Below are 70,601 nucleotides of genomic sequence, written 5' to 3'. Positions count from 1 at the left end.
CATTTCCATCTTTATCATTTCACATAAATCGACATTATAAAGAGCCATTACATGCAAAGACTAAGGTGGCTACTCCCTTTGAAGAACATCTCAAATACACAAACCTCCATGGGCTCTAGCTCCATAGATGATAAATCAAAATGAAGCCAAATATCTGGACTTCAATATTGCCAATGGGGGAGCACTGACACAGCCACACCTGTCCATTAAAATCTTTGTACAATAGACCATGCCATCATCATGACTTAGAGTGTCATGTGATTGTTTTGATGACTGCTGCTTCATGTACTCTAAGATTCTTTCAGAAACTAAAAAAACGGAGCATAGTACAATTGTACATGAGCTCACGGGTTTTCCACAGCAGTAGAAAGTCACGTTGCCCGGATAACGACATTAATAAGTGGCCCTGCGTGCTTTACCATCTCTGTGCAGCCTTACTTCTCCACGTCAAAATGGCCACAAAGTGGAGGAAACCAAGGTGTGATTTCTCTTGGAAAAGATGATCTCACAGTGGGAGGATCCGAGTCCAAAATTTCAGGACCATTTTGGCCAGCTAGAGGCAAAACTTTTATGGAGCCCGAAGAAGGTACCCAGGATGAAAAAGAAGATGGCCATTTGCGAGAGAATCTCCCAGCTATTGCGAGGATTCTGCTCTTGCCCTTATCAGAAGAGCCCATTCCATTATTAGCCTGCAGGGATGTGCCTGAAGTTAGGCTCCAATAGGGCCTGCTCTAAGTAATGGTTTTGGCAAGCCGGTTCGAGCTGAATCCATGCTAGGGTAGCGGACCACCGACACCTCGAAGGATTGCTGATCGAATGCTGATTATAGGTGGCTTAAACTTGTTCTAGCAATTGGTCGGGTCAGGTTGGGTCGGTTAGGATGAAAATCCAATATCGATGCCGTTTGATCTTGACCCAAACTAGACCAAATCTGATAGCGGTTTGGTCGAGGCTGGCTTGTACTCATTGGCAGCTCGGTCTAGTTCACATGACCTTTTTGACCAGTTTTGCATTGGGCTTTAGTCGGACCTTGGAAGAAATTGACAACCATAAATCTGAGAGATGAATTTTATGAGAAACAGGTCTCCCTCTATTTTCTATAACATCTGTCTCATAGAGAATGATGTTTTATGATTATCTAGTTTAAAAACCCATGGGCAACCAATTGGTCCCTAAGCTTAGTTCCATAATGCCATAACTCTGCCACCAAACAGATGGGCTGCGTTTTGCAATGCCGCAGTGGTTGTTTATATCCAGTCCTTCCAAGAAAGATACTCCGGAAGCAGTTTCATATGCATTAACAGAAACTTTATTCTATAGTTTTATTATGTGACTGCAATTTGACATCTATACAATGTCTTAGATTCAGAATATCTATACTGAGACATGACGCTATGTTTGATCACTTTTGTAAAATGAATATTACTACAAAATATGGTCGAGTCGATGGATCCAATAAAATTTGAGTTTGCACCGGATCTGAACCCCTGATCTAAATAGGATTCTTCTATTATAATTTATGTGGCTGGTATTTCTTAATTTGAGTAGATTCAAGGATCCAGATTGCTGCAGGACAGAAATAATTGACACTTTTATATATAGTATAGAACTATAGATGGTTGTCGAACTATAGCTTGTTGCGATTAGATAATGTAGGTAAAGATAAATGATGATTAGTGATAAATCTAGTATTAATAATCTTTATTTATGCATTTGAGTGAGTAGGTTCCTTAAGTCTTTTAACTGACTTCTTCAAGTCTCTTCTCTTTTTCAGCCAAACCCAAGTTACGCTCCGTTTGAAAATTTGGAATTGAGGAGAAAGGAATGGAATGAAAGGAAAAGTTAAAACTTTTGATGTTTAGAAGTTTTTTTAGTGAAGGAAAAAGAAAAGAAAAGGAGGAAATAGGAGGAAAATTTTGGGCTCCAATTCTCTCCTTTCTCTCCTCCCATAAGTAGGAGGATTTGGAAAGAAAGAAATTGAAACTTAATAAATTTTTTATAATACCTATTTTACCCTTAAATTAAATAAGTACCAAATTAAAATGACAAATATATCTTAGGGTATTTTAGTAAAAGTATTAAAAAGGTATACTTTCTTTTCTTTTCTCTCCAAACTCCCAAATAAGAAGAAGGAAAGTACTTTCTCTTTTTTTTTTTTTTTTTGCTAAAAACGGGTTTTCATACAAGACGCGTACGAATACACCCAATAAAGTCAAAAAATACTAACTCACGGAGAGCCAGAGGCAACTCCCCCTCCCCCACCCACAGGGTGTACCCTGAGTGATGAGCCGCGAAGGCAGCCACCCAGTCGGCTGCCCCATTGGCTTCTCGAAATACATGCTTGGCCTGAATGGCCACCCCAACCCCACACATCATCCCTATGTCTCGAACCAAGGGGTGGTCTGAGCCCTCACCCCTCAGCCCCTTCTGAATCCAACTGATGACTGTGGCTGAGTCGCCCTCCAACACAATCAAGCCAGCCTGCAAAGCCTGCCTCGCATATCGAAGACCGGCCCAGGCAGCTCGTAACTCTGCCCCGGGGACCAATATGCCGAACAGCTGACAGCCCCCTACTGCCACGACTCTGGAATGCGGGTCCCGTATCACAAAGCCCGCACCACCTCGCGCGCCTCCATCCAAAACCGATCCATCAAAGTTGACCTTGAGGAAACTCGGGGGTGGGGGTTCCCAGGTGAAGAACACCATCTGGGAAGCTGCCGAAGCAGAAAGAGAACCCCAGGTGTCCCGAGCTATCAAAGGTCCATCTGAAGAGGATCTGATCTCCAATGCCTGTACGCGCGCTAGCTCCACCACGAACCTCGGTGAAACCCTGCGCTCACCGAGGGTGCGAGCGTTTCTTGCCAGCCAGATCTGATGTGCTGTGCAAGTCGCTCGAATAGCCTCCTGACATGTCCGAGAGCGGACCAACCACTGCTGCATCGTCTGTAAAAACTGAGGCCTCCCATGCCAGACCTCCTGCGGGAACCCTGCCCACTGCCATGCCGACCTCGCCCACGTACACTGGAAAAGCACGTGGTCGACCGACTCCTCCACACTGCATGTCCCGCACTCCGCAGGGATCTCACATCCTCGCCTACTCAGCGCTGCTCTCGTCGGGAGACGGTCCCACGCCACCTTCCATAGGAAGAGTGCAGCCCTCGGGTGGAGCCCTGACCTCCAGATCCAAGTGTAGTCCGGCCCTGGCTCATGCTCCTGCTGGATAACACCGGCGAGGTCTCCCAATCGGACCCTGGATCGGCAAGAGGTGCCCCAAACCCTAACATCAGGCCCCCCATAGCCTGGCACCGGAAGAGACCGGATCCTCTCAGCTAGATGTCCCCCAAACAGCTGACGTAACCTGGCATCATCCCATGCTGACTCTCCTGGGGCCAGAAGATCAGAAACCCGCAGTCCCTCCGTCGCCGTAGCATCAACCATGGTCGGCCAGCACCTCAGTGGGACAGTGTCCACCCATGGGTCCGCAGTCACATCAATACTCCGCCCATCGCCAACTATCCACCTGGTATTTGCCGACACCGTCGGCACATACCTCCCAATCTCACGCCACATGAAGGAAACTCGCCGCCCACTCCATGCCACCTCTGAGCCGTCATGTCCATATCTGGCAGCCATCACCTGACTCCACAGCCCGTGTGGCTCTAGCAGAAACCGAGCTGCATGCCGAGCAATGAAGGCTTCGCGACGCTCCAGCAGGGACTGCACCCCGAGACCGCCCTCGCTGGTGGACCGGCATACAAGCTCCCAGGCTACCAGATGCACCCCGCGGCCTCCGCCATGTGACCCCCACAGGAAGCACCGCAGCAGTCGCTCAATCCTCAGTAAGGTCGTCTTCGGAACCACAGTGTTGGCCATGAGATAAACTGGCATGGACCCCAACACTGATCTGATCAAGGTCAGTCTCCCCATCATAGATAGGGAAACCGCTCTCCATCCCTCCAACCTGCTCTCCACCCGCTGCACCAGGCTGGAACACTCTGCCACTCGTAATCTGCGGCCTGTGATGGGAACTCCCATGTAGGTCAATGTCTCCTCCTGCTCGGGAATCTGCAAAATCCCACGAATCTCCTGTCTGACCCTGCTCTCCGTACTCGGGCTGAAGCGGACAGCTGACTTTTGGAAGTTGATTCTCTGGCCCGACGCCATACAGTAATCTGCTACCACCCTACGAAGGACCCGTGCATCAGAAACCCGCGCCCTGGCCAAAAGAAGACAATCGTCAGCGAAGAGTAAGTGGGAAAGAGGACTAGCCCCCGGGGCGGGAACATAGGCCTCCAGCTCCCTACGGGCACACACCCTCTGCAAATCACGAGACAAAATGTCAGCACAAAGAATAAACAAGTAAGGAGATAAGGGGCATCCCTGACGCAGCCCCATAGTAGACTCAAAGAAAGGAGAAGGTGTGCCATTGACCAAAATCGAAAATTTTGGCCCCCTGACACACCCCAGCACCCAGTCGATCCACTGCCTGTGGAATCCGTACACCTCCAGTGTCTGCTGAAGAAATCTCCATCTGATCCTGTCATAAGCTCTTTCCATATCCAGTTTAATAGCCATCAGGCTATGTCGCTTCGATGCTCGCTGAAGGTCCCACATCATCTCCTGAGCCAGCAGAACATTATGGGAGATGTTTCTGCCAGCTATAAACGCCCCCTGCTCCTGACTAATGATACCAGGCAGAAGGGGCTTCATCCTCCGAACCATAATTCTGGCCACTACCTTGTACAAGGTAGTGCACAAGCTAATGGGTCTGAAGTGGCAGGGCTCGGTCGCCTCCTGACGCTTCGGAATGAGCGTGATGAAGGTAGCCTTCCAATCCCCTGGCATCACTGCCTGGGAGAAGAAGCACTGAATGGCCTCAACCACTGCTGTCTGAATAATACCCCAATATCGTCGAAAGAAGAACGGGGGAAACCCATCTGGTCCCGGAGCCTTGTCTGGAGCCAAAGCCCAGACTGCCTCCTGTACCTCCTGTGCCGACACCGGTCGGACCAGGGCTGTGTTCTCATCATCCTCGATCCTCACATCCATCCGCGGAGGGATGGGGTCGCTATCGTCGGACTCCTCCTCCTCCGTCCATCTGGTGCGGAAGAAATCCAACAAGATCTGACGAATGGAGGGCTCGCCTTCCACCCGATATCCCGACCTATCTCGCAACGAGTGAATCGTGCTCCGCTGCCTCCGAATAATCGTAGTCCGGTGGAAGAAACTAGTATTGCGGTCACCCTCACGCACCCACTAGACACGAGATTTCTGACGCCAGAAGATCTCGTGCTGTCGTAGGAGGGAGTGGTGAGTCGCTAGAAACCCCCGAAGGTCACCCGTATCGCTCGTCGAAAGCATGCCTTCCAAATCTTCTCTCGACTGCAACTCGGAGATCGCGGCCTCAACCCCCTCCACTCTCCGGAAGATATCGCCCACAACCTCGCGGTTCCATCGCCGGAGACGCCTCTTGGCCAACTCTAGTTTACGCGACACCCGGTGCATAGCGTCTCCACGCACCGGGAGGCGCCATGCATCACGTACAATATCCCAGGACTGGGGGTACGATAGCCAGACCTTCTCAAAGCGGAAGGGGCTGTGATGCCTGGGTCCCAGCGATGTAGAAATCAGCAAGGGGCAGTGGTCCGAGGCGATCCGAGGTAAGTGAGTGACCCTGCAGGTAGGAAAGAGAAGAAACCAGTCTGGGGACGCAAAGGCCCTGTCCAGACGCTCCCAAACCCTAGCACTGCCAAGCTGATTATTGCACCAAGTAAACTGAGGTCCTGAGTAACCTAAGTCCACCAGGCCCGTGCGTGACACAAAGTCACGGAACTCCCTCCTGTCCACTTTATCCGTGAAGGCTGCCCCTCCCCTTTTGTCACCCGAACTCAGGATGCAATTGAAGTCACCAACTACAACTGTCGGGACACCCTGGGCAATGAGACTGGCAATCTCCTGCCAGAGGACTCTCCTGACCCTGTGATTCGTGCTCGCATACACCCCACACAAAACCCACGGAGGAGCATCAGGTGCCGATACGACCATAACTACCTGTTGAGAGCAGTTATGGAAGACATCAAAGGTCGCCACCCCACGCCTCCACAGGAGCAAGATACCTCCCGACAACCCCTGGGACTCGACTGCGTATGTCTCCCAGTCCCTCCCCAGACGTCGTCTCAGACGTGCAAGTCCCTCACCAGATAGCCGGGTCTCACTAATGACACAGATCTCTGGGCACTGAATTTGCACTAACCGTTTGAAAGAAGACATGAAGGACGGCTTGGCTGCCCCCCTACAGTTCCAAGCTAGGATCCTCATGGATCACAGTCCACAAAGTCAGCCTCAGACCCATCCTCCCCCTGGTACGCGGGGCCAGCCTCAGGTACAATGCCTGGGCCCATCCCCTGCTCGTCAGTAGTGGACTGCATGACTGCCGCCCTGATACGCTGCACAGTAGTCATGTGGTCCGTACCCTCTCCTGGTCTCGGTGGCGCGACCTGACCCCCCACCGGAGAAGGGCTGGGGTGATCCCTGGCCCTACTCCCACTAGAGGAGGCTTCCCCCTGCTCACCCACACCCAGAGGCAGAGGGCCAAACCGGAAGACTCCAGCGGGGCCAGTACCACCCTGCGCGTCCCATGGCTGTACCTCACTCATCGGGGCGTGGCCACCGTGTGAGTCGGCCCGGCCCAACAGCTCCCGGGCCCGCTCTCCCGCCGCTGGGGAGACCCGCAGGCCCGGGGCTGATCGAGCACGCAGCGTGCCCCGCGCTGCAGACGCATCCCGAGTCGCACCCGACAGCCCACGGCCCCGCCGTCCCCGCCCCTGGGCTCGGCCGCGGGCCGGCAACGCGTCAGCCCGCTGACCCACCGCAGGAGGCGCACGTAGGTGATCCCCCCTACCTGGGCCTCCGTGCGGGCCCGGATCCACCTGTGGCCTGGGCCTCTTCTGAACTTGGGCCCGGGCCACAGCTGGCCCACCAGACCCGGTCTCAGCCTGCATCAGAGGAACCTGACTCGGCCCCAGGTCAGCTCGCATGCCCGTGGTCCCCCCGCGTCGGTCCGGCTTGGCTGGCTCGGACTCATCGTCCCCGAGCAGGTCGTCCTCGGCCAGGTCCACCTGAAACGGGCCGAGAGGAGGGGCTAGCTGGAGCCCTTCCCCCTCCGCTGCCGCCGGCGATCGACGCCGAGCGACCTTAGCCGGCTTCTGCCAGCCGGCCGTGTCTGCCGGAGAGGCCGTTGCAGGCGATGAAGACGCCACCACAGGACTCCCCGGCCGACCCGCAGACGACCCAGCCCCATGATCGGGCCCGGGAGGTTCGTTCGGCCACGGTGGCAGGTCCCCCCGAGGGATCTTCCGCCGTGTCGCCACCATCCAGGGGCCGTAGACTGGCCCCTGGACGTCCACCCCACCTCCGAAAGTCGGCAGATCCGGGTTGTCCCCCGCCTCCGTTGCCGCCGGATGCACCTCCCTGTGAGCACCCGCTGTTGTCCGGAAACGGCATGTCGCCTCCGTGTGCCCCATCCACCCGCAGCTAGGGCAGAGAACAGGGACATTCTCGAAGACGAAGGGCTGCCACCGCACCTTCGTCTTCCCCTGTATTAACACGCCCGGCCGCAGCGGTTCAATGGGATCAATCGCCACTTTGACCCGGGCGAACCCCATCGCCACCTGCTGCTCGGTAACTTCGTCCACCGCCACCGGCTGGCCGGCGCGAGCCGCGATGTGGAGGATGGTCGTCGTCGACCAGTACTCCGGCGGTAGTCGCGGCAGCCGGAGCCACACCAACGCTCGGTTCACCGTGCCATCCCCCGGCTCAAAGTCCGGCACCCACGGGCTCATGGCGAGCAGTTGCCCCGCCACCACCCACGGCCCTCCCCTGAGAACCCGATCCCGGTCCTCCGTCGACCGGAATCGCAGAGCGATGTAATCGTCCGCTAACGGGACAGCCACCACTCCTTCAAGCTTCGCACGGGTGGCCACATCCTTGGCCACCCATTCCGCCGGAATCCGGCGGCCAAAACTCCTGACAATTGCCGCCCGCCCTTCCCACACCTGCCGGGCCGCCTCTATCGGCTCTTCCGGCGGCCGCAGCACCTCTGGGAAGCGGCGGCTCAGGCGGTCCACCTCCTCGGCCGAGGGCCAGTGGGTGATCCACGGCCCCGGCTTCGACCAGGCATTAGGGCGCACCCCACGGCCGGTCGGCTTCGATCTGGTAGCAGTGGACTCACCGTTGCCTCTCGCCGCTGCCTCCGACGCCTTCGCCGCCGGCTGCTTCCCCTTGCGATCCATGCCGCTGCTGCCCACCTGAAGACACAACAAACAGGTCAGGGGGACAGAGTGTACCAGTATACTTCCCCTTTCCGGTGTGGTCCGCCCAGCGCCGGCGTTCTTCCTCGGGTTTCCTCCTCGGTTGCCAGACCCCTGCCGCTCGCCCGCTTACGGTCTCACGGCCACCCCAGGCTCTCGACGATCAACCGAGGACTCCCCAAGGTCCCCGCCGGCCAACCGACGCACACCGCACACCGGAGCCCAAGGACCCCGGTCAATCAGCTCGCGAGCGCCGCCGCCCAGATAGCCGTTGGGAGCTCTCTCTCTCTAGATAGCCGTTATCACAGTACTTTCTCTTCCCTCCTAAAACTCCCAGAAAGTCTATTCTATTCATTTCTTTTCTTTTCCCTCCTCATTAAAGTTTTTCTTTCTTTTCTTTTCTTCCCAAAAACTCCCAAACGGAGGGTTAAGGTTTGGATTTTAAGCCCACAGGATCATGCTTTTACTGTAATTGTTTTTTTGATATATATATGGAAAGTGGAGGAAGCGAGAAACTTCCCCCAGTTTATTATAAAAGTATTAAAAAAAAATTACAGTGATGTTTTACAAGATCATATGAGAGAGAAGAAGCATAAAGTGAGTAACTAGAGAATGGAAGACAATCTGATAGAAAGGGCCTTGTGACTATGAGATGATTTAGCCAAACATAAGTTATACCACATTAAAAAGTTATTCATGATTTTTTTTTATCCTGTAATTTGCTGATGAAAGTTATCACATTAAAAGTATGGTAATAAACCAAATTTTTGACTGTAACGTACTCTTATTTTGTTGAAGCATTTCAATTAAACAGAGGTGGGTTTGGACCCGGACCCTCACATGAACTCCTGGCTGCACTTGGACCAAGCCTGTAACTTTGAATTTGGGCCAGAGGTGGGTCTTCTTGTGCCTTTGGTACATTCCTTAAAGTTGCCTTGTAATGTTATCAGAAGTTTGGGTACACTTGCAGAAATCTGCAATAGAACAGCACATTGCAAACAGGAGGAAGCAGTGAATGCCGGTATGCCTAATAATTTCTTTAGCTAATGATTTCTCCTTGGACCATGCATTGGATTTTACTGTTGTCTGATCATCTCATAAAGCTTTTAGATTCTCCAATAAAAATCCTTAGCACTTGGTGAAAAACAGAGAACTACAAAACTCACTACAAAACTTGCATATCGAGGCTATAATCTGATACAATTGGCTGATTATAATCATGATTCCCTACCTCTTTCGTCTTTCAGCAGTCGCTCGAAGTCTTACAAGCTCGTTGCAATGTGGCCACCATTTACTGCTGCACTTGGCCTCTTGTTTATCCACAAATTGGGCAGAGACATGGTGGCTTCAGCCAATAAGAATCAGAGACCTCAATATATAAAGTTTGCTTGCAGTTGGCCATGTGAGATTGCCACCGAACACTCGGTCTTAGTTCGATTAGCTGCACGTTTAGATCACTTAATAAAGCCAAAATTACAGCTTTTTCACTAAGATGGCTAATGCAAAGTATGAAAGAACTGTGTGCTTTCCTAAATGAAAAGTAAAACCAACTTGCAGGCACCTAGTATAAAAGATAGCTGAAATATTAATAAGAAGGAACAGTGGTGATCTAGAGCAAACTTGGTCATTGGTTCATGGAAGGTAGGAAAGAGAACCCGCTGTATTAGCACCAGAATTTGAGATGTTTGCTGGAAACATGCCATGGATTTGAGTTAAATAAATGGACAGGAAGAAAGTTGACATGATACTAATGGCTCTAGTGGCAAAAGATAACAGTGTCATACTTATCTGAAATGATTTCTCCCCCTTCTTTTTGTTGCAGGAGGGCATGTGTGTCATCGATTCATGACACCTAAGTATGCAAAGGTGGATGTGGGAGAACTTTTTTTTTTCTTCTCTTCATCCTGAAATTGCCAACGCCCAGGACAAATAATGTTTTGAACGCATGGAAGGGAGGTAAACGTTAGTTAATGCATGGAATCATGAATTAGGTGCCTTAAATTGGTCGGCTGAAAACATTTCTTTATTATATTTTGTATATATAAAAAAAAAATCGATCCCATCGTATAGGAGCTAGCCAAGATGAAGTCCATTTCTGTGCAGCTCAGCCAGAGCATATTAATAAGATCACATGTTCTGATCACTAAACAAATGAGGATGAGACGTGGCTTTGCATTTTAAACACCAAACTGATGCATGCAGTTGCAAGGGGAAATGCTTTGTTTAGGTTTTGGTGAGGGGACCTCACCCAACTCTCTTCCAGAGATTAGAACCAAAACTCATTCTATATTTACACAAAGCCTATATATATTCCAATATATTTTGATTCAGATGCTGAGGCATCTCTCCTACCATATCAAGGCTCTTTTTTGGTTAGTCCTGCCAAACATTTATTTTTAATGAATAATAGAAATATGAAATTGAATATTAACTCCTGCTCAGACTGAAATAATGAATCCAAGCATGGAAGGGAAAAAAGGCTAAATAAAATTTTCAAAAAAAGAAAAAAACTTTTCAGCTATTTGAATGGTGAGAAAATTAAAATAACATATGAATAAGTTTCCAAGTTGCACTATTTTTTTTTTTTAGTATAACCACACCTCATATAAAACGTGCATGAGTGCAACCAACAAAATCAGAAAAGAGAAGTTGACAAAGAGAAGAAGGAACAAACACTTGATTCTCCAAAGAAACCCTCCAGCGATGAGCCGCAAAGAAGGCCACCCAATCGGCTGCACTGTTCGCCTTCTTGTAGAGATGGGTGGCCCGAAAGAAGCCACACCCTCTCACTAGTCTTAGTATGTCGTAGAGCAGTGATTGCCCACCCACATCACTATGTCGATCTTGAACCTACTCGATCACCGTAGCTGAGTTCCCTTCAAGGTGAATGCAGATCGCACCCAAAACAAGTCTCGCATAGAATATGCCCTCCCACGCAAATCTAAGCTTAGCTTCAATGACAAAAGTGTCGAAGATCTGCCGGCCCCCGGCCACCACAATTCTGGTGTTGTGGTCTTTGACAACAAAGCCCATGTCCTCGCTGCCTCATCCCTCAGCAACACTGTCGTCGAAGTTCACCTTAAAAGAACTAGAGGGTGGAGGCTCCCAGGAAACAAAAGCAACTTTGGTCATTAAAAAACTTTCATTCCATCTCTCCCTCAGAATGAGTAGATCACAGACTCTGCACTCATCTAAATACTTTGGGTCGATCAAGGTTGGCCACCCACCCAATGGTTGCTCATACCGCTATCTGTCCTCCATGACATCAATAGTCTATCCGTCCCCAATCTCCCATTTGATCGTAGTGAAAATCGACGGGTCCCGAGCGCGGATCTCTCTCCAAATGAAGGAGCTATATGATGCCCAGTGCGGAAGACATGTGCACCGGCTGAAAATCCATACTTAGCCCTCATTAGAGAATCCCAGAGGCTCTCTAGTTTTAGGAAAAACCTGACGCATGTCTAGTAGCAAGAACTTTTCGCTGCTCAATCGAGTGAACACCCAAACCACTACTGCTGGTTGACTAACAGATGACATCTCAAGCCAGTAGGTGAACACCGCTCCCTCTCCCTCATCGGCCCTAGATGAAGCTCCTGAGCAGATGTTCTATACTCCTCGAAGATGCAAGAGGCACCATAGTGTTGAACAGTCCGCACCATAGTGACTCTGCCCATCATAGACAGATATTTTTTCTTTTCTAATTTCCACATCTTTAGAGACAATCAAGCATACTCTTAGTCAATAAAGCTGTCATGATTAGGAATTGAAAAGTTTTAATCAAAATGATAGGAATGCCTACTCAAAAAAGAATATTTATCTCTATATTATTTTTTAGAAAGATACTTTTTATTATTCTCAAACCCAAAGCGACCTAAATGCCATGCTAATAAATTGATTTGCAAAAACAGACCTATTACACCTACTTCTTACCATGAATGCACAAGTCAAATGGTGAATGCATTGCTCATCAGCTGCCAAATTATCTTCACTCTCCACTTCTTACCGCAACCTGAGGGGGGATATCTCCTGCCCCTCCAATCTCAAGTTCCCACTAGCTTTTCCAAAAACCAAACTCAAAATGATCAAACTCGTAACGTGCATGATCAAATCAACCTTACTGGTCCATTCATGTCTTTCTTCAACTTTAGCAATGCAGATATCCAAAAAAAAGAGAGGGAAAAACCTGATAATCATACAAAATAAACACAGACTTTCATCCCCTCAAACAAATTAAAACATGCATGGCCCCAAGCAGAGGAAAATATTTCTATGACAAACAGTTCATACAAGTATGCTTGGGCTTAAAAAAGAAAGAAAGAAAGAAAACTTCTGTACAAAACCAACCATCTCCCGCTTCCCGTTATTCCTTTTTTCGTAACATTATACAGCATAGATTTCCTTTTCGTTTTTTTTTTTTTTCCCGTTCTACAAGGAGGGAGTAAGGATGTTAAGAAGCGAGACTCTGGTGTTCACGAGACTCCTAAACACCCTCTCGGTCTTGCTCTCCAACGATTCGACGCACTCCTCCAACGCCTCCAACCTCTCCAACGCCTCACTCTCCCACTCCTCCCAATCCCTCTTCTTCAACGGAGACGACCGCCGCATCGATAGCTTCCTCAGCGGCCCCACCACCCAAGAAGACGCCCTCGACGTAGATGCCGCCGCCGCCGACGCGGCGGAGGAAACAGCCCCGATCGCCAAGAAAACCGCCGCCGAAGCCATCGCCGTGGCCGCCGTCGCCTCCCTCATGATCCCCGCCATCTCCGCCTCCGCCGCATCCGCCGCCAGCGCGGAGGTCGGCGATCTGGATGCTTCTCGAATGGAAACGGCGAGCTTGGCGAGATCTTTCTGGATTCTTTTCTGGTACCGGACGGAGGACGCGACCCGGGCCTCGTCGCGCCGCCGGATGGCGGTCTGGAGCTCGGACTGGGTTTCTTTGAGGGAGATGAGGACGGATCGGAAGGAGCCGTAGGCGTCGGCGAAGCGGAGGAAGTCGTCGAGGAGGCGGTCGGTCCAGGGGGCGGAGGAGCGGCGGCGAAGGGTGTCCTGGGCCTGGGGGAGCTGGAGGAGGTCGTCGAGGGAGGCGTGGAGGAGCTCGATCCGGGCGAGGCCGGCGCAGATCCAGTCCGCCGATCCGGACTCCGGCTCCGGGCGGGACTGCCAGGACCGGAGTGCGCGGATCTCGTCCTCAAGCGAGGCGACGGCAGGGTGGGAGCGGCACGGGAGACTGGTGGACCGGACGTGGTAGGCCTTCTCCGGCAGCGCCCGGCCTTTGCGGCCGGGGCTGCTAGGATTTGGCCCCGGGAGGGACAAAGAGCGGCGGAAACCGGCGACCATTTCTTTTTCTTTCTACAATTAGGTAAGCTATATCTGCTCTCTTACTCTCTTTTCTTCTTCGATTTGTTGCTATTTCTGGCTGTCGAGGGATGGGAAAACAGGGGAGGAGGAGAGGGCTTATAAAAGGAAGGGGGAGCGTGGGAGATGGGTTTAAAAAAAATTGGGTTTAAAAAATTGGGGCCGGAGCGCACGAACGGGGTGACGTGGGGAAGGAGGCTCGATCCGCGAATAAAGGCTGCTGGGGCCCGGGGGCGAGGCCTGCGGGGGGAGATGGGCCTGGGGTCGGTGCTCCTGGGTTCCATTCTGGCCGCAAGGGGGACACCACGTGGGCTCAACACGTGGGGCCTGAATAGGTCTCCCCGGCGCCGGAACGGGTCGCGGTCCAAACCCCGGTCTCATCCGGGCTTGTTTGGTGAGTCGCTCCCCCAGCAACGTGAGACCTCGCCTAGTCGCCTGGCCTCGTCATATGAGAGTGTTTTCAGAAATTTATGGAGGAAAATGTAGTAGATTGTTAAAAATGTTATATAGAAAAAAACTTTTGGAAGAAAAAATTCATTTGCCTCTGAAATGAATAAAAATAAAAGCAATAAATAGTCTAGGTTGGTGCGAATGCTTCCTTTCACGTCAATCTCAATATGAAATTTAAACAGTAATGGTGGCAAATAGATCTTAAATTAATGCAGACTCATTTTTTAAATAAAAAAAGATATAGATGAGCGAAATTCATTGGGATAATGAATCGTGACGTTGGTGCAACTTGAATCCAAATTGCTGGCACTTGATTCTCAATGACTTAAACAACTAAACAAAAGAACACTCTCTTCGATTGGCTCATTTATTAATAATGAGTTTTAACAAGCCTAATTATTGAGCCTAATTAGTTTTAACAACCCATGGTCTTGAAGGATGGCCATCGGGACTAAAAAAAGAGATGAAGCGTCAGGATCAAGATGGAATGGTTGGCTTGGATGAGCACAAGAGGGCCTTTTTGTATTGACTTGGCCCCCCGCATGCTTCACGGCTGTCTCATCCTTGGCTGATGCATTGAGTACACGAACGAGTGAGCCGAAACCGTTGGGAGGGGGTTGACTTTGGAGGAGAAACAGCGAGACAATGGCAATAAATGGTCTCAACTCTCAACACCTTGTTTGGTATCGCAAGCTGTTGGTAACTGTGAGATCCACGGCAAAAGAGAGCTGGACTCTCGTGACGGTGAATAACGCGCGAAGGAACATAACAGCTGTCTCCCTTAGATGTGGCCACGTAACACATCCATGCATGCCACCTTTTCTTTTTATGTGCAGAGGTTCTCTGCTCTCTATGCGCTAAGTGATGACTAAGCAAGATCCAATTGAATCTCTGGGATGAATTAAAAATATGGAGTTGTTCGGTTGCCAACCGGACATGACAGGTGGGTTCTGTTGGGGAGCCAATATAAACATATCTGGAGCTTCTCGAATCGTGTGATCTGGACTCGTTTCTCTACTCTACTCATTGGGAGATTCCAAATGTCTCCGCCGAACCCCTTGTCTAGGTTGTGTTTCTGAAGAAACCATGTGTCGATTGTTCCGGAATCCACGTGTTGGGCTAACGAGATTCCAAATGTCTCCTAGTGTGGGTTGCGTTTCTGAAGAAATCGTACGTCAGCTGTTTTTGAAATTCACGTGTGGGCTTCCGGGCTTTGGAAATGCCGTTGCGGCCCCATCAAGACTTCAAGAGCCTTATGGCTCTGGGGTGTCTCACTATAAAATTGATAAATAAATTTATATTATTTTATTAACTTAAATTCCGAGACAAGCTATGATTTTAACTTGATAAAGCAATATTTTGAGTTCGAACTCTGCCACCACACTTCGGCCGAAAAAGAATGGTGTCTACCCGAGAGATGGTGTATTCGTAACTCTGGGTTTGGCAGGGTGGTTTCTATTTTTTTTGGGTACATATGGGCAGGGTGGTTGAGCCTAATCTTGGGAATGCAAACTGGGCAATACCCATGGGTCTCAAAATCTGGTTTTCCTTGACGAGTGAGAAAGCAGCATCATTCTTTTGTTTTTAGGATGTGGAGAATTATTGTGTGTGGAGCTTGGACTTTTTGATTGCCTCTTGTAAAGGAGCTTGGTTTGGGAAGTGGTTGAGCGGCTTGAGCCCAGTTCCGCAACTGCAAACTGGACACAGCCGTGGGTCTCGAAATCTGGTTTTCCCGAGTTATGATGGCGGCGGTATTCTTGCTTTTAGGAATCAGGAGTTACCATTTGTGGAACTATACATTGGATTGCCCCCTGAAGGGAGATTAGGTTTGCAGCTTATTTTATGGATTACCGCAAGAAGAGACTGAGGGTTATATTTGAGAATTTCTCTATTAAAATTTGTTAGACTTGAGGTGTGAGTTGGATTCTATTTGAGTGGATGAATTTTCGCATCAGGCCCAAATTAAGTAGGAGAGGAGTATGGATTATATTTGAGGTGATACGATTTCACCCTGTAAAGGATTTTGAGTATACGATCCCATGTTTACTTATGCACATACGTTTTTTTTTGGGTTTTTCTGTTCATATGTTCTTTACTGGAATCTCAATAAATCCAGATACTCATCAAAAGCCCATCCTAATCCTGCCACATGTTGTGGGAGGATTGGTGTTAATCATGGAACTTAGCATGATACAAGAGATGGTTGACTATTAAGTTAGACAGCAGTAAATGGTCCAGAGAGCTTATTCTGTACTAAAAAGAGGCCCAAAGATTTGTCCTGCTGGCACTTGAATCACTTGACATCGGCCTTCATGGAGAACCAAAACCAAGGTGTATTATATCCTGGAAAATCTACTTTCAATATTTCTTCTTATCATAAAATCCAATCCGAAATTTGATAGCAGTTACACAGAGCTGGTTGAGATTTAATCTAGTTGTTAAACAACAAAACCAGGCAACAATGAAGATACAATAGAACAGGTTAAAAAGAGGCTGGTTCAGGCTACCAAAAGTTTTAGCCTAAGAGTGATCATATGATGCAACATACTGAATTTGGAACGAGTTAAACTGGATCAGAACCTCACCCTTGTGTGCCAATGGCAGAACGACAAGTAACAGGTTAACCATCAGGTATTTAGAACTAGAAGATCACCAAATTAACACCAAGTTGCCAGCACATTTTCAGAAATAGAAATGGTATTAAATATAGGGTTTTCACAGAACATGATAATCCATTTCATATGAAGAGGAGTCTAGACAAGCTAAATCGAGCAAATATAAACAGGCTCAGTTTTCCAATCCACAATTTTATGTAATAACAAAATGAAATGAACAGTTTCATGTCCCAAATCAACCTTATTGACTAGCATTGCAGTCACACAGGCAACAGCTCGAAACCTTTCTCAGCAGACACCCTTGGGATTTCTAATGAGATGCCTGAAGAAAAAAAGGTAGGTATTAGAGAATGGTATCCCAAGAAAGTAGGGGATAAAAAGATCAGAAACAAACTAGATGGGATACTGAGAATTGGGCATATCAACAATAAAACTGCCTATACGCATCATATTACCAGAATAAGATGATGTGAAACATAATTTTTCTATTTTATTCTTTTTTCTTTAGACTTCATAAGCATAATTAATGATAAAGAGCTTTCACCAGGATCTGCTGTCCTTGTTACCTACCAACAATGCTCTATACATGCCAGGATATTTAATTGTATTACTAAATCCTATCTGGCACTCCATACAAGTGTTTGGAGCATGCAGACCATTTAATTACTATTAGGTGCTATACATGTATGCATACACATGGTCCATTCCTAATCACGATGCACATTACATGAATATCAGTAACATGGTTGACAGGGTAACAAAACTTAAAAAAAAAACATAGGAACATTGTCTAGCTGCACAGCTGATCATCTAAATTATCCATAAAGACTGTTATATAACATTGGCATATTAACTGATCTTGAGAACTGCATGACTTCAGAAAGTAATCTTTCCCTTTGAACATGTTTTCTGATTTCTTCTCTGATGCCAAATCAATCAAATGCAAACGAGTCGCCAAAAGATTTTCCACTGCCAATCCCACCTTTTCCTTTAATCGTTCAATTTTCACCATGTGATGGTTCTCCTTTTATGTTACTGACCAGAAGGAATGTCTTCAGACGGGTCATCTACTTGTTTTTGAATCTAATCAAGAAATTTAGGTCTTTATGAAGAATCCTACAAGCCACTGTTTTTAACTTGCCAGGGTTTAAGCACCTGGGTATGCCATATGCATACCAAAATCAGAATACTCACCTATGTAAACTATGGTTTTCATGTTTTGCAAGTATAGGCTTCCTTGCAGAGACATTTAGAGCACTTGCTCTGTGGAACTGGTTATTGTAACCTTTCACTTGTATAAAAAATTAAAGAATTGGAAAGTTTGATGTTTGGAAGGCAACATTCAATGTCAGATTCCCAAAATCATGAAGCATCTAAGATCTGAAGAATTGGATAGCTAGCTGCTCTTTAAATAGATGAAGACTGAAGATCAACTAAAGTATTTTTTCTTTAAAAAAAAAAAAATCAACTGACACAAGCTGTCCCATGATACCAAGATGCATTAATTGCCTCCAATCTACTAACAGAATCTCCAGATAGTGTGACTTGGATAATTCAAACTTCAGGTTTCTTGACCCTGTTATATAATAGGAGACTTCGAGCTTTTATGCATAATATGATATTCCTAGCTTCATATGGCCTCACCATGAAACGATCATCCTTTTGGTGTCTCTTGGCATTTCTACCTTTCTCAAGTGACTAGATATAACTTTTTTTTGATGAAACTAGGTAATGCTTTACTTCATGAGTCTTATTTATTTTGTTTAGGTTATAGCAACTAACCCTACAGGTTGCATATGAATGAGTACATCCACAGAGTTCCACTCGAAGTACTAAAGTGTTGCCACGTCAAAGTTTTTGATATTCCATGTTGAATATTCACTTTGGACTTTGAACACTGCATTACAGGATCTCACTACCAAGCAACTACCCTCTGAGTAGATGAGGTCATTACTTTAAAAAAGTGCCTAGCATGCATTTTAACTAAGTAAAAATGGAAAAAACCCTGGAAAATATAGAGCTAGTACTGGTGTTATTTTAGGACTTCGACAACTGCATTGCAGGATTTTATTAAGCAAGCAACTTCCCTCTAATTAGCTAAGGTCATTACTTTGAAAAAGTTCATGCATGTTAGTTAAGTAAACATGGAAAAATCCCTTAAAATATAGAGCTAGTACTAGTGCTATTTTACATGCTCACCATTATAATTGCATACATGTATAAGTATACAAAATACCTCATGACAATGCAGTTACAAATCCCGGCCAATAACAGTGCATATGGTATATCCCTCCAATAAAATGTACATACTTCCAAACTCTTCCCAATTTATGTCAAATAAAACTTTACACACTCCATGTTTTTTCAGGAAAAAGGAATTCATACGTTTTGTGTTCTTCTCTTTTATTAATCTGGAAGTAATAAGTTCACCATTCACTCATGAGTCCAGTGATTATCCAGCAATGCTTCATATATTTCTGCTATCCAATATTTTAAATGAAAATTTGCTATTTCTCATTTTTATTAGTAATGGCTCAAAAACCACGAACTTGTCCATGGAAATAGTCATAGCACTTCAGAAGCATCACAAGCTCTCATAGCATCAGTTGCAATGAAATACCTCATGCCCATGGTCATGCCCATGAGAGTGGTCTTCGTGCCCCTCCCAAGGATGACGCCAACCCTACAAAGATTGCATGGGACATAACCATTAATATTTGAGATAATTAAAAGACAAGAATGGAATTACTGAGAAAAGAATCATACCAAAACTACAGGACCATCTTGCTTAGCCCTGTATAAAACCCAAAACCTGCAAAAACAAAACAAGCAGCATTGGAGTTATCAACATTGGTACATAAAAGTGAGTCATGTATAATATGCTAGTTTCCCTAGTACCACTGGCATCCACAAATCATCTATATGAGTAATAAAAACTATCATGTTGTGACTATTGTGCCTCCATATCACGGCCCCAACTATTCACCTCCATTAGTAGTAGAATATTGCCATGAAATTTTTGAACTTCTTCCATATTAAAACACAATCATAGTGATGGCAATGGCATAAAGAGCTATACTTTTTTTTTAAAAAAAAAAAAGAACTTTGTCAAGCTTGAGTACACATATACTAGTCTACACATGAAGGATATTTCTTACTCTGTTACAGAAGTTAGCTCAAAATAGATATGCATAGCAGATTGCCAAACTAGAGTATTTGAACCACAATATGAATAAAATAAAAGCTCTCATATTTAAATGATGAACTAAATCACCAGAATAAAACATAATACAGAATAATACTAAAACAAGTGATGATGATTGTGTTGCATATATTACCGAGGACCAAATGTGTCAAACCATCAATCTGTATTCTCGTTTAACAGCCAAAAGAGTGGATCAAATAACAAAGAGGGCTTCTACCATACACCCAAAAATTGAAAAGTGAAATAGTTGGTCTATAATGTGAAATAAGCTGGAGACAAGGTGAACGATTTGTCTAGTTGAAAGGGACTCAATTGAAATTTTATTTCCCTGAAAAGTCTTTAAGTTAGAATCCCCTCCAAATAATTTCTTAATGCTCCCATCCACATCTTATTTGGTCTCCATAACCTCTTTTTTGACCCTTCAACCTTATGCCGGAGACCCCCTCCTTGCCAATGGTAGTCCGTAGTCTTCTCAAAACATATGAAATTCTAGCATTCACATTAAAATACTCATCTTCGCCGTATTGATCTTATGATCATGGGCTCTTAATGTTAACCAACATCGATATATATACGGTCTTATGAATTTATGTCTAAATTCAAGTGATAACATGGCCAATACAAGAATTTCAAGGAAACATGCATGCCATGCTAGAAAGCAGTGCACCAAAACATGTGGCCTGCATAATCTAAAGGCTTCAATTAGATGGAAGCTATGGTGTAATCATAACCATAACCATCAAGCCTCGCCCCAGCTATCTGAGTTGGGCTTTATGAAGCCTAGTTCACCAAGCATTCCTATGTTTAGGGATACCTCTAATGCTATTTGATGTTTCTGAACATCTTTTTTCACAATTTTCGTCCACACTACTGTAGTTCTGTCCCACCTCTTCCTACATCATTCAACAAATATATTTAAGACACTCCTCCTTACCGAAGCCCTCTCGGACACTCATTGTAGATGCCCATGTCATCTACCTCAAAATCAACATAAGCTTTAACAGCAGAGTCAAAAAAAAAAAATGATAGGTGTGAATCCTATGGAATCCATATCCCACGAGAAAGTTTTGCCTTTGCCTGGTGGCGCTTAGCAGAGATTCTTCTCTAAACAAGTCGATTAAACCAAACAAGGGGCCATCAAGCTGCGAATAGGGAATGCGGTTTCAAATTAACCAAGTAAAAGGTAGCGAATCATCTTAATCCCTCAGAAAAGAACAAACAAAAAGAAGACAGCAGATCAAAACATCCACTCCGCTTCTCAATCGGTTTCTAGAATGGCTGTTTCGCAGATTTCGATTAGATTCATTTCAACTGGAATAGTATTAACAACAAAATTCCCAAAAACATCAAATATACTTTGCTTGCAACAATACAAATCATTAGATGGATGAGATAAAGGTGAAATGGAGATAGATCGGAGGCGAGAGGGATTAGGGTTGGGGGATGGAAATCACTTACCACATGATGGCGCACAAGCCCTTGCCGGTGAGGACGTGCCAGCGCTTGGGGCGGTGGATGGCGTAGCCCCTGTACGTCGTGCTTCCTTCGTGCCCCCCGCCGCCGGCCATCTCTCTTCCTCTCGCTCTCGATCTATGACCTGTTTGTTACCTGGTTGTCTGCGGGGGAACGGAGAAGGTATGGTATGGTTTCCGGGACGACGGAATTTTCTTGAGCATAGCTTGTCGTAGTTTTTTTTTTTTCGGTTTTTTTATCGAAGATTGCGGTACGTTGGAATTAGATCCAACGAGTTCGAATCAAGACTCAATTATCGAGTTTTTTTTGGGCATAGAATATCGATTGTTATAAACGAAATTTATCAATCAATATAATATTTTTTTACGAATACATCTAAAATTTTAAATTTAAATAAATATTTTTTAAAAAATTTATTTTTATTTTTATTTTTATAAAATACTATTTTTGCATAATTACTTTTTACAGTTCTTTAATAAAAAACATATTTATTTTAATTTAAAATAAAATAAAATTTTGAAATTATTTTTTTTCTTATTGCGATCTCTTATAAATATTTTTTTTACATATCTATCTATTAAAAGTATTTTAGTTATTTTAATTTAACATCGTTAAATTTTTTAACATTAGATGGTATGGATATATATATATATATATATATATATATATATATATATATATATATATATATGCAAAAACAAGAATAAAAAAAAACATAATAGCCTTTACAAAATATACATACAAGTATTAATTATGAAATTATATTTATATAAAATTCGATATTTAGAAAGTATTTACGCAAAAAAAACTCTAATAAAAAAATTAACATTTACGGAATCAATAGATATATAAAAATAATAATAATAATAATAATAATATTATTATTATTAAGATTGAAAATTTATTTTTCAAAACGGGAAGGGTTAATTTTTTCCTCTTATCTCACACCTATCTCATCTGCTGTTAATACAATTCGAGTAGTTAGTGGCTATTTTAAATTTATATATTATTTAGTTATTATATATATATAATAAAAATTTGGCTTATGCAAATTTTTTTATTCGCTGCATGGAAGTAGATGTTAATGGTGTTAATAATAATATGTAATGATGTAGCGATGAGATCTATAAGCAAGGTACTGGGATTAGATGATTCGGATCACTCTCCCTACGGCTCACCTGCTCTACTGCCTTTTCTACTTCCCCTGGACACCCACCACACCACCTGGAGTCTCTAGATTCATTCCACTCAGCGCGAGTGACCCGATCCGACTCGTTCAAAAAAGGTAGGGCTCCTCGCCCAGCGGGCCCCAGGTACGCATGCGAAAATCTAAAGTTACCGTTGGAACTCGCTCGTCCCCACTTTCTACGCCCCCACCTTCTCGTCCTCTTCTCCTCCTCCTTTCTCTTCTCCTCTGCAATGCCTCCCGAGAGCAAATCTCCGCTCCAGAAGCTAATGGGTGCGGGCGCCTCCATGTTCCGCTGTGGATTCAACTCCTCCAAATTGTACGACCACCATCTCTTCTTCTTCTTCTTCTCGCCAGCTCTTGTACTTCGGTTTTGGTTTTTTATGCTTCTTGTTTGGTTTTGGTTTTCTATGGAGATAAAACTCTTTTCTAAAGATAGAAGGGAATATATATATATATATACATACATATATATATAATGGCAGAAAAACGGAGTCGAAGCTGGCGACGGCAAGGATAAAGCTGCTGAGGAACAAGAGGGAGGTGCAGGTGAGGCAGATGAGGCGCGACATGGCCATGCTTCTCGAGTCCCGCCAGGAGGACACTGCCAGGATCCGGGTATTTTCTTTCCTTCCTTCCTTTCCCTTCCTCTGCTTGTTGCTCTTCATCTTCTTTCCTTACCTGTTTCTTGATTAGGGTATATGGTTGGCAAGTTTGCTCTGTTATTTTATGATGCTTTCTTGATATATCTACTTTGGTTTTCCAAATTTCTACACAAATAGACATATCCTGGTTTGATCAGGTTCGGCATCTAGTCTTCGGTTAAATGGATTATGGACTAAGTCTATAACTATTTGGTTATCGGGATCAAGGAAAGTCTAGCTTGCTGGATTGTGGTATCTGATGGTTACTTAAATGGCCCATGGATGGGAGAAAGGAGGATGGATGATTTGTACGGACCTGGTTAGGTTGATCATACTTACATAGGTGAGGTGTTCCTCATGCAAAGGTTTCAGAGTGCTTCAGTCCTTTCCCCAGTTTTTAATTACTTGAACTTGTGGCTGTTATGATCCTTCAAGGATGCAAACTTAGGGGCCGTTCAATTGCACCATTGAAACTGGAACTACGCAAAACAAAAATTATCACTGGCTTTAGTGAATTTAGCAATGATCCAGGTGTCATACCCTTCGACTGTTTGGAAGAGGTTCTGAGTTTGAATCTCTGATGTTTGGGATGGGTAATCTGATTAGGTGGATGAAAAGGAAAGGAAAAGAAGAAAAAAAAAGATCACTAGCTGCATTCTGAGCCTGGCAAACACAAGACTCCTCACAAACTCAATAGACTGCTGGAGAAATGAATAGGCCACTGTTTCAACTGCAGAGAATTAGGTGGATGATTGTAAAACCATGGCTATTTTCCAAAGTGCCGCTTGCTTCCATGTCATCCGCATGTTACTCATGACTTCTATGTCCTTTTAGAAGTAGATGGTCTCTGTGCTTCCATGTTTAGCTGTTTTTGTCCAGCATCATTTGCCTTGCAGAGGCTGCTGCAATTTCACATTAAGGAGAACTAATAATCTTTATATATTGGCCTTGTTTACAAATTGCCGGTCAACTTTATATTTAAAACCACCAACTTCAACATGATTTGGACCAAACAAGGCTTGAAATCTTGTGTTTACCAGCCTGAATGTACTGGTTCTGAGCTGATAAGGTCTGGCTATTGCACGAACTGGGCTTGTGTTGTGCTGGCCAGCCACTGATATGGCACCAATTTTTATGACCTGAATCTTTGGAACCAGTGTATTTATAATAGGCAGCCTAGTTCAAGTAATCTTAATCAAAGGAATAATTAAATTTTGGAGACATAATTATACTTCACCCATGACCCAAAGCTTCTAGAGGGATTTCCTGTCTGTCCATCAGCAAATTCCTTGGATTTTGAGAATTAGCTTATCTAAATGCCAGTATAGTTGTGTTAGAACAGATCATCAAACACTGATGCTATATTGCAGATGGATTAAAAGAGCTACAAAATGGTACAAACTATTATTCATTCAGATTGATGTAGTCATTTGAAATTAATTAATTTTGTAGGTCGAACATGTGATTAGAGAACAAAATGTTATGGCAGCCAATGAGATCATTGGACTTTTCTGTGAGCTGATTGTGGTTCGCCTTCCAATCATTGCAAAACAAAGGTTTGTTTACTTTCTGTCCATTGCTTTTCAAAATCTATGGGAACCAAATTCTGATTTTAGTCTTTTGTTCATCAGGGATTGTCCTGCAGATTTAAAAGAAAGTATTTCTAGTATGATATATGCTGCTCCAAGGTGCTCAGAAATCCCAGAACTTAGCCGAATTCGTGACATCTTTGAAAAGAAGTATGGAAAGGATTTTGTATCTGCTGCAGCAGATCTACGTCCTAACTCCGGTGTAAATCATATGGTAATTATTTTACCAGTTCTTCCAACAACCAATGTGCTATGAGATTGTTTAATTCTCCCATAGGCTTCTGCTTTTTTCTTTTTACAGCAGGATACTATTAGAGGCCTAACTTGAAGCCCGGAACATGCAATGCTTGAATTTTTTGAGACTTCACAAAATAATGTTCCTAATTACTATTCATCAGCTTGCAACATGGTTTACAAATTACAATGAACGAGAGACGTTCTCACTAATAGATGCAACGCTATCCAGTGCGAATGCATTGCTTCCTTGATTGATTGAGGCTTTTATCTCTCAAATACTATCAAAGCCATGAACACCCACTGCTTTTTCCCGACCTAGCTAGTTCTTTTTTGACTGGGACATCCTATATGCATTGCAAAATTTTTGACATTTTTCACTTACTTTTTTTTTCACAATTTTTTCTTTTTTTATTTGCATCTACATTTACGATTTACATCATGCTTAATTAAGTTCTCTTCCTGAAGCTGATCGAGAAACTATCAGTTAGAAAACCTCCTGGTGAAGTAAAGCTGAAAGTTATGAGGGAAATAGCAAAGGAATATGAGATCAAATGGGATGCAACAGAATCTGAGACACAGCTTCTCAAGCCACCGGAAGAACTTCTAGTATGCTGCAAAGATCTCTCTCTCACTCACTCTCTCCCACTGCACGTATACATTGAGTGAATTAATGGATTTTGTATTTAAGTTGCCAGTAAAACAGCAATCTCTTATGGCAAATTTTACAGGAAGGGCCACGCTCATTTGTTAGTGCCACCAGCATCCCTGTGAAGCCTAATCTTCCACCAAAAGATGTGCCACCAAATAAGCCTGCTCTCAGGTTTCCTTCTTTTCTTCATCATCTCGCAATCCAACTGGATCTCAAGAATTTCACTGCTTACAAAGGTTTCCTGTTGTTTCTGGAATCAAATCTAACAATTACAGGGAAGATTCTACTATGCAGTTCAAGGATACAGCTTCAGCTGCTCGAGCAGCTGCGGAATCAGCAAAGAAAGCAGTTTCTGCTGCACAAGCTGCAGCATTCCTCGCCGAACAGAACTCTCATCCATTTGATCAAACAGCAGTTACTTTCGACACCGCAGCTTCCTGTCTCAACAAATTCAACAGGGCAGATGGACTGCAGAAACAATCCTTAGATTCTTCCACTCAATCCTCCATAACAAATAGTTCTTCTGTCAATGAGCTCAAGGCCCCAGGGAAAATGTTCAATTCACAAAGCTTCAACTTGTCAAACTATATGAATGATACAGGCATGGATACTGACTATATGGATGATAAAAAGATACTTAGAAGGAGCAGTTGCACTGTGCGGGCGCTGAATTCAGATATAAAGTTTGATGACTCTGATGGATTAGAATCAGATATTGATGAAGAAGTAGAGATGGAAACATCAACAGAAAGTCGCCCTCCTAATCGACGACCACCTACATTGCCCCCGTATAGCGACCACTCTGAAGAAAAATCACCTGCCAATGATAAATCAAATACATGCTTGGTCAACCCTGTTTCTCATGTTCATCCAAAGTTGCCCGACTATGAAAAACTTGCAGCTCGCTTTGAAGCGCTCAAGCTGCGCAGGTGCTGAATGATTTAGCTTAAAGTAAAGCATCTAAAGTTGCATTACATGTATCTACATTTATATTTCTAAAGCACTCAATATACGGTTCGAGTACTTTTGATAAAAGCTATGGTATATGGTAGTATCATTTGTATCTCGGGTTGCATATTATGCTCTATATAAGTTTTGGTCTCGAACATACTTGAATTCATTGGTTGTTCATCATAAGTTTTAAGAAGGTTTAAAATGATTCTCATGGGGTGGTCCTTCATGGTTTTTGTTAGTCTTCTACGATGCCTGCCGATTTCACTGTTTGGAATGATCAAGCGGCAGATATTTGAAATGAAAAGAGGAAAAACGAAAGATTGCACAACATGAATCCCCAAGCTATACAAAAGAAAATTAAGGTAAGGTAGGGGATTTTCGCTATGGTGCATTTTTGTTTCCATAGAGGTAAATAATTCTATCCCTCCATTTAAAATTGGATAGCTGAAGGACCAGATAACCAATGATATAGATTACTACAATTTGTTTTTATTGTAATTAAATCTAGAATCACAGCCTTATTCTTTTTTATTTTTTTAACCTTCTTCTACCTTTTCCTTTGCCACCTCCACCCCTACCTCGCGGGCACCTGTGCGTCGTGCTAGCCTCCACACCTTCACCACTATGCTGGTGGTGAATATTGGAAAGCTGAGACTAACCTCTTGACTATTTTCCACCATCTACTCTTGGAATCTAAAATTTTCCATAAAGTTGGCCCTAGATTCTTGACACAGTCAGAAGGTTTCATCATACCTTTACCTTGCAAATGGCCTACCATGGCATAGTTTTGCATGCACATTCTTCTTTCCATGCTGACATGGTGCCACATGAATAAACGTATATTAGGCGTATAAGGCGGGTGTCTCCAAATTCTACAGACGTGTTTTAGGTGGAAAACAAAATTGAAAAGGATCTGAGCAGCGCGTGTGCGCGCTTGCAGGTTCCAGAACCGAATAATATCTGGTAGGGAAGCTCCGTGTTCCCCCCTCATGTAGCCCCCACGTGAGCACTGGGTGCCTCACGTGCCCCGCGCAGGCGAGGGTGTGACATTTGGTACCAGAGCCAAGGACGGCTCTAGTCCGAGGATGGGTGAATGAAAAATCTCACATCGCCTGGACTCATTTCAGAGCCTGAGCATATGAGACGGGTGTTTCCAAATCCTACAGACACGTTTTGAGTGGAAAACAAAATCGAGAAAGGGTCTGAGCGGCGCGCGTGTAGGCTCCAAAACCGAACAATATCTGACAGGGAAGCCCATGTTCCCCCCTCATGTGGCCCCGACGTGGGCATTGGGTGCCTCACGTGCCCTGCGCACGGGACATGACATACAATACCACAGATTCCTTTTAAGCGAATATTAAAGTTGTTACGTACAACCTGCAATGCAAGGTCCTCTGTCACTCTCCTTCCTTGTTACCTGACGTTCATCCATCTCTCCATTGAAACCAAAATTATTGGTCTACTTATTTGGGATAAGAATGAATGCCTTATTATCCATCTCTACCATCTGACTAAATATTGCCATATTGGATAGCGATGATCTGAGTTCCAGGCCTGGCTTCACTTACGATTCATGATCTCGATAAATTTTGACGAAGGTTGCTCATTTTTTTTGTCAAAAAAAGATCTATCTTTACATGCGGGGTAGTGGTGGGAATGAGCAGGTGGTGCGCATTAGATGCTGGAAATCGGAGTCATAGCATCGGGCCAACGCCGAGGGTTGCAAACCTAGAGATAGCTTGCCTGTGAGCACAGGAGCTAGCTGTGCCCATGGTGTACCATCCTCACAGTTCCTCCAGGCTCACAATTTTATGATGGTTGATTGTACTTGTTCCGATCATTGCTCCTGCATAATTGGTATCAAATCAATAGAAATAATGTTCCTATATTAATGGAAAAGAAGAAATTAATAGATCAGTTGGATATTCAGAAGCCAAAAACACGTTTTTGAATTCTTTTTTATAGTTATTTTATTAGATTTTTTTTATTTTGATGAACCTCTTTTTTGAGAAATTTGTAGAATAATGAATTGAGGAAGAAAAAATATGACTAGACAAACTATAAGAAAAGATCTCATGAAAGTCACCAATGCATGGTGTTTTTCGACTTACCAATACTCTAAATTGTGAAGATGTTATTGATTGTGAACCCAGGTAGGGATATTATTTACATATAGGGATGGAAAAAAAAAAAAAGCAGAAAGCCAAACAATTATACAATATCTCCCACAGCTCCTCCATTGGTGGTGAAGCCGTGTCTACCCACTGATTTAGGGCCTTTGGATCGCCATGGAGACCCCACCGTGCATGGCATGTGAAAGAGGAGTAAGCGAATTGGTCCACAAGTTAGTAGAAACAAGGGCCTGTGTTAGTGGTGCCAATTCGTAGCACAACTTGAACGTGGAGACAGACCTTCGAGTAAGCAAGCAGAAAGAGAAGTAAATGCGGCTATTTGTTACATAATCTTATATAATCATCAGTTTGGCACATTAGTTCAGTTTAATTATGATATATGAGCTTTTGGTCTAAGGCTACATCATCTTTAACTGTTCAAATTAATATCTGAATCACCCATGTTTGTAGGAAATACTAGAATCAATTCCCCGCTGCATGTTAGATTTTATAAGCTCATGTGAAATTGACAACTTAGGAGATTCACCAGGTTGCTTTGGCTCCTGTAGTGAAAAATTTAGCTAGACAAGATAAAATAGGAGAGACCTAATTTGTTCCATTATTCTCTCCAAGGTGGGGGCTAAATGCCATCATAGTTAAAATTCAATTTATCAGTCTAGAAGGTAACCATTGCTCATCCACTGCTAAAACATTTCTTCATGATTACAACAAATTTAGAAAAGAAAAAAAAATGTTGATAGAGCTATATACACCGAAAAAAAACAGAAAGGTAGACAAGCAATGCTCCAAGGTAAACAAAGATGGTCATGCTCTAGTGCCGAACTCAGTTGACTAGAGCTAAGGTTTTCCAATGATTCTACAAGTATCATTTCACCAGCGGCCAACAGAGCAGCATTTGTCTCAATAGCATTGTAATTAAGACTATCAATAAACTAGAATTCTACTTTGCCTAAGAAGATCATCCAAGATACAGCAGAATCATGGTTCATGCTGTTCTAACGGATGTAACAATGTCAAAGCAATAAGATAAAACACACCAGTCATCAAAAGTTAGGGGCATCGGTTATCCAAACTTAGGGTACACTTTTAGATGATTTGAATTTTTTAAATGATTCTACAAGCATCATCCCACCAGTATGGGCAAATTAACTGATAGAGCAGCATGCGTGTAGAAAGCAATGTAATGGACAGATTATCAGTAAATTATCATTCGACTTTGCTTAAGTAAATCATCCAAGATACAGCAAATCATGGCTCAAGCCATTCTAATGGATCCAAAGATACCAAAGGCAAGAAGACAGGTGTACCAATCATCCAAATTTAAGAAACATGGTGAAGCCACCATGGCGAATGACAGGAGAGGAACATCTCTGCAAATGTTTGCTTTTAGTACATGTAGAATTTACCCACCTGAATTAACCCACGAACAAAATATACTTTGACTTAACTGTTTTGCATATCTGCTGGGAAGAATAAAAAGATCGATAGTTGGCTTCCACCAAAGAACTAAATTAATCATCAGTTGAGAACTCCTCATACCGCATATGAACAAGGATACAATAATAAAAGCAAAGACTGCCTCTTACTTGATATAGCCAAATGCGTGTAATTTTGCACCAGTACAGAGTTTGAATACAGCCTTGCAATCAAAAACTAGCATTAAAAATTATACCCTATCTCACGTTATTGTATAAGAGGCATGATAATACTTCTCTTGCAATATGTGTCATTATCCTTTTCAAAAACATACACTGAGAATTTTAGCCAACTCTTGAATGGAATTACATGCCTGTCAAAATTTTTGGCTGCAGTACTAGAATAGAATCTTTTGCACAGATAGATAGACACTTTCAAAAGGTTGGTTGCCTATAGTTTTACATCGACAATGGCAGCATCGTTCTTCGCTTACTTTTCCTTTTTTGTCTTACTTGCTTTGCAATTTTCATGCAAACAAGAATAAGAGTTGTAATGCATATTAAGGAAAAAGCAAGCCTCATATACCTGAAATACAAAGCAACTCCAGAGAAAACAAGAAAAGAAAACGTCAACAGCTCCATATCACAAATATCACATCCACCCTGCACTCAAAAAAAATAAGAACACCATGGAATCAGAACTCTGATATGCCTAAAATACTAGTATAATTTTATAAATTGCTCCAGAACTTTATAGCATTTTATTTCTCTGATTACCTTATGTCAAACAAGTTTATCAGATAGTGTATTTTTCTTAATATTTGGATATGTAAAGAAAAAGAGTAATCAGTAAAACATTCTGATATCATTGCCACATTTGCTTGATTAATCAGTTTGCTCAGAAAAAAGGGGGAGCATCAATCAGTAAAATATTCAAGTACTAGCTGACATCAAATTGATCTTGACAACATGCAGTATTGATGGTGGTACACAGCAGGAGAAGGTGACACAACAAGTTATAAGTTGGAGCAAGGGTACAAGCTTTTAGAGATAACTGACATTATTGACATGGTAAATACAAATTTTGCAAAATCATGTTAAAACTCTTTATTGTAAGTGGAAGTTTTACCAAGATTTTATTTTTTAAAAGTAGAATAGCAATCAAATAACTCAAATGAAGTCCTGCCATTGCCACCAAAAAGTCATCGAATCCATCATAATTCTCCATCACTAGATGGATTGGAGCTCCCAAATGGCCAACCATCAAAAGTTCAAGTTCAGATAACTATATTAATTAACCATCCACAATTGCATGTATGTTAGGAAGCATTAGAGGAAAAGCTTCTCAGAGTGTCTATACATCAAATCAGACAACCATTGCCATTCTAAATTTATTCATACTTATGTATAAAACAGTGATGTGTTAGGCAGACATGAGTTCTAATGGAGAATCCCTTTGCCTTATAGTTAGAGCTTACAATAAAGGAGAGTCCATACACCACAATAAACAACATTAGATCATATTCTCCAATAACCTTTAATAAAAGTGACCTAGGTTACGTCTTTGGCCCTAATGTTGTGAATGGTAGTTACATTTCACTTAGGATTTAGTAGTCATGGTAGGGAAGGGAAACTGATCTATCCTTGTGCCATTCTCTGGCAACCTAAAGTGCTTCTCCATGTTGTGCCACACGTTCATATTGTCCTTGTCCTCTCCCCTTGATCCATTGTTTGTTCTAATCTTCCACCTCCACCTTCATCTCCCCTTATCACCTTAAAGAGGTTTCTAGTGATGAAAAGGTCAGTGTGGCTCCCCTGCCTATTTAGGTAGGTTTGAGCAAGGGTCATAGTGCTGTAACAAATCACCCTCCCTCCAAGACACATTACACAACTGGGTCCACATAGCATGAGAGTCATGCAAATCCATTTGAAAGAAGATTTAATGCCTCATGCCCTCTGTTCCATGGAACAAAAATAGTTGTCCCTACCTTAGACCTAGGAAGATCTAGCCCGGCACGATCTTAAGAAGGCCTGCGCAGAGAATTTGGGCCAGGTGGACTAGGCCGAACCTAGAGTTTCAGGCTCGACCATGATGTAGGTCGGGCTTGGTTTGATTAATTTTATCCTGGCCTAATATAATTGATATGGATTTTATATACTAAAACTATATAATATGATTTAACTGTGATGGAACACATTACAAAATAAGCTTTAAATTCAAAACTATAGTATATTTTGTTTCTGAATCTAAAGTCTAAACCCTAAATAAAAGGTAAAGAGGAGTTGGCCCCACCTCTAATCGTCCTCCTTTACTATTGTGACCCCCAAAGTTTCTCCTCTTTCATTCTTTCTAGTAACCCTTTGACCACAGTGCTCTCTCTCTCTCTCTCTCTCTCTCTCTCTCTCTCTCTCTCTCTCTCTCTCGTGCTTGCGCACCGATGCTTGATCGAAGCCTGACTTATGATGGAACTAGCTTACACTGTTCTCTATCTCTCATGTCGATCTCAACTCTCTCCTGACCAAGGCATAATCTATGTCAAGACCCTCTCTCCCTCTTTCTCATTCTATTTCACTTTGATCCCGACACTTTCCTTGGATCAGACCCAACACGTGTAGGAACCCTCTACCTATCTCACACTAATCTCAACCCTCTCCCCAGCCTAAACTCATACTATGTTGGAACCCTACTCCATCTCCATCTCCTCCCTTGATAGCCTTCTCCAATCAAACATAGATAGCCAGGCTAGGCAGACCTAGGCTTGCATATTTTGCAATTGGACCATGCTCAAATTTGGGATTTCAAGCTCAAAAGTTGGGCCAAACCAAACTCAGGCCAACTACTCCTAGCATGATCTTAGGCTTTGACTTGGCTCAAACTGACAAATGCCTAAGTCTACCATGCTTTTTGATGATGTTAGATGAAAGACAAGCACCAAGAGCATGTTCAGTGCCTAGGCAGGCATCCAAAGTAATAGCAGCAAGAATGGAAGGTGATGAGCTACACCTTACCAAAAAAATAAATTAGGCCACTTCCTAGATAATCCATACAAACTACATGTTGTCGATGGCAACCCACTAGAGGGAACCACAATTATGATATTTAACCTTATGTAGGACATGACAATAACTAGGCACTAGTAGCAAAAAGAAATTATATTTTGCATCAGAGAAAACTGACAACTAGAAACTAAGAAATATTTCTATGTTCATCATGAAGAAATTATGGATTCCTATCATAATACATGTTAAAGCATAAGTGTACAATTGGCAACTAGCATGAGGCCATCCATGAAATCATGTAGGTCCACTAACCTTGTATTGCAAAAACATTATGTGGATCATGATCTATCCTCTGTGCCTATGAAGCATATTCACTTGTTGTCCAACACCCTTTGCATGTCTAGCAATATAGCATCTTTGTCAAGCTGCAAGCCTGAACCTTCCCTCTGTTGGCTATGGCAAATAAATAGGACTGATTATTAAAAAAAAAAACTCAAGATATAACTTTTCCTTCCTGCAACGTCAAATTTTACATAGATGCCTTAAAGCATAATTTGTGCTAGTTAAGTCCATGATGACAGCACCAGTAAACCCATCAACATACATAACTCAGCCCAAAGATTCATAGAACCTAGCAAGGAATTAATGGGCGAAGCACTATTTGATCTTTTGCCCATATCAGCATAGGAAAATCCTCAATCTTGACAGAAACCAATGCAGTTCAATGTTCTGAAATTGCATTCGAAGTGATGGGAAAGCAAAAAACATGAAAAGAGAGTAATAACAATCAAAGAGGATGACAAGGAGATGGCATTCCACCCTTTTAAACATAACATTTTATGATATCACACAATCTCAACGTTTAGGTAACAATTTAATCCCAGCAATGCCAAACACTAGTATAATGTAGCAATCTATTGACACTCTACAAAATGCTATGGCTCTGTTAGATTTTTCTTTTTTTCAAGGAAAAATAAAGCTCCACGAATTTTGCACCCACATCAATCGTTTAACTGATCTTTGCCAACAAGCAACTTACAACGGCAAGAAAGCTATAGGCCTATGAATCGACGGGATGCAATTTAAAACTGACGAAAAAATCAACAGCACTTGCAAAATCAAAATTATTTCCCTGTGATCTGACAGAATCCAGTTCATTCCGAAATCACATAATGTGTGAGAGAATATCCAAACCTAGAAAGCAAAAGTACCTTGAAGAGGCGTTGCACGAGGAGGAGGAGGAGGAGGAGGAGGAGGAGAGGAAGGAGACGGTGGCCCAGTCATACTTGGAACGAATCTGGTACTCCCGCAGTTGATCCGCGAGATTCGAGCCCGTTATCATCGTCCCGATCTCGAAGCGATCTCTCTCTCCTCGACTTCCGGATGGAGGAGATCTTATTCCTGCTGACGATCGAACAGCCGCAGGCGAGAAGAACCATTAAACAAAATGGAGAAACATACCACCAAAACTCTCGATTTAATGATAGATCTCAACCTCCCTTCTATTCTTTTTGTTTTTTTTTCCTCTCCTTCCTCTCCGTGGCCGGCCAAATTGGCTGTGGCCGGCCGATGAGCAGTGGGGAGAATTTTGCCCCGCTTGAAGCCGGGGGTAAGACGGAGGGAGCCGACCCGACCGGGCTTCCCTCGCTCAGCCTTCCCTACCGCACTTGGACCGACTCCTTCCGTTCCGTCCTACGCTTTTCTGGCCCAAGCCCACCGTGATCAATCATCACATAACTTCTCTTTTGTCGAGAAAAGCTTTCAGCAATCCTGCAGTAGATTGTGAAAGCAATTCTAACCAATATTCTTATATAATTATCTTTGTATTTGGCAAAAAACAATCTCAAAAACTTGTCTTGATATTACTTTACAAACAAGAATGTTGATATTTGTAATGTTATCCTTCATGAATCCATGTAGTTATCACTTAAGAAGATTATGTCCATTCTTCTTTTAAATTCAACAGTTTCTATCTAATTCCAATAGTAGTAGAAGATAATTATAATAAGCTGTTAAATGTAGCACATATGTTGGCATATACGAATTTTATGCAAATATATCTGTGCTTGCGCATGTAAATCATTATCAGATTATATACTGAATTACAGATTCAGAAAAGCCACCCAGTAAATGGAACCTGATTTTTTTTTTTTGACAGTCAGTTCAGGTTATCGGATCACTACCTATCATTTATAAGTATGATGTTGATTGAATTCTGCGTACCTATCCAAGTAGTCTGGTTTCACACGAGGAACAACATGATAATACTCATAATACTAAGTGCAAAGTTTGGAAACACTAACGCCCTAAGATTCAAAGCTGTTTGTCAAGACCATAATGTTTCATATTAGATTTATATTAGATCTCACACGGAAGGAACATACTAACACAACGGTAGATGCAATATTTTAAATATCCAATATATATTGGTTATTGTTAAAGATGAATACGTCCATATGCCATCTAAGATTGAAGACAATGAAGTTGCCATACGGCTGTTGGGCTTGAGGCTTAGAAGACTGCTTTTCTCTGGCAATCTAGTATGGAGGAGGGATATCACAACGTAATGAAAGAAGGGGCCGCATGCTACTCAGCTTCCACCAGCACCTGTCAGCCAACCACATACAGGCATGTACATCACATAATGAGTAGCTAATCCCAGCATCACTGGAATGCCTGATACTCTCCAAACAACCAAAATTCACCTTCATATACCATGAATTAAGATTTCTGGGGGGCAAAACGAAGTTGCGAAAAAGCAACAGCACGCAGCTTTTGTACATGAATTCCTATCTATGAGTAAATTGATACAATCTGCCTTCTCATGTTACCTTTCCCCCAGATATTAGTGTGTTTAATACACTTCTTGGTTTTGAGTGGGGGTACAAAGTTTGCAACATATGCATTCCGCAGCTGACCAAAGTTACCTCCATGAATGCTGCATTAACTATATTACAAGCTTTGCAAATTTAACCTTGGATAATGAGATTGGCTATTTGATTTCCTCAGGCAGAAGGGCTGATGATTAGCTTGGCATAGCAGGGTTTAAACCTTTTCAAGGGCTCAGAACTTCAAACAATTCCTTCCGTTGCTGAAAGATAACCAAGGCACATTGTGTTTCTCCCTTCCAACACAGGAAACCTGCAGCAATTAAATTTTCCACAACTGTGAGGACATTTTGAGAAAGAACTGCAGTTTTAGCCGGAAAGGGAGAATCTAAAAAGTCCGTCACATTGAAGGCCTCTAAATTCTCACAAAATCAAACCATGATGGATTTGATCCTATGTTCTATATGGAAGGTGCCTCGGTAAAATGTCACAAAAATCAGAGACAGAATATTTATTCATAAATATGATCATCAGGAACTGAAAAGGGAACCTTCTGATTGAAGCTGTTCCCCATCCTTCCAATCTCAGTCCTATGATTAGGAGAAGAAGAGGGAAAAGTAAGCATCTTGAGCTCAGAAATTGATAGAAGTCAACTATGAAAGCAGCCTTGGTTCTGGGCCATAGATTAGTCTACGCTCCTGGGACCAGCACTCTTTTGAGAAAAATGAGGTGACTGAAGTAGCAGTAGATGTCAAAGGATTCAGTGAAAAAATAATCTCACCATGCTAACTAGGGCTGTGTGTCATATTAAAAATTATTCTTCGGATTAAAAATTATTAAAAATCAACTACTACAGACCCTCACAAAGAAAATGTTGTGCGAATTGATGTATCAGCAACATCGACAGGACATGATGTCAAGGCATGTGTAAGGTCTTGCTCTGGCTTCCAATTCTTCTCTTGGCGGAACGGCTTCCAAAGTATACATGGTATCACATGAACAGCAAAACATATATAAATTTCTGCAAATGCCCTTGCTAAATAGGCGAACGCTTCTAGGAATTCCCCTGGACATCACAAGAATCAAATGATTTGCATAATGCCAGAAAAGAGAGATCATGATATTTGTACCAGCATAAGAAATTCCTACTATTCATACCTAAAATATGATATCCGACGCCTTCTCGTAAGTTCAAAGGTAGTTTGATTTGTCAAAGCCAAATAGCTACGGAAGAAAATCAAAAGAGTCCATTAATATGAAAGTTTAGTTCACTATATTGGCAGCAGAACAGGTACGACAAGTATAACCGACTCCTGTGAAGCCAAAGTGCAAAGGTATGTGAAGCAAAGCTAACAATTCAGACCTAGCCCTCATATTTTATAGAAGCTAAAAAAATTCTAAAACAAAAAAAAAAAATCAAAAATGACATTATTAGCCAAAATCCTGCAGATATATCACAGGTAACAGAGTGCCACCACATAATAGCCACATTCAACCATATAAACAGCTGGGGGTTCATCATTTTCAGTTGGAAAGTAAACAATTATACATTACATTGTTCTGCATATCCTTATACGGTATAGAGCTGCAAACTGCATATTTTTAGCAATTTGTTAGTATAACAGGTCCGAGCTCTCTAAGAATGCAATCCCATTGTTTCTGATTCAAGTGGTTCAATTCCACAAAGCAATAGTAAGTAAATTAGTAAAAGTATTTACACATGTCTTCTGCAAAGGAGCAGGTTACTTGGATGAGACAGACATCATAGGTGCCGATCTATTTGGAGCCATCTGGAAAACAGAAAACTTGTTCGAGCTGATTTGAATTGGACAAAACTTGATGAAAAAACTCTCTTTTTTAATAAGTTTTGCAAATACATTTAACAGGTCTTTGAAATGTAAATATTAGTGGAGTGCATTGAGCAAAAATTAAGCATATTTCACTATGGAGTTCTGATTACTCAAATACGATTTTATCAGAATTCATCAATTGAACGTTATATTGAAGATTGAGTGTTATTTTTACAGGTTACTTTATCTCTGTTGCCATCGAAAAACTTTCACCTTTACATCATGTAGATGGGTCCATACGGCAGGCACATTACAGTTGAAAGAAAAAAAAATGAATTTAAAAAGATAACGCAGGCCCTACAAAGACAAAAACAACATGAAGCAAAGTTTGCCGTACCGGCGCATACCGACCGTATCATACCACACCGGTACAGAATCCGTACACAGTATGGAGGGCATACCGATACTCAATATGCCGAACCGGCCTCTGTACCGGACGTACCAACACAGTAATAGGATGGTATTGATACGGGGTCTAGTGCTGAGATAGCGAACCTTGATGTGAAGTATATCTATCCATCATTATCAGATGTCTGCCCAAATAATCAGGCCAATAGGGGCATCAAAAATTTCCATGACTAGCTAATAGCGCCTACAAGTGCTTAGACTATGAGACGGTAAATCTTTCACACTGCAGCCAAGAAAATTAATTAGCTGACTGTGTCATTATCTTTTTCAGTAATTTTAGATATTTTCACTAACAGAAGAACAACAACAGTAGAATTTCAGAAACTAACCAGCAATTAATCTTAGTATTTTATGCCAGCAGAGGAAATCACGATAACCAAAAAAACTCATGGGTTCACCACACATATAGTCTTAAACATCACCACCATATAATCTTAAGCATCAATTAACAGTAGATAATAAATGCATAAATTGTTGAAATATTTTAGCAGTATTGGCTAATTTGGAATTGTTTAAATGTCTTCTTAATTGACAAAATACTATCGCAGCATGGCAACATAGAAAGTATCAGAAACAACTGAGATCAGTCTCCTTGTATTATTAAGTACCGAATATCCAGTCTTAACAACTCAGGTTGGTTATCTGTTAAAAGCCTTTGAAAAATCACTGCATTCTTCACAGAACAAACAGGGATAACAACCCTTGGATGTCCTTTGAATCAATTTCTGGTTTAAGCTGAAAAGAGTGGCCCAAATGCAATCCAAACTGAAGGGAAATATAAGTACAATCTTAATACCAGTAATTTCTAACAAAAGGTAAACATCATACCACCGAATTGACAAAACTTACCTATGGAAAAGCAGCAGCAGAAACAGAAAGATGAAGCAAAAGACCAATACAGCAAACAAGACTATCATGATAAATTCCTTCCACCTGATATGCATGCAGATATTGAAGCTCAGTAACTCAAGTGATAACAAACAGCAACAAATTGTTGCAATTTATGCTATAGTATATGTTATATCCTCATTGCAAAAAAGAAAACTAAGTGCAAAGTTTACAATTTTATAACAATAGCATGATTTAATATTTTGCAATTTGGAAAACAAACTCAATGCATAAGAGAGAATACCATGCTTTTATAGCATTTGACCTCAAACAGGAGATGTACAATATCCCGGTCCAAATACACAGAATCGTTTCTTCAAAGATGTACCACCTGTGATATAATTTTTTTTATAATAAACACAATTAGGAGAACAAATAAGAAAGATAAAAATAGAATGAGATAATGGTGCATATGAGCCAGTTTTCCATCTAGTATCACTGCTTGAGCCTTCAATGCAACATTGGGTGCACCGATTCTCTATTGAAAGGAGCCCAATGAGATTAATCTTGCAGAATTTTCTAGAAGCCTACTGATTTGAAAGGAAGGCAAGATATTTTCCAGGATCTTATGGAAAAATCTAGAGAGATCCTAACCCTTCAAATTGTGACACTTGCACATATCCTAACCATTTGTTGTAGCCGGTCATGACTATAAAATGGAGAGAGGCCTCACTGGCCAAACCACCCAAGCAGAGAGCTGTGAGAGTTCTCTAGTCGAATACTACTCTCCATTCTCCTAAGCTCTCTCTTTCTCTTTTATGTGCTTCTCTCCTCCCTCTCTTGAGAGGCTAGGGAATAGACTGACTTAGATGCGGCTGTAGGCAAGCAAAGCTTCTAAGTGCCGCATGAGTGCTTGAAGAAACTTCAAGCCCGTGACAAGTGGTATCAAAGCCAAGCCTATTGTGCGTCACAACCTTTATTAATCACATAGGCCCCTCGCTGAGGGATACCCGGGTCGAGAAGGATCCAAGCTATGGGTACCCGTGACAACTGACAAGAGCATCACGAGATTGGGTGGGGGAGATTGTCACAGTCCCATATTAACAAATAAATGGGGTGCCATATGGGTTTATTAGCCTAGGCCCGTCCTCCTTCCAACAGCTTAAGTTTTTGGGCTACGAGTCTATGACACTAGGCTACCCTGACTCATTTATTGGATCAAAGAAAAGCACCCAAGCTGCCTATCATATTTCATAAGGTTCCAGTTGTAATTATTAATTTGAACACAAAGAAAATATTAGATCTATTCTATTGGTTTCAAGGACTTAATTATGCCTGAAAGGTGTTTATCATGAGAAAAAAAGGAAAGTAAAATGTCTAAAACACAAGGCCCAAAAATAGTATAATTAATAATTAGCATGTCCCCACCAATCCCATTATTCCAGACAAGAACAATACAAGGATGATAGAAGTACATATTAACAACTGATAGAATGATCGAAGTCTTTGAAGATAATTGAAAAGATAAGCTAAAGTCTGATTGAGGGAAATAAAAGTGCGTAAAAATTTTGGAGACTAACATCGCATTTAATTTTTAAACAACATTAACATGTTTTCCTCATCAAGTTATTTTTAATATTCTGTAAAAAATTATCATTGTATCTTTTTTATCCTCTGTGTCGTTAGGTTCTTACAATATTTGATTGATAAATTTTTGATGCAATTGCATCATTTAACTTTAGTTTTCTCCTTTTCAGAAAATCTTTTTTCTTAGAACATGATTTTATCAGATCATAAATCAAAATACAATTTTTATTGGAACAACCAAAGACAATATCAAAAATCTTGGGAAATTGTGCATCATTATCGCTACTATCATTATCAATATTTTAAGCCAAGCTGGCTCTACGACTGTCTTTAGTCAGAACTAGTAAACAAAGTATCATATGCTTGGCCAAATTTCTTGTATATTTTGTGAAATACATTCATGTTCTTAACCGCCTCCGGTGCTTGCATATTTACTATTTAGGAATAGTCATTCTGTGTATTTGCTATTTTGGAACAACTCATTTAAGAGTAATTTAGATTTTTTTTCTTGAAACTAGAGATTGGGGGCATGGCCCAAACCCCCTCCCCTGCCCTTCCCCCCCAATTCAGATGCACAGGCACACACCCCGCAGGCTTCAAGATATAGCCTTACATGAACATCGGGACTAAGGTCCTAAATGTCCCTGAAGGCTTCTAGAAATAGCCCTACATAAACATGGGAGATAAGGTTCTAAACATCCATCCTGGTTTTAGAGGACAAAAAGATACAAGAAGCAGAATTACAAATTTCAACAATACTGGAGGACCTTATAGTTTGGTTGCAGACTTTTTAATCTTGAACCTCATCACGCTGGTTTCACAACCTAAGTTATCATTACATTGAAGCTACTGCTAATTGCTTAAATAGTAATTATGTTTGTCTATTTACAGTCTTTGAAGAATATAAAATATTCTAGATATAAAGACAAGCATAGGCATCAAAGAGATTTATATGGAGTGAAAATACATAGTATAACTGGTTTGACAATGATTTTTAACTGCCTATCAATGTCCAATTTCTTCCTAAATTATACTGAGCAAATCGATAAGTTTTCATGATTTCTCAGAAAACTAATTCATGAATATTTGTCTTTTCAACACCATATGTCCTGTAAATCGCCATGAATCATTCTATTAGCTGACTTCCGATAAATAAGAAAAGATTTAAAACATATGTTTCATTATTGGTACGAGGTAGAGGATGAATTTGCGGCAGTCCACCTAATAATCATAGGACTTAGAAAGAAAACATCACTGGATTGGTATTAATCCTAGAATCTTTAGGAATGCGAAGAAGTGAATGTCGTGGTATTGTAAATGGGGACCAGAAAAAGAAACATATAATTATATGTAGTTTTTAAAAAAGAAGCTAAATATAATGTTTTTCACATTTTTTATGGAATTCCTTCACCCATACTAATAGGGTGGATGAAGGAGAGGCAAAGGAGAAATAGCATGAAGGACAAGTGTTTCTTTTTCCTCCAGCAGATCCTTACTCTAAGCTTGCTCAGGAAATCATTCTTGCAGAAAATAAAATAATTCTTCCTTCTAAAACAGCTTTAAAGCCTTAAGGTTTAATACTATTAATGAAAAAGAAAGTGCGGATATGACACTACAAAAGTTCCCATTGCATATTCCAGCAAATTCAACAAGTGCAAAAAAAGGATGGTAAGACTTAGAGAAGCAAAAGCGTTCATGATTTGTATGCCATATTGAATATACGGTAATAGTCAAGTGTTACTAGCAATGCTGCAGTCATGTGCCAAGGTTAAAACCAATATATGAATACAAGTGCATACCAAAGGTTCTCATCATCACCTTGGTAGTACAAGTAGAGCCTAATGCAATACAGTTATAAGTATGCCAGGATGGGACAGGGATCTACATAGGCCCATAAAGGAAAGAGATTAGAGATGAAGACAGATGCTCAGTAGATTTGTTATCCCCATTTCTCACCTTTCCCATAGTGTACAACTGTACATAATAAATAAAAAATGATCGCTACTCCACAACAACTTGTCTAAATCTAATATAATTTCAATTATGAATTAATAACACCAATATATTTGGCAAAAGCTTTCCAACAGTTATTATATATACTTACCAAAATCGACAATGATTCCCTTTACCAATGCATGTTCCTAGCCATGCACAATGATGATCAAACCGAAGGACACATTTGTCACAATCATGGCAATGTTTTGTACGAGGAGGCTGCAATAGGAGTTGCAGAAATCAGACCTTAAATGTTTGATCTTGTATTAATCATTTAAATCAATAGCTAAAATGATAGCACAATGGCCATATTTCGAGAACTCAAAGCAACATTCAAACATCATTTGTATAAACTATACAGTTCTGGGGCATGAAGGCCTTTGCCCTAATTTATGTTTATAGGACAGAGTTACTCAGACTCCAGTTACACACGTAACAATTTATATGACCATTCCTTTGATTATTTGAAGTACAGTTCTTCACGGTAGACCAAAAAAAGATGAAGTTAAATAATGTAATCTACTGGCACTACCAGAGAAGCAGCTGAGGCAGAAAACTTGGCTGTGAGTGATTTTATCATTATGGTTGCTTTAGTTATAGGGCTTAGTTGCTTTGATACATATTCTAGAAAGCAGCAGCAGCAATCATCTCAAAAATCCTTGAAATGATTCAGACTGATTGGAAAATATTTAAGAAGTAAGATTTAATAGAAGATAATCTGATTTTTTGACCTCTTCCGTGTGATATTTTACTAAATTTATGGCAGGTATTGATGGCTGTGTTAGCATGGTAACACACACTAAGGCTATAGAGGTTGGCCTTCACGCAAGAGTAAATTGTCTGATAAGAATAATGTATCTTCCTTCTTGTATAATCTGGCAAAGATTAGGTGTGATTCTGTAGAAAGAAGCAAGATCTGATGTACTCTGAAAAGTTGCATTCACTGCGAGAACAAATTCTGAAAACTTGCCATCTTACTGTCTTAGGAAAAGACTGGGAATGCTGAGGTTATACAGTGCCACAATTATGTAGCTTTGGACAAGTCATCTATATATTCATAATACCTTGATACATACTTAGTTTTCATACAACTCAAGACAACACTTGAACCATACGAAATGCTGTCCACTAGTATGAATGGCAGTAATAGCTAATATAATGATGCTTGGATGCTGAGGTTTTATGTATGCAACTGGTGTCAGGTGATTCCTTGGTCAGCTCACTTTGAGCACCTACAGTGTTGCACAAAAATTGCATCATTCAACAATCATCTAATTCTAACATGTATAACACATAACTTGTGTGTTTATTTGTGCAAGGTGTAATAATGGACAAATAATCTAACTGGTCATAATTAACAATCCATTATCTAGTGATAAGCATGGATCCTTAATAGAATCAATTAATAATACAAAATTGGAAAGTAAAATTGCAAATCAAGAAAAGTATATGTATGTAGTTTCAAGTTGGAATAAGAACATCTGCGTTAAATGTTAGAATTTGGTGGCATAAATGTTACCTGAATAATATGACAATAAGTGCAAGTCCAACTCCTGAAATGATAGAGAGAAGTATATGAAAAAAGGTACGAACAAAAATATGAAGAAATCGATATTACACATTGCCCTTTTGTTCTAATTTCAGTGCTATTTAGATTCAGTTATCCGTAGCATGTTTGAGTGGAACTACGGGATGGGTAAAAACAAGAGCTAAAATCCAGATGATTTCTCTTTAATTCATTTTTTTGTATTTAATGTAGATTGATAAGATCAAAGTAATAACAGAACAAGATAAAGTAGCCTTTTAGATGAAATCAGTTTATTTCCTTAAAGATGTATGTAGAACATGATAGTTTTGTAATCATTTAATAGTAAATGTAAACCAGTTGTTCTTTCTATGTAATTTAATTTCTTTGATGCGGCGAGGGAAGAAGTAGCATTGTTGATTGTTCCAGGGTTTATTACATGATAGCTTTATAACAATTGAAAGTAAAAGAAATTGATGAAATTAGAAACCCCTCTTTTTTCTACAACATAATTTTTTTTTTAATAAAAAATTCTTATTCCTGTTTCCTACAAATCATAGTTTACATTGCATTGGCTTTTAGTTCTCTTAGTATCAATTCATTTGTATAAGTAATTTATAGTCTAAGTAAATCTTGAATAAAGATATATTCTAGTTATGTTTAGTTGTTTAAATGCATGCATATAGGCTATGAAACATTGAAAAATAGTTACTTATAGTTAGAATAGCTGAATATATTTTAAAGTAGTGTGTAATATATGTTCAGTGCTTCTTTTCTTTCAAATTCACATTGCACTTGCTAGTGACTAGCACACATGACTGCTCGTATGCATAAACAATCATATCAATGTATATATACGGCACAGACATATGCCTAATTAATAATACTGAGAGACTGTACCGTAAATTTGCTATAAACTAAAACTCTAGTTTTAACATAATCTATGCAGCAAAGGTGTGATTACCTGCTGGATGATCCAGGAAGATACAGACCTGTCACTAGCTTCAACCAATTCATCCGAGAATCAATTTTTCCCGACTGATTAATATCTGTTGAAGAAACAAATTTTCCATGTCTTGGTGCAGATTGTCTTCGCTTGATCAATAGAAAATAGCAGAAATTAGTTGAAGTCAACCATGTCTTTGATCTTATATTATTATGTGATAATCAAATTTAAAATTAAAATAGGTACATATGTTACTCTCTTTGCAATAAATGGAAGAAATGGCCTTACATTGGTAAAGGCAGCATGTGTTCCATCCCAAGCCCTCATTGCATCAATGACATATCTTACAAACAAAGGAGGTGAATCACAAATAAGAAATATCATGTTTCAGTTCCCACATATGAGTTTATATGGAATTCTAAGATCAATGGAAAAAGTTTATCAAGCGTGCGGGAAATTACCCTGGAGATGAATTAGATGTGAAAAAATATTGAACCAATGTGGCCAAAAACAGCACCAAGTATATGACAGTGTACCTGATGATCAGGAAAGATATGAGGTGAAAACATAAGCAGATCAAAAGGATAAATCAAGGAAAGCATAGAGCACATAAAAAAAAAGTAAAGTGAGTATGAGAATTACATGATCAAGTATATATAGAGTTCACAAAAAAATGCAGATTCACGTGCACCAAGTAATTATCTTTTACCGCAACTTTAAATGATACTTAGATAACAACAGGGATGATACCTAAGTTTCACAAAAAGGCAAAAAGCCAATTGAACCGAAAGATGTACTCATAGCTAGGCAGTCATGTGTTGGATCCCTGAAAATAGATCTTAAAAAGTTCTATAAAATCAAAGTTCCTGAGAAATGTTGTGCTCCACTCATCATTGAAAAAATTTAAGCTCAGATAATAATCCAGCCCATGGTTGGCGGAACCGTCCTGAACCGCCCGGTTCGGAGTGTTCCAAACCGTACCGATGGCAGACCAGGATGGTTCCGTCATCGAAACCGAGACCCTATCGCCAGAGAGGGAGAAGGAGAATGAAAAAGAGAAAGAGAGAGAGAGAGGGGGGAGGGAGAGAGAGAGAGGACGGAAGGGAGTGGGGGCTGGCTGATGAAGGCCGGGAAGACATGGAGGCAGGGCTTTGCCTTCGGTCTCTTGTTTCATTCAAAACATGGGCCCGGAGGAGCCTTTTTATTTTTGCAGATTTTAAGTTAAAACTAACAAACCCATTGCCGACTTCACTTGATGGGTTTGCCGACTTCAACTTAAAATCAGCAAAAATAAAAGACACCTCCGGGCCCATGTTTCGAACAAAACAGAGAACCGGAGGTGGAACAGGGACCGGAGGCGAAACCCCGCCTTCGCGTCTCTCCGGCCTCCGCCTCCTCAATGTGGAGGCTCCCCGACTTCCACCAGCCGGCCCCGACCTCTCTCTTCCTTCCTCTCCCTCTCTCTCTTCCCCTTTTCTCTCTCTCTCTCCCGTTCTCCCTCTCCCCCACCTCTACTGTGTCAGTTCTGGGCCGGCACAGCGCTGGGCCGTACGCCCGTACCGACCCATGCTACCGAGCAACCGGTACGGCCCGGTACCGTACCGGCACTGCAGACGTTCATCCAGCCAAAACAATTTAAAAGTACTATTTCAAAAGAGAACAATCTCGTGGTTGAGGTTTTAATGAGAAATTAAAAGAAGGTAATCCCATAAAACCTTAAGCTCCCAAATGATGTAGCAGAATAAAATAAAATGATTAAATTCACCAACTTTTCAAGAAGGATCCGCAAGAAAAAACGGCATAAATAGCGAAAAAGAAAAAGAATAAAAAAAGATGGATTGGAGAAGAGTACCAAGGATGCTCCCGAGTTCTCCGCACCAAATCAGTGTCCAGGGGAAACAAAGCGCCCACGATAACCACGTGAAGCAGCACGAGAGCCACTTTCAAACCCAACGAAGACCTTCTCGCTATAAACCAAAACAACAAGGGAGAGAAAAAAGAAAGAAAAGAGCTCAGCAATCCAACCAAGAATCGAAGAAAAACCCCAAGAAGAACGAATCTGAAAGAGAGAAGAGTACCCGGATCGGCGAGGCAGGGGAAGCGGGCGAGGCATCCGTCCGAGAGCCGGCCCCAGGCCTCTCGGACCTCTCGGACGGGGGCGAAAGAGCCGGCGGTCCTCATCGGAATCGAGGCATCGGAAGGGAAATATCAGGTGAACGGGCGGATTGTTCACCGGGCGGCCAATTTATCCTAAACGAATGATTTCCATAGGGATCAGCAGATCGGCTGGACGGCGGTGATAGCGGTGTGAAGCTAGGACGGCCGTCTGGATGACACGGACCAGTTGGGCGTGTGGGGCCCGCAGTGTTCGAAGGGTTAGGGCAGCTGATGATGACCTTAGAGTGGGCGGTGTGATGTTTTACTGTTTCGAGATATGTAGCTGATACGCCGGATGCTTGGAGGGATTGATGGATGGTCGTCGGCTGAGCTGGTGGTCGTGGTGGGACCGACGAATGAACATTCCGGCCCAGCCCAGCCCAACTCTTGCCCTCGCTTCCAAGGAGAACCATGCATCTGATACTGAAGTGATCCGGTGATCTTAATAAACCTCGTCAGCTGGACTACATCTTCAAATCTTACCCCACCTAATCAGAATCTAGTTGGAAATTGTGTTTCATATCCAAACCATCTAATTTTTTTATTTTTTTTCCTTGCTGCTAGGACGGATATATCATACAGTGCATGTATGAATATACCCAAAAAAGTCAAAAAGCAACAAGTTCCGGAGCGCACTGGATAACCGTTTCTTCTCCATCCAAAGAGTATCTCTGGAGTGATTGGCCACGTAAAAAGTTATCCAATCCGTTACTCTGTTGGCCTCTCTGTACACCTGCTTAGCCTGTAAGGCCATCCCACTATCAACCATCGCCCAAAAATTTAGACCATTTCTCAATTTATGCACATCATCCAAGCGCACAGGGGCGATGCTAACCTACTCTGTATCGTTACAATTTTATCATACGTCTCCGAAGAGATCTTTGGTGTTTCACCCAAACTATGAAAAGGCAGTTTAAATTTTTGATTTTTTTTATTTTCAAAAATATCCCTTATCAGATTGCTCTGTTAAATAATTAGAATATATTAATAATAATCCAGTTAGATTTCGCTTTTGCAGTGCATAAGTCATGTTAGACTTCTATCGGAAAAGGGATTTTTAAGTTAAAAGAAGACCCACTAATACTTACAAACCAATAGCTGAGAGAAAATCTAATTTAACAAGTAAAAAAAACTTCTAGGGAAGATATCTTACTGTATTCAGTCTCCAAGATTTTTGCCTATAGGAGGAACAGAGATACTTCTAAACCAAAGGAAAAAAGAGAAATAATGTATTAGAAAATTTTAATTATCAATTTTTTAAAGAAAAATAGAATTGAGTTTTAATGAAAATTATCTCAAATCTAAAATTTTTAGCAACTACATGCATTTGCATATGCATTATAATTAGTCTTACTTAACTTCTTCTTTAGCCTAACAACTTTTGCCATGTCTTCCAATCATGGGAATTTTCTAAAATTTTGGTTTTACACAAAACAAAATCGGACATGTATTCAGCTGCTGAATTCTTGATCTTTGGTGATCTTTCGTTTGAAACCCCTTGGTCTCCTTGAGTCTAAGGAGGTGATTTTTGAGAACTTGCAAGAACCTCTTGGTCATTCGTTTGCATGGGTGTGGTTGTATCTGTATGTTATAAAGTCTGTAGTTATATTTGTATCATTGTATGTTATAAAGTATGTACATGTATTCTATACATGAAACCTTTAGTGCAATGGTACCTTCTGAACCAAACCTATAGTGCATATATTGCACTTTGAAGTCTATTTTACCTCCAGTGGTTATTACAGTTGATCCTCTGGGATTCTGTGGTCATATCCATGATGCATATTTCGGTGTTGTTTTTCCATTGCTTTTTAGTTTACAAACTCAAAAGGTGACCTGTGGGTGTTTCATGGGCTTGTTCATGGAGCGTAGGTCACTGAGGTTGCAGATTCCTCCTTTAATAGCCTATTTGCTGTTACTCTGATTTGTATGACTTCCAATGTTTCGCAAGCTACTCCCTTATGCATACAAAGAAAAGAGAAATATTTGTAATAACCTTGATCCACTTATCTCATTTTGTTCTCGTTTCCACAAATATGAGCTTGTTGCAGCTACCAATCTTATTAAGTTTTGCAGTTTGCTGTTTATTTCCTACTAAATCTTAAACATTATATCTTAGTACCTTTGTGGAACAGTTCTTCTGTCCCCTTTATTATTATAAGATGCTAGCTGTCACCTTTTTGGGAAAATTTTCTCGCCATTTCAACCGAGTTTCATTGCAGTGGATCAGTCCAATGCGATGGGGTAATGCCTCATCAACCACTGTAAAGCCTCGGCCAAAACAGACTCCAAGTACAGTTTGTTGCTTGACCTTTCACCTTTCTTGCAGGTGGATATTAACTTGGTGTGAATCCACTACTTGATGTTGTACAAGAATTACACAAAAGCATATGTTTATGATTAAAAAAGATAGTCAAATTTCTTTGTCTAAAATATGAATGGAGCAGTAGATATTATGTCATAGAATAGGTAACAGGGGATTATCTGATGCTGGATATACATTACTGGCCATTTGAAATCTTGCTATATTCCTTTCCAGCTTTGCAGAAAAATGCTTTTTATCAAGAAGTCGTGAATCCTATTCGCAGCAGCTTGCAGTTTGATTGTTGAGCTACCTGCCAAATGGATTTTGGGACCAACTTGAACAAACATAGAAATTCATATTCGAGTTTTTTTTTAAAAAAAAGTAAACCTTTTGAACATGATGATTGTAGTAAAAAAGATAGGTACTCTGCATTTATTTCATTTCTTCTGTTTCTTTCTTTCTTCTTCTTTCTACTCTACCTCTGCTCTGTTTTTCTGTGCGTGTTTCACAAACAGCCAACGAAATGCACTTACTCATGAAGTTTAGATTATATTCAATTCCATCAGATTTCAAGCAGGGTTGATGGGGCCCAGGGCCAAGCAACCTATTCACTCACAGGTACCCAGTTTGCTCGTGTTTACAATGAACAAGTTGTGGTCACTGGTTACCATCCCGGGGATAAAGAGATGCATGATTTTGTTTTCCAATTTCCAGCACTTGCTTGTCAATTTGTTTTGATGAGTCGTTTGGAGACTGAAAAATCGCAAATATGGAGTTTATGTTTCTCATCGGTTTAATTGTCACTAACCTGTCAAATTGGATGATATGAAGATCAAATTGGATGAAATATAAGAACTGAGATGGTGCAGGCTAGGATCGTTGCCTCCACATACAGGTAGGTATCTAAGTTGATGTATGAGCAAGTAGGAAGCCAGTTTCCTAGTGGCATGGCTGATTGGCTTCTAACAAGCTGAGATGGGATGTACCATGGTATGGTCAACAACAGTCAATAACTTGATCTCCAGTTAGAGTTACTTTTTCTCTTCTTATTTCCAATATTTTCTGGAAGCCCAGCAATGGTTTTTTTCTTCTGCTCTCTCTGGGGATGAGCAATATGAAAAGTTTCAGGGTCCATGATTAAAAAAATAAAAAAATTATATAAATCGAATCTAGTACCCAAAAAGAATGAAGAAAGTGGTTGTCAACGCTTTTAAAAGATGTACAGAGTGGAAAGAAGCTTTCTCAGGCATCCGCATATATTCTCGTAGGTCTCACGCTAAGCCTTTTGAAATCAACATTAGCCAACTTAATAGCTTTACTGAAAATATTTTAAGGTGTAACTTCAAACATAAAAGTATAGCTTTAAACATATATCGTGCATTGTTGAAAAGAGGAGTTATGTGAGTGAATTTTCCAAGATTTTTATGCATGTGTTTGCCTACCGAGATCTTGCAAGCAGTATCATTTGGGTCTTGACCAGAGAAAAGTTAGCTTATCAGAAAGCTGATGTTATTGTAGCAAGTATTGGAGTTTTTTCTGCAGCTGATCAGGGAAAATTTTAGACCACATCGAAGAACAAATCTTTTATCACCTAAGCCCGATCCAAAGTTTCGTGCTTGGAGTTAAACTTCAATTGAGCCCGAACAAACACAAGCCCAAACAAGCTTAATTAAGCTTGATGTGTATATGTATCTCTATATAAATTAATGTTCCTTTTTCTTGATGGAGCTCGAATGCAAGTCCAAAACTATGCAATTAATCCAACTGTGACTTAAGAAGCTGGGCTTACAAGGGTGTCTCAGAAGAGAACAGAAAACTCTCCTGCTTGGAGCAATCATTTCAGCTTGTACAGTATAAATTGGCAATTGATGCACAAATAAGGAAAGTTACATGTCACCAACATAAGTTTTTTCTTTAATGCAACATTTCTATGTGACAGCTGCACTCTTAAACCCAATTGAGATTGCATGGAGGGTTTGGATTAATGCTTAACAGATCATTTGGTAACACAACATAGGGATGGTTGTTGATTTCTTGACAAGCGTAGGCCTTCTAACATGCAAATGGATGCACCATTAATACCTGCAGCTTTTCATGGATCCCATGAGCTGGCCCTGCGTCGGCCAATCCCTCCTCTAATTACACCCCACTTTATTTTATGGCCCACAAACGAAGATAAATAGAACCAAGGTAGCAGGACAGTTGGAATGGGGCTAAAATTTCATCGGAGTGGCCCAGATTCAAAATATGTGGGCGTCGATTAAATGCAGGACCAGATGCCTTCCGCCTAGTTTGTCCGGTAGAGTCGCCGTCTAGTCCGCCGACGTATTAACATGTGGAAGGACCTGCCATATTGGTGGGGCTCTCCACAGGTCGGGGGAGGCCCGGGAGGGTATGAGTGTATTATCTGCCCGCATCGGATATTTCTTAGTGGAAGAGCAGCCCAGTGGGAGCTGCTACGCGGGTGGGGTTAATTCCCCTCCCTTAAAAAAAAAAAAAAAAAAGATAAATAGATACAAACACATAAAATATCAAACAAAATTCATTATTCAGCCGTTTCCGTGGGCCCCAGGCCTTTTCAGGTTCTTTTATTTCCTATTCGCCCACTCGTTCGCCTCCCAAGACTCCCTCTCTCCTCGTTAAGAGAGGACGAAACGAAAGCGCCCTCCCATCGCCGGTCCCTTCTCTAGGCTCTCCTGTCCCCTTTCGCAAAAGAGGGGCCTTTTTCTCGGTCGCGCGATCCCCAAACTCCACGGTTCGTGGCCATCGAACCCTAACTCCCCCCTCCTTTGATGTGGTCTTCGATCCCTTTACGTTTAATCTATTATCCTGCTTTTTCACCGTTCCTTCTTTCCTTTCCATGAGTGGTTTCGTGAGATTTACAATCAAGTTTCTTGGATTTTTGCTATATTATCGAAGTTTTTGATCACATGATTTGATTTGTTACTTCGTTCTTGGGAATGGCTTTTTCCTGTTCTTGGCGAAAAAGATCGCTGCCGCCATTGTTTTTTTTTTTTTGTGTGTGTGGGATTCGAGATGTATTTTTTGTCTTTTTTTCTTTTTCCCCCTTTTGAGTTTCAATTCTATCCTCCTGCCTCGTTATGTGAAAGTTTTGCACTAAACTAGAAATTCGAGTTTTCGTTGTGTTGCAGATGGGATACATAGGGCACCATGGTGTTGCGACGCTGAACAAGTACAAGTACAGTGGCGTGGACAACTCGCTGGTCGCGAAATATATCTTGCAGCCCTTTTGGAGTCGCTGCGTGAACCTCTTCCCTCTTTGGATGCCGTGAGTTTTCTGTTGATCCTTGTTGATTGAAAAATAGCTGCTTAAGTCGTATCCGTTTACCGAACGCTTGTTTTTCTCTTCTGAAAATTTATCCATCATGTTTATGATTGTTTATAACATTAACCTTTACAATATGATGATGCATCATGATATACCATAAATTTTAAATATTGCACGTGTGAAATCAATACGTTGCTGATTGCTTGAAATAATAAATATAGATGGAGTGAATATGGACAAGAAGGGTTCTTTTTCTGCTCAGAATTTGGCAGTCTTAGAGCATAAGCGTCCTAATGTTGTTATCTTTTGAGATCTTTTCTTCTTCTTCTTCTTTTTGAAGAGATTCGAAGAACTTTCAGGTCTTAGGTTTTCATCTGCACAGATTATTCAAACTTTCTGGGAATGATTCCCCCCCCCCCCCCCCCCCCCCCTAAATTCGACCTGGAAAAAGCATTTGGATTTCATCTCTGCTTATTAAAGGAATTTATTCTTAAGTATTGATATTTGGTTACTTCTTGGAGAACTAGAAAGTTTAGCAAAGTAAATTAGCATTTCTATCAAGAGATTTAATAGTTTCACCTGTCTTCTCTATTATAAACATTTGCATTTATGAATGGATCTTTTTCCACATGCTTTTTATGCTAATTCCTGCTATATTTCTGCCTATTTTTAAAACAATGAAGTGTGCTCTTTTGCATGTAGGAAAACATTTCATTCTTGAGAAAGTCCAATAGGAAGCTTCAAATATTATATCATGAGGTCAATGTTTGGCTGAATATATATGGAAGGATCAATTACTGTTACTCTTTTCTTCCCTTTAAAAGGGAAACTTTCTATACTTAATCTTTAGTAATATTATGACCTGAAGAATAGGAAGAATAGTAATATTATGACCTGAAGAATATGAACTGGAAACTCCAGTTCGCTATATTGTGTGAAGTGGGAGTTGTCTTTTTTTCTCTTTATTGGCTCATCGGCCATATCTGATGATAATCGGTCTTGGTTAAACTGCACCAAAGTTGATAAGGCATTCAAAGCTCAATCTAATGATGGAGATTGGACTAAATTAGGTAATCCAAATAATGCATTTCCTAGTTTGAGGTTAAACCTAGAGAGAGAGAGAGATAGAGATAGAGAGAGAGAGAGTTTTATTCTCTATACCTTGGCATTTCAGCAAAAAGTGTTGGAGCAAATGTTGTATCGATCAAGAATTCAGGGCGAACGCAAACACCTACAATGTCCACAGAACTGTGACTAGACTCCTCATGTATATACTCTATATAAATAAAATCCATGTACAGACTCATGAAAATGAAAGCATACAAATAGCAAGATGATGAGCTTATATATTTGTGATGTAGCCACACTGTAGACAACTATGCTTTTTGCTTTGACTTGATCTTTGGATATGCATCAGCAAAGAAGCTTTCTTCTGAAAAATTTGATGTGAAATTACTAAATCTATATAGATGTCTTTTAAATTTTATGATTCTGGTAATATCACTGATTTATGTCAGTTTTTCTGGGATGATTTTTTTGCATTACAATAGTCATGATGTAGTTATAACTGCTATTCCTTCACTCACTAAAGATAGGATGATTCTAAATCTATATAAATTACACGTTATAAGTTTTCTTCATTGGATATCTCTGACATTAGTCTACTTTCTTTTTTCCTTTTTTTGGGGGGATGCTCCAGTCCGAACATGGTAAGAACTTTTTTTCCATCGCTTCCTTTATTACAAATTCTTCCACATCATCAATTTTACTATAGGGGCAGTAACCCTGTTAATGTACTTTCCAGATCACACTTACAGGTTTCATGTTCTTACTCTTATCAGCACTTCTTGGCTATGTAAGTATTTCTGACGTAATTTAATCTTCATGCATCTGTTCTTCATTTCTAGCTTGATCGTTTTACCTCACACTATGTTTTGAAATTTCAAATATGTCATATGTAATGTTCACATTACTTATGCCATTTCTTGACAAACTTTCCTTAGTGCCTAGGTTTTCTATGGAATTTGGGTATTAAAATTATAATATTCTTGATTTTGTTGAGGCAACATAGTGCTATGAGTGGTTTTAGCCTGATGTGCAAAAGCCTACATTTGAAATTCTTGTTATAGTTATGGGAAATATGAAGGAGTTTGATTGAAGATTTTCTAGTTTTTGGCTCAACTTGTAGCATTAAAGAGAGCCTGTCATTCTTGATCTTGTTAATCTCAAGAGATCCTAGAAAGTTAACTGATCCATCTGTTACAGATTCGCATGTACCCAAAAAGACCATTAATTTATTTTATTGACCATTTTATTGTGTATGAGCCTGTGATTCAGTTTTGCATGCCATTCTGAATTTTAAGGTTTGTTGTAATAACTGACGATTTGGTTCTGACAAATTGGGAGCTTTATGAGTTGCCATAAGACTCAAGATTTTCACCTACAAATCTAGTCTAGAGAAACTTGATGTATCAGCTGAACTGGTTTGTATCTTAGGTTTCTTTTACTCCTATATCTTTCTTTTTTCTGTTTGTGCCTCCGGCTTCCCAAAGGCTTTCTCTCTGAAGCGTGTAAGGCTCTAGGATTAGAGGATCTCCTTTTTCATTTTTTCTTTTGTAAATTATATGGCACATTGTGACTGCTAATCTAATCTTTTTGAGGTTAGTCCTGTTCTTATTTCCAGCATAATACCTAGTTTTTTTTATGAAGTAGAGTTTATTAATTATTGATGAATTCTTATCACAAACTTCCAGGTCTTAGGTCAACTTCAGTGGAAGTGATCGCTGTAAGGTTGTGCTAAATGATTCCATGGGCTGCATGGTGGAATCTTTTGTTTAAATATCTAGGATTTCCTTGAGGCACTTTCATTTTTACAATCTGAAAAAATTAGAAATTTTTGGTGGAGAGACCTGATCAACTTGTAATGGCAGATATCTTTATGTTTCATTTTATCAATGAAAAATTTTAGTAATGCACCTTGGAAGCCATTAATGGAGATTTTTATGAGGAAGGATGGTGGAAAAATAAAATGGAGCCCTTGTCATGTTGGTTATGTTTGTGATTCCAATGAAATAGATAGTATGATCTAGCATTGGAAATTTCAGAAAGATGAACCTTGTACTTAAACAGAATAGGCTCTGGTGTTTATGTTAGAGAAGGTTAATTAATGGTAGATTTTGCAGGCTTGGCGGGGGTAGGGCATTCAATATATTCAATGTCTCTTCTTTGTAGAGACATTCTGGAGTGGCAGTATGTAGGAGTAGGCAATAAGTTTTGAGGTAGGGGCAGGATGGGGATATTGGAAAGATGTATAGTATGGAGTACTTTCTTTATGCATTTTCGTTGTTCTTTTTCATTGCTCTGAAAAGAAAGAGGCTTTGATTTAAAAGTGTTAGGTAAACAAGGGTGCGAAGGCATGTTATACTTTTTTGGTCAATGATACCTGATAAGTGTACCATGTTGGTATAATGCAGCCATTGTCACACATCTAGAGTGGAATATGTTGATGAATGTTTAAGAATATGTGAACATAAGCTAAAATCTTTTATTTTCTGTGGCAGACTATTTTTGGGTACATTTGTGATGATAAACAAGCACTACTTGGACATAAATATAAATGATTAGTTATTATAGAGGCTTGAATTTTTTTGGTTTATTTTGATAACAAATCATAGATGTGCATAAAACGTTGTATTTGCAAACCTAGAACACAAGGTAACAATGAGAAAACACTATTAAGATAACATAATTATGTTCATCCTCCTCGGTCCTTATGAGTTGCGATTTCCTAGTCATTCTTATTTAAGGGCTACCTTAGATAGTCCAATGTTAATGGAGCTTTTCTAGTTCCTTTACTCATAACTTCCTTTCTGTTAGCTTAAGTCTTCCTTTCCTCATCTATTTTAGAACCTTAGACTAGATTCAAGCACCTCTCCTGATCAAGGCTTCCTCAGATCTTTATTGCACATGCCTGTTTCATCTCAGTCCATCATTGTCTTTAATTAAGCCTCATCAGATCTCTGCTGCACAACTTCTCCAAGATGTCACTCCTTACTCTACTTTTCACTTTTTTTTGTTGCAACTTCAACTCAACATGTTAAATCTCTGGCATATTCATCTTCTTTTCTTGATTTTTCTCACTCGACCTTTTGATGATTTTTGTTGCCAATTCTCTTCTTTAATTTCCAAGGGCTATACTGTTTGAACATATTATATAAGTATTATGTTACTGTTGCCGGTCTGATTATATGTAGTGTAATGTTACGTTATATTGCTGCTTCTTACTGTAAATTGTACTGTACATCCTTTATTGCACAACATTCTGATTGGTGAGCTTTATTACTAGAAACTTGGGAAATTTACAGAATAACATTACTGTTTCCAAAGATGATACTGGAGACACTATATCTTATGTAATTTAAAAATTAGAGACTCTAACTTAGCACTTGCAAGAGTTAATTTTGTGATTTATGTTACAGATTAATTTTCCTTCTGCATGTATCTTGGTTAATTGGCTTAAATAGTGAGTCAAGGTTCAAATTATTTTTCTTTAGAGTTGGTTCATCATTGTTGGCATATTGTTATTTTGTGTCACCTGATATACACTCTGCTTGATCACATTGATTATGCTTTTTAAAGCTTGCCAATGCACTGATTAAAGATGCATCATTGTCATATTGGTGAAATTCTCTGTGTTTCAATTGCATGCAATTGGAATTTTGCATGTATATCAACAATCTTTTCCCCCTTCAGTTTGCATATGCATATGTTTGTGTTGGCTTCACAGATTTATTCACCTCATCTAGACACAGCCCCCCCAAGATGGGTCCACCTTGCTCATGGAATGCTTCTTTTCTTATATCAGGTTTGTTCAAGTTTATTTACTATACTTGAAAAGGATGCTTGTCTTCATCATATTGTTTCCCCCTGCATTGGGGATAAGGGAAAAAATCCATCAAAGAATTGTGATATGCTTTTTTAAGAAATTTGTACATTTAATATAAACTAACACCATATAATTATCAAATAACAAAAATGAATACAATTATTCAGCTTTTTTCTTATGATAGGAGTTAATTCATGTTTACTAACACTACAAGCTTCAATCATGTATGCACCAGACTTTTGATGCTGTTGATGGTAAACAAGCAAGGCGTACCAATTCATCGAGTCCTTTAGGGGAACTTTTCGATCATGGTAACTTCTCTTGGCCTGAAGTCCTTTGTAATGGTTATATCTGTCTTCTAGACATTTATTTATTGATCTTTATAAATCTCTGCTATTGCAGGATGTGATGCACTTGCATGTGCTGTATGACCAACCTTCTTGTCCTTGGATGTCATTTTATATTCATGATGTTTTTCAACTTCCCTAACAAGCTTATTATCATTCTGTTATCAGTTTGAATCCTTGGCTTTTGGAAGCACAGCAATGTGTGGTAGAACTACTTTCTGGTTCTGGGTAATTGCAGCTATTCCGTTTTATTTGGCAACATGGGAACAGTGAGTTCTCTTAAGGTTCTTATATTTGTTTTTGTGTTACTTCTTTTACTGTGTGGATCTGACTTTAAATGAAGCTTTATCTATGGTTCCTTGTGGAACCGGCTTTTTTATTTATAATCATTTATCTGGAGTGCCATTGATTTGATAATGTATGACTGAAATCGTAGCAAGATGACTTACAAAGTCAGCCTCAATGCTGTTGGAAAGTGAGGTGTTCTATTTTTTTCTCCTTTGATCTGCAAAGCTATTTCTAGCATTTTTCGGATAGTTAAATCTTGTCTAGGTTTGTCTGCAGTTGATACACTTCCATATATTGTTTAATTATGTGATTTAGTCTCAAAACTAATAGCATAATTCTTTATAATCCTGAGATACTATCTGAAAGATTGGTATTGAGACCTAATTTGTTTCCTTGTCTTGAAAGACTGAAAAAGGGTGTACATTCAAGTTTTGATTGACTTCAGTCAATATTGACTGTAAATCACCCAGTTGATGAGTTTCAGAGTGTCTTGAAGTATTTAACATGTCAATTTTTATGTAATAGAACGCCTGTACTTGTTTGTTATATCAGTATGCTTCCATAATTTATAATCTGTCAGACCAGCTGCTATGCACAATAGAACTTAATTGAATATATGCTAGATGCAGTGCTTGATTATATACCATTCGCTGGATCTGCACAAAGTTGACATGGAAACAAAATGTGGCATGTCAGAATTTGAGGGTCCATATAACACTAATCAAGTGGAAATTGAGACTTTTTCATCAGCAATTTGAAACATTTCACTATTATTAATGTGGCCTCCATGTCTACATAAAAGTTTGGTCTGCCATTTTTGATTTTAAGGAACTTTTTCTTATGCTCGTCATCAGCCTGTAGTAATACAATTTCGAAATTTTGCTTTTCAATTTCCTAATTTGTATTTTTAGTTTAGTAAAGAGTTTCATTTGGAAAGTTGATAATGGTACATCTCACGATCAACAAGAGAGGGTAGTAGAGGATTCTTAAGGTGAACTAGCATGATTGGCTTGCCTCTTGATCAATGAAAGAAGGTAGAAGAGGATATTGAAGGTGAACTGGTAACACACCATTTCTTGTCTTTAGGAAATAAATCTCATCGGATTTACCAGGCACGAGGTGAATGACCTCTAAAGAAGAATGCCTGCATCCACTTGTTCTTAATCCTTTCCCTTTTGATGTTCAAGCAGGCATCCACCTCATTGGAACCTCTAGGTTATGAAAGTGTTGCAGGATAATCTCAAACTGGGAAAAGCTGTAAATATAAGAAAATTGTTTACTTTTATACTCTTGATTTGCAGACATCATGAAATGCAAGAATATCTTATTCCGAAAAAGGTATTTACTACAGGAAAACTGGTCTTGGCCATGCAAATAAAGTTAGACAAGACAACCTTGATATAGCTCCCTGGTTGATCATGGTGCTGTCCACTATGATCTGTCTTGCCGATAAGCTCCAATTGTATTTATTCATGCCAAAGAGCGGTCAGCTCAACCCATCGCCCTTCACCCATAAGCTCATAAGCTATTAATCATGGTTATTTCTTCTTTATATGCCTCTTGAGCATAGTCTGCTGAACCTGTCGGTTCCGACCGGTTCAGCCTGCACCGGTTCCGACCGGTTCAGCCTGCACCGGTTCCGACCGGTTCAGCCTGCACCGGTTCCGACCGGTTCAGCCTGCACCGGTTCCGACCGGTTCAGCCTGCACCGGTTCCGACCGGTTCAGCCTGCACCGGTTCCGACCGGTTCAGCCTGCACCGGTATGGTACAGCCACAGAATTCGGTTCCGACCCCTCCAAAGGGCTCCTTGCCCGTACCGATGCGAACCAGTGCGGTTCGCATCGGTTCAAGCCTGGTACCGGTGCGAACCGGTACAAGCCCGGACCGGCACCGGGGAAGAAGAGGAAAGAAGAGGAAGAAAGAGGAAGAAAGAAGAGGAAGAAAAAGAGAGAGGAGGAGGAGAAGAAGCCTACCTCCTTTCTCAGGCCGACGAGGATCACCTGTTCTCTGGTGCGGTTCCGGCCCCTTCTTTGCTCGTGGGAGAAGTGGGGAAAGAGAGGAGAACAGAGGAGAGAGGGGAAGAAAGGAGAGGAGGAGAGAGTTCGCAAAGGAGAAAGAGGAGAAGGGTCGGGAAGATGAACAAGAGAAGGGAAAGAAAAGAGAAAGGTCATCCCGCGTGCGGGGCATTGCGCCCGCGAGTGGGAAAACGTGTCCTCGACTCATGCCTACGCGCATTTTTTTGGGTACAAACTGCGTTCCCCACGCAGGGAATCACGTGCGCGCGATTCCCAACGCTCGTGCGCGAGGCAGCGAGCCCATTTAATGCCACAGAGAGGCAATAAATGCTACTCTGTGGCATAACACGTTCGCGCATTTTTTTTAAGCGAAATCGGTTCGGTACCGGTTCCGAACCGGTACCGGTCTTCACCGGTACGCCGGTTCGGTTTGTTCCGCGTACCTTGCTCTTGAGCAAAACAAATTGAGGGGTGGAGAGGCTTGTACCTTGTTGGATCATCACAATCAGTGTAAAATGGCTTAAGGCGAGTCATTTTCAAATATTGACGAATCTTGATCATAGCAAGAGTTCCACCCATTAGATATTCTCTAGCTTTTTTTTAAAAAAGGAAATGAACATGTGTTGGGTCTTGATGAGTTACATCAATAAACAAAGAAAGGGAAAGAAAATGGGTGAAAATCACCTCTTATCTACCGTAGCCTTTCTTTTATTCTTTGCTTAAATATTTCACAATGTTTTGGAGCTTCGTGCCATGAGAGGCCAATGTGCTGGAGATGAAGCTAGGTTGCTAAGAGGTACGTTGGGACATATAGATCGATAATCCATAACTCCACGCCTATGATCATGATCTTCATTTCTAAATCTACATGTGGATCAAAACTGAAATGCCATGGAGGCTTGCTACTATGCCTCAAGGGACCACAAATGGAAAATTTACAATGACGATATCGATGGTGCAACGAGTCTGCATTTTATGTTTTTTTGGTCATGGTTTGATGTTAAATTCATGTAACTCTTTAAATGCCACAAGTTACATGTCTTTGTGATTTTCTGTAGCTTATATTTCTGTGTCATTGCTGACTTTATTGAAATTAGTTAAATTTTCTCTGATTTTATTTTATGCTGTTTTCTTTGTTAATAGTTATATTTGCATATTTATTGACTTCTCGTTGTTATTGATCCAGCTTTTTTACAAATACGCTTATTCTTCCTATGGTAAATGGACCCACAGAAGGCCTCATGCTGATTTATATCAGTCATTTCCTGACGTTTTTTTTGGGTATGTAACCAAGTTTTTCTTTAGAGAATTGTGCAAATTACAACATGCTATCCCTCTATATTCCAGTTTGAGATATTTGTCAATTCTTTGCTTAGTCTTTATCACGTGTTATGGCTTTTCTGATTTCATTTTCTTCCTTCAGGGGCTGAATGGTGGGCACAAGATTTTAGGAAGTCCATCCCCATTTTTAGTTGGGTGCCATTTGTTCCTGGTATGATATACTAAAATAATTTCAATAGACCACGAATCATATTTTGGTACTCAGAGAACATAAAGTGTGTAATCTTGCTTTGCGTGTCATGTGTGGTGTTTAGATCTAAGGGAGTGAGAGGGGCATCATTTTTTCTTAGCTGCATGAGTCTCTTTCAAACTTTTGATTGCTAGCCATTTCTGACTCTATCCCTCTACTTTTCTTCCATAAATTTGTTTGTGCTGTCTACTATTTACTATTGTACTTTTCGATGATATTCTCATAACTGTTACCTGTATATGGTACTTTACTGCAACAGTCAAGCTGTCTACTTTCGTATTTGTCGGTATTATTTGTATTATATGCGGAAATAAGGAGAAGGAAAGATGTCATAAGAATGCTGGTGTTTCTTCTTAGCAGTGCTGTTCTAATCAGGTACAAGGGTATGAATGCTGGGTAATTGTACCCCCACCCCTCACACAAAGGGGGGGAAAAGGAGAATACTGCATGGTATTCATGAATATTATCATATCACGAGCAAAGTAATGGCTTTCTAAACCGGAAATGAGCCATAACCGGAATGGACATCGAACCAATAATGCACAGGATAAACAATACTAAAACAAGAGAAGTTAATAATGATGCTTCCATAATACAAGATCTACACATAGATAGCAGTGGAGGATGCCTGGTTCCTATAACTTTCTTTTCACACTTATAATTTTTAAGGTTTTTTTTTTTGTTGTATGTAATTGACGAAGTTTCTCTAGTTTCTTGTTTTTTAAAGACCTTTGCAACAAAGATGATAGAAGCTGTACCTCCAGAGGTAACATCATCCTCCTTGTGAGGCATTAATGTTGGGTAGCTTCTTCTAGTGAGAATCTTGTGGCCATGCTGAATATGAAAGATCGGGGGAATAATGCATGAGATAAATACACTTTAAACAAGAAAACTTGATAGAGGAAGATGAAATTACAATGGCTACAAAATCATGCATGTGGTTGACAGCTGGATTAAAGTGTTTTGGAATTGTATTTGTGAGTTGGTTAGGAGGTCTAAGATTGAAGTTCTTATCAGGGTTAAATGAGAGACCTTGGTACTCTTAGGAATTTAACCATAAAAAATATAATGGTGGATCTTATTGAAGACTAATATGATATTTTAGCTTCCAGTTCAACATGATAATACATTATTGATGGTGCCACTGATGCTTATCTTTGAAAATGCTATGAGCACAAGGATTCAGATCTTGAGGATGGCTACCATAGCAATGGCCAGTTTGTAGAGTATGATCCTAAATACAGGGGTGGTATGCCTCAGTACAAATGAAAGATATAAAAGAAGAGTGTCCTAGACAGAAAGGATTGGCATGCCTTGATATGGTGCATTACAGGCTCAGTTTGTATGAACATTCCTGATTGCACCAGCCTGTATGGGGCTAGTATGTACAATATTTCAATCCCTGCATGAGCATTAAACATTTTCTGACCAGGTTATTAGGGCCTGGAACTATGTAGGAAATGTGGATGTGAAGTTCCTTGTCAATTTTGTTTTATTGTACATTTGCTTTATGGTTTAGTAGTTTTTTCTTATATAATGGTTTTGGTGGAGGTTTTCTAGGATTCCGTGTTGTGGCCTGTATATAGGAAAATAATATCATACCAAATGGAAGTGTTGCTTCTGATTGAATTCTCTCAATTTTCTAATTTATGATTCAGTTAGACATCTGATCTTCTCACATTTTTTTATCTACTGTAGCTGCTTTTTTTGGTATTAGATACAAAGAGCAATGGACAGGGCATCAAATAAATTCACAAAGTAACCCATCATTTTTTATGTGAGCATAAAGATGCCAAGATATATGGCATTCAAGGATTTTGTGTCACAGTTACCCAGAAAAAAGAATTTGTGTCACAAGTCCTGCAACTTTTATGTGGATCACTAAAAGTTTTGAAAAGTTTTTTGAGTGACAGTAATGGACTATTCATTGGATGGAGAGGAATATTGTTTTTTCATGAAGCATCAACAATTTAAAGAGGTGGCTATTAGAGCACCTATTTTACCACCCAGAAACTGGACTTTTATCTATTATGATCATTCATGACTAGAAGATTAAGTGAATCAACAATTAATTGTATTAGAGAAAGATGTAACGCAACTCAAGATATTAAGTTGTAGATTTCCTTTGTAAATATGTCGTTTTTCTATATTATGGTGGTTTACAGTACTGCCTTTTACTGTTACAAAATTGATTGGTGGTCGAGTAGACATAGTTTGTCCCAGTTCAGTTAAAGGATACTATCATCGTTGCCTGGACGATTAGACATCCAACCCGTAACAGCAGTGACCAAGATCGGAGCTCTACCAAAAGATGATGCATGGTCAATATTGTGATGAAAACATAATCACACAGGTAATCACATCAAATTTTTTGAGATAGATAGGAGTTGATGTGACACCTTGTATCTTAATAGGGGAACAAGCAATTATTGATGGTGAGGTTAGATAAACATTCCATTTTGAAAGATTGGCCTAGCTATAAGTGCAAGATCCTGCACTGATCATGGTCTTAGATCCAAGGTATTCAACATTATATCCGTAACTCACTAGTACAGTTTGGGTCGATATGTATGCTCCCATATTGAAACATGGCATGTTTTTGTTGGTATAGTAGTTTTTGCCCTCTACCAAGCCCTTGTACTGTACTAGTATTATACCAGGTCAGCACAGTATGCGCCGTACCAGGCGATGCAATTTGGTTCTAGAAACATTGCTCAGGTCAATATTAGCAAGTTTACATGCCATAGAAATTTTTGCTGTAGGCACTCTCCACGGAATCCTGGGTGCCAGTTCCTATGCAGCGTCATGAGGTATGAATCTGGGCACATAAGTTTTCATGATGTTTTGAATTTAGGAATCAGATGAGATTAGAGTCTAGTGAGAATTGTTTAAGAAAGTTTGATCAGGTTTATGATTCATTCAATGAAATTTTTACTTTTTTTCTCAAAGTGTCAACAACTTTCGCGGCCATAATATACATGTAAGATATTGCAGCATGTCATGCATGTGTGGATTTCATATATGGACTCTTTAAAATAATGTATGTTGACTGATATGCTATTTATGTGTAAACAGTGATTAGGCCATTAAAGTTCTCTAACAAGATGCTTCTACCCCAAGAAGCCATTGTTGAGCTTCTTCATTTTTGTCGAGTAAAATTATGTAATATTATTAATTGTCTTCTTATTATAAGCAGCTGTCTTTCCTTAATGATATTATGACTTTTTACTAGCTGTAACTGTTCTTCGAATTCTTTGCTGACTTCACGTGCAAGTTACATATATCATGATTTATTGGACATCAGTTCGTGACTTAAAATTTTTGGCCTGTTGTTGATTGTTTCAGAAATACCATTATATGGTGTGGTGCTATTTCTTATGATTGTTTTTGCTGTACTACCAACTATTGGATCTAAGTGAGTATCTTTATTGTTATGCAAATTAAGTTGTCAATTTAACTATGTTTTTGCTGCTTCTTGTTGTGGTTTGTCATTTTTCCATGCTACCATAACCAACAAGAATTATCCTAACTGTTTAGGTCAGCAATTTGTATCTGTCTTTGAATTTCATTGTTCCAATCTCCATTTTTTTCAAATAAATTATGTTATGTTATTTTTCTAATAATCCTGTCATTGTGCCATATACCATGTATCCTTTTCAGTTAGTTGTGTCTTGAACATGCAAACCTATCCCATGAGTTTAGCACTTGTTCTAGCTTTTGGTGACACATAATCTTTGTAAAACTTCATCTGGATCCTAACATCACTTGCTGCTTGGTTGATATTGCAACTTTTGACATTGAACATGAAAGAAATGAAACATGAGATGCAATATCTAGTGGTAGATGGCTTTTACAGGCTGAAAAGAAGCCTCCAGTTGGCTCTTGTTTTAATCTGTTAGGGCACCTTAAAATTAAAGGACAATTCTTTTTGGGTCCCACAATTTGGAATACCAAAGGCTCTGGTATCTGGCATCCGTAGTTGGTCTCATCCTGGTAACTTTTAGTTATCTGAATTTCATAAATCATTACTAGTAATGCTCTTTTTCAGGAGATTTATTATGTATAGTTAGGTGTACTCGAGGTCTGTCTAGTTTTCTTTGAATAAATCGAGGTTTAGAGGTTTGAGGCTCAAATCATGGGAGGTATTTGACCAACATTTGACCCGGATAGTTTTTACATCATTTCATTGAAATGATTGGTTGTGCGTCCACTGTTATTCTCAGAAAAAGAGGAAAGTTGTCATGTACTTAAGAACCCTGAATCTCTTCCACAACAACTTTTAATGCTTCCAGCATCTTTATTCAACTGTATTTTTATGTCAGAACAATCAAATGGAGATAGTTTTGGGCGGTAACAATATTCATGCTTTTTCTCTCTGTGGACCCATATGCCACACTTTGCTAATGAGAATAGTAAACAAGTCTGATATTATTGTATCCCTGGCCAGAATAGACGGTTGAAAGCCTATTGGTCTTATGTTTCCAAGTCTTGATTCCTTTATTTCAAATTTGTTAATTTGATGACTACTTCTCCTGGGTTTATCAATTTGACTACTTAATGTTAGATCTTTTTGCTTAAATTTCCAAGTTTAACTTCTTTTTATATTTTCATTTGTGATGCATGTTATGGATTATGTGGCAGGTTGAACTTTCCAAGTTTTTCTGGCAAAACTTTTGGGAAAATGTTTTCCATGTGAATTATGAAATGAAACTTCAATAACAACGGACTGTTAATTGGTTTTGTTGCCAAAGTTAGTCCTCCCATGATTTTGAGTAGTGTTAACTTATTTTGGTTATGGAGTTCCACTAATGGCTGTATTAAGCTTGGTGGACAGCATCAAGGTTTAGTGTTGGATTCACATCTGACGGTAGAAGATGCTCAAACTATTTAAAATTGTTTATAAATTGAGTTTTGTTGCTCACAACGGATGTAGCCATTAATAATGAATTGCAATGCACATTCATTTACCAGCCTACTACTAATACTCTGATGAAAAATGTTAGTTGCTATTATGATTATGGCTATAATGTTTTAGTTACTGATATGCTCTTGTGCAGCATTAGCAATGTCCATATGGTTGTCCAAGCAAGAAAAGGAAGCATGTTGTTGGCATTAGCAATGGTAGTATTCTGTGTCATATTTACCCTTTACCTTTCCAGGTGCCTTAATAAGCTCCTTTTCTTTTTCTGGCAGCTTTTTCCTTTTGGTGTGCTCCTGGCAGGAGTTCTTATCTGGTTTGAATATAATGCTTACTACTCCTTTTTTTAATTTCTTAAACTAGAATTTTTCCTAATTTTTGTTCTTAAGAGAATTTTTGAATATATTGCAGGTCTAATTTGTCTCCTTCTGATATTATGTACAATCACCCACATTTGATCATAGTTGGAACGGGTTTTGCATTTGGATTTCTTGTGGTAAGATTGCTACTTGCTTGTATCTTTGTTAGTAAGTATTCCATGTGTAACTGCTTTAGTTTTGGACTTGGAGTTCCCTAGACATTGTAATCATCACAAATTAGTGATGTTTCATTTTTTTTAAAAGTTATGGTTTAATCAGTAATATTCTCCATCACCTGTATTTAAAGTTGTTGCGTCCTCATCTTGGTGGGCTACCTTGAAATGATTATTTTTATTTTGGTTCCTTTGGTTCCCTCTTTTTGAAAAGTTAAATAACTGCACTCCAATAATTTATGAAAGTTTCCATAGGTATTGCCATATCCTGGATTCCTTTCAAGAGTGGCATCAAACAATTCACTCTGGCTTGTCAGCAATCTTTATAATGACAATGATTTAAGCAGTTCCTGGAATAGATAAAGGAACCAGCTTGTTGTATTTCAACTCTAGAGTGCAGCCGATACCATATCTGTGCAGTGTCCCTGTAAGGCACTGGCATGGTATGTATCATGATGCAAACCATGACAACCATGCCAGCTTGCACTTTTATCCATTGGAGTTTTCTGGTGAATATTGAGAAATGCTCGTAACTGCTGATTGTGCCCAAGCAGCTTGTCATGCAGATACATTTATCAGTTTCCATGTTTCTTTTGCACTATTCAGTAATATTTCTCCGCTAACTTTTTTTATCATCCAAATGTCTCGGTTGCTAACTTAACATGGAACCTATTGACAGGGAAGAATGATTCTAGCTCACCTTTGTGATGAACCCAAGGGTTTAAAAACTGGAATGTGCATGGTAACTACTACTTTCTGAACTAATTAATCTAGATATTTATTTATCCCTCAATATATTCATTCAGGTTTTATACTAAAAGGATCATGCATCTGGCTCACTAGCTTTTGTTTACTTTTATTTGTATGTAGTTAGACTCTGAGAGTTTATTCTTTGCAAATTAAATTTTTGACAAATTTCTATGTGCTGATTGAATGGATGGCATTGAATGTCTTCTGACATGTTTCTTTGTAACAGTCTTTGTTGTTTCTTCCCCTAGCCATTGCAAATGCTCTCACTGCTAAGCTCAATGATGGGTATGTGATTTTTTTTAACTTGCTTTTGCACACTTTTTTAAAAGTTCTACTCTATGCCTTTTTCTTTTTTTCTTTGTAGATATGTTCATTTGCCTTTTCTTTGGTGCAGAACTCCTCTAGTCGATGAGCATTTAATTGTTCTCCTGTATTGTGTATTCACAGGTAGAAAATATCCTGTTTTTCTTGTGTTTCAGTTATTTTGGCCTTCTTTATTATGAAGACATGTTATTTATGTTATATTTTATTCTCTTGCTATGTTACATCAGATTAGATAAGAATTTAATTTCTTTCTTAGTTTAGTCTTCTTGAATGTTTTGCTGTCAGAAATAAATTTTAGTGTAAATAAAATTTAAGCTTCCCTCTTGCTGCGGGAGGGTTTCTGTGGCAGCTACCAACTTGTTTCATCGACATTCTTCCTCTTTAATAAACAAGAAGACAGATTCCTGTTATATGAACATCAAATACAGTCAGGATCAATGCAAAGATGCTAGATTGTTCATTTGATATTTAGGTGTCCACCATTGGTGACATTTCAAACTCATAAAATGAGGTTTCTACTTTTCCTGTTATTTGTCATTTTTCCGGCGAAAATCATTTGATGTTTGCCATGCTTTCAGCATTAGGTGTCTTGCATTGAGCTGAGCTTTGTGTTGGGTACTTGTGCTCAGTTCTTTTCTTCTTTTTTTTTTGGCTTTTTCTTTGGCCAGTTGAGTGTCTTGGTTGTGTCTCTCCAGATTATACTATACCTCACAGATTTTATATTTGTAACAGTGGGACTCTACCTGCATTTTGCCACGTCAGTCATCCATGAGATCACGAATGCGCTAGGCATCTGCTGCTTCAGGTTTGAAAAATGACTTATGGCAATATGCAATCTTTTTCTCAAATCAGGGGCATGGAATGACAGATTTTCCCAATGATTAACAGGATAACTCGGAAAAAAGCTTAAAAAGCTATTGGTCCAGATTGCGCTTGATACATATGCTGTCTCGCTGAAGCTAGAAGTGCTACCTGGAATATTTCCATTTTTTGATATTATCAGATGATTTTCCCTGGTAAAACTTTCATCTGCTTATCAGAGATTTCCCTGATAAAAGCAATATTAAAGTTAGTTTAGATGGAATGAGAAAAACATTGTTGCCTTCCTTCTTGAGTTCTCCAGCAGGGATATGTGGAAGTTAATTCTACGTTGTATTACCATCTATTGTATGTTCATTAAATGAATATATATATTCTTAACAAAAAACAAAAAAACATATATATTTTAGTGGTACTATTTCGAGTGACATGGAAGAAAAAATAGATGAGGGGAAGGAGAGAAGATAGCTGATGCAGATCGAGATGGCCGTAGTTTGGTGATCTTCTGGGCTGATTAAACACACTTTTTGTACCTTGTTTTTTTGCTTTAATTATCACGTAAGTAGGTCAATTTTCTTCTAGAGGTAGCATGCTTTGGGGCGGCCCAATACATTTGGGGGCCTAAGGCGAATCCAATAACTAAGATTTTTTTTTTTAATAATAAATTTTTTAATAAATATAAAATATTTAAAAAAATGATATGAAAATAGATAGCTATCAAGTGCATTATTTCAACAAAAATATATGAATTTATTTTTATTCAGGATCATGAACTGATTAAATAACTGAGATAATGCTTGATAATACTGTTTACGGTCCCGAAGGGAGCCTCTCTATAGGAGAAAGTAGGGGCATTATGGGAAATTCACTCCTCCTAATTAATAAAAGTCCCATCCCACAGTCCCCCTTCAAGTGAGTACCCAAGCAGCAGCTGCAACATCACAGCACAGCAGCCATTCAACCCCGACCCTCCTTTTCTCTCTCTCCCACCCAAGAGGGCAGGAGAAACCGAGAAGAGAAAATTAAAAGGATCTCCACCCTCCAAGAAGTCCATTTCCAATCCCCCTTTCTTCCTGATGGCCCAGCTGGGTCAGGAGTAATGTGAGGGAAGGAAAACCAAGACCAAAACCAAAAAAGAGAAGGGATGAAAGATAAGAGCGGCTTCAGGCGTGTACCAAGCCAACCAAATCCCTCCTCTCTCTCTCTCCACCCAAAACAAAACTACGGTCCCCAACTTCCCAAATTGCCCCTCTGCAGGCC

At 40.3% G+C, this 70,601-nt stretch overlaps 6 protein-coding genes and 1 non-coding gene across 12 annotated transcripts; 2 read left to right on the top strand and 5 right to left on the bottom strand.

Annotated features, from left to right (window-relative positions):
- Positions 1–5,256: 5,256 nt before the first annotated feature.
- Positions 5,257–6,318, bottom strand: LOC120104467. The gene has a single exon (XM_039115667.1). It carries the CDS (start codon positions 6,316–6,318, stop codon positions 5,257–5,259), a length of 1,062 nt encoding a protein of 353 aa, XP_038971595.1.
- Positions 6,319–12,734: 6,416 nt separating this feature from the next.
- On the bottom strand, positions 12,735–13,646 carry LOC120104466. Its single transcript, XM_039115666.1, has one exon. The coding sequence runs from the start codon at positions 13,644–13,646 to the stop codon at positions 12,735–12,737; it is 912 nt and encodes a 303-aa protein (XP_038971594.1).
- Positions 13,647–16,793: 3,147 nt separating this feature from the next.
- LOC103723033 (NADH dehydrogenase [ubiquinone] 1 beta subcomplex subunit 2-like) lies at positions 16,794–21,673 on the bottom strand. Its single transcript, XM_008813824.4, has 4 exons — positions 21,393–21,673; positions 19,496–19,541; positions 19,350–19,412; positions 16,794–17,051 (listed from the first exon to the last, which is right to left on the bottom strand). Exons 1-4 carry the CDS (start codon positions 21,500–21,502, stop codon positions 17,040–17,042), a joined length of 231 nt encoding a protein of 76 aa, XP_008812046.2. The 5' UTR covers positions 21,503–21,673; the 3' UTR covers positions 16,794–17,039.
- Positions 21,674–22,367: 694 nt separating this feature from the next.
- Positions 22,368–26,877, top strand: LOC103723023 (IST1-like protein). Its single transcript, XM_008813816.2, has 7 exons — positions 22,368–22,912; positions 23,079–23,211; positions 24,690–24,793; positions 24,869–25,040; positions 25,529–25,669; positions 25,792–25,883; positions 25,988–26,877. Exons 1-7 carry the CDS (start codon positions 22,827–22,829, stop codon positions 26,646–26,648), a joined length of 1,389 nt encoding a protein of 462 aa, XP_008812038.2. The 5' UTR covers positions 22,368–22,826; the 3' UTR covers positions 26,649–26,877.
- A 9,016-nt stretch (positions 26,878–35,893) lies between these two features.
- LOC103722986 (protein S-acyltransferase 10-like) lies at positions 35,894–47,420 on the bottom strand. Of its 5 annotated transcripts, XR_003382987.2 has the most exons (13): positions 47,259–47,411; positions 47,033–47,147; positions 45,642–45,716; positions 45,469–45,523; positions 45,199–45,329; positions 44,229–44,262; positions 42,819–42,928; positions 39,432–39,518; positions 39,149–39,232; positions 37,200–37,265; positions 36,900–37,107; positions 36,592–36,774; positions 35,894–36,354 (listed from the first exon to the last, which is right to left on the bottom strand). XR_003382987.2 is itself a non-coding variant. In XM_008813759.4 (12 exons), the coding sequence occupies exons 1-11, from the start codon at positions 47,359–47,361 to the stop codon at positions 36,933–36,935; spliced, it is 1,035 nt and encodes a 344-aa protein (XP_008811981.1). In that variant the 5' UTR covers positions 47,362–47,411; the 3' UTR covers positions 35,894–36,354; positions 36,900–36,932. The 5 variants fall into 5 exon arrangements, 3 of the variants coding, with proteins under 3 accessions (XP_008811981.1, XP_008811997.1, XP_026655992.1); XM_008813759.4 differs by lacking the exon at positions 36,592–36,774; XM_008813775.4 differs by lacking the exon at positions 36,592–36,774 and having other exon boundaries at positions 36,906–37,107.
- Positions 47,421–48,111: 691 nt separating this feature from the next.
- LOC113461121 lies at positions 48,112–48,216 on the bottom strand. The gene has a single exon (XR_003383186.1). It is a non-coding gene; the product is annotated as a U6 spliceosomal RNA (small nuclear RNA).
- A 4,025-nt stretch (positions 48,217–52,241) lies between these two features.
- LOC103722967 (choline/ethanolaminephosphotransferase 1-like) lies at positions 52,242–69,756 on the top strand. Of its 2 annotated transcripts, XM_008813740.4 has the most exons (19): positions 52,242–52,397; positions 52,795–52,931; positions 54,631–54,640; positions 54,736–54,786; positions 57,718–57,795; positions 58,052–58,127; positions 58,219–58,241; positions 58,332–58,432; positions 61,654–61,748; positions 61,891–61,959; positions 65,344–65,413; positions 67,056–67,119; positions 67,192–67,232; positions 67,328–67,412; positions 68,128–68,190; positions 68,425–68,483; positions 68,593–68,645; positions 69,255–69,327; positions 69,411–69,756. In XM_008813740.4, exons 2-19 carry the CDS (start codon positions 52,795–52,797, stop codon positions 69,430–69,432), a joined length of 1,170 nt encoding a protein of 389 aa, XP_008811962.1. In that variant the 5' UTR covers positions 52,242–52,397; the 3' UTR covers positions 69,433–69,756. The 2 variants fall into 2 exon arrangements, with proteins under 2 accessions (XP_008811962.1, XP_008811957.1); XM_008813735.4 differs by having other exon boundaries at positions 67,056–67,232.
- The last annotated feature ends 845 nt before the right edge of the window (positions 69,757–70,601 follow it).

Source organism: Phoenix dactylifera, chromosome 18 (assembly GCF_009389715.1).
Source record: "Phoenix dactylifera cultivar Barhee BC4 chromosome 18, palm_55x_up_171113_PBpolish2nd_filt_p, whole genome shotgun sequence".
Lineage (NCBI taxonomy): Eukaryota > Viridiplantae > Streptophyta > Magnoliopsida > Arecales > Arecaceae > Phoenix > Phoenix dactylifera.
This window is presented reverse-complemented; position numbering and strand designations above follow the sequence as displayed.

Excerpts from the sequence above, each read along its gene's own strand:
- LOC120104467 (XM_039115667.1), bottom strand. The coding sequence starts at position 6,318 with ATGAGGATCCTAGCTTGGAACTGTAGGGGGGCAGCCAAGCCGTCCTTC.
- LOC120104466 (XM_039115666.1), bottom strand. The coding sequence starts at position 13,646 with ATGGTCGCCGGTTTCCGCCGCTCTTTGTCCCTCCCGGGGCCAAATCCT.
- LOC103723033 (XM_008813824.4), bottom strand. The coding sequence starts at position 21,502 with ATGGCCGGCGGCGGGGGGCACGAAGGAAGCACGACGTACAGGGGCTAC. Across the intron at positions 19,542-21,392 it reads GGCTTGTGCGCCATCATGTG|GTTTTGGGTTTTATACAGGG; the intron begins GTAAGTGATTTC and ends TTGTTTTTGCAG. Across the intron at positions 19,413-19,495 it reads AAGATGGTCCTGTAGTTTTG|GGTTGGCGTCATCCTTGGGA; the intron begins GTATGATTCTTT and ends CAATCTTTGTAG.
- LOC103723023 (XM_008813816.2), top strand. The coding sequence starts at position 22,827 with ATGCCTCCCGAGAGCAAATCTCCGCTCCAGAAGCTAATGGGTGCGGGC. Across the intron at positions 24,794-24,868 it reads CCAATCATTGCAAAACAAAG|GGATTGTCCTGCAGATTTAA; the intron begins GTTTGTTTACTT and ends TTTGTTCATCAG. Across the intron at positions 25,670-25,791 it reads AGCCACCGGAAGAACTTCTA|GAAGGGCCACGCTCATTTGT; the intron begins GTATGCTGCAAA and ends CAAATTTTACAG.
- LOC103722986 (XM_008813759.4), bottom strand. The coding sequence starts at position 47,361 with ATGAGGACCGCCGGCTCTTTCGCCCCCGTCCGAGAGGTCCGAGAGGCC. Across the intron at positions 47,148-47,258 it reads CCCCTGCCTCGCCGATCCGG|CGAGAAGGTCTTCGTTGGGT; the intron begins GTACTCTTCTCT and ends TTTGGTTTATAG. Across the intron at positions 45,330-45,468 it reads CACATGCTGCCTTTACCAAT|CGAAGACAATCTGCACCAAG; the intron begins GTAAGGCCATTT and ends CTATTGATCAAG.
- LOC103722967 (XM_008813735.4), top strand. The coding sequence starts at position 52,795 with ATGGGATACATAGGGCACCATGGTGTTGCGACGCTGAACAAGTACAAG. Across the intron at positions 58,242-58,331 it reads GTGATGCACTTGCATGTGCT|TTTGAATCCTTGGCTTTTGG; the intron begins GTATGACCAACC and ends TTCTGTTATCAG. Across the intron at positions 61,749-61,890 it reads TTTCCTGACGTTTTTTTTGG|GGGCTGAATGGTGGGCACAA; the intron begins GTATGTAACCAA and ends TTCTTCCTTCAG.